At 39.6% G+C, this 72,089-nt stretch overlaps 2 protein-coding genes and 1 non-coding gene across 3 annotated transcripts; 1 reads left to right on the top strand and 2 right to left on the bottom strand.

Annotated features, from left to right (window-relative positions):
• Positions 1-52,745: 52,745 nt before the first annotated feature.
• Positions 52,746-59,291, bottom strand: LOC149499079 (uncharacterized). The gene is made up of 2 exons (XM_089721863.1): positions 59,214-59,291; positions 52,746-53,303 (listed from the first exon to the last, which is right to left on the bottom strand). The coding sequence occupies exons 1-2, from the start codon at positions 59,289-59,291 to the stop codon at positions 52,746-52,748; spliced, it is 636 nt and encodes a 211-aa protein (XP_089577989.1).
• Positions 59,292-62,899: 3,608 nt separating this feature from the next.
• Positions 62,900-68,074, top strand: LOC149499077 (uncharacterized). The gene is made up of 5 exons (XM_089721856.1): positions 62,900-64,183; positions 64,244-66,152; positions 66,273-66,515; positions 66,834-67,648; positions 67,916-68,074. The coding sequence occupies exons 1-5, from the start codon at positions 62,900-62,902 to the stop codon at positions 68,072-68,074; spliced, it is 4,410 nt and encodes a 1,469-aa protein (XP_089577982.1).
• LOC149499078 (small nucleolar RNA R71) lies at positions 63,257-63,363 on the bottom strand. The gene has a single exon (XR_016319224.1). It is a non-coding gene; the product is annotated as a small nucleolar RNA R71 (small nucleolar RNA).
• Positions 68,075-72,089: the final 4,015 nt, after the last annotated feature.

Genomic DNA, 72,089 nt, shown 5'->3' with positions numbered 1-72,089 from the left:
ATAAACGCCACAAAGAATTGATAAGTTTACCTTGATTCTTGATGCAATTAGAAGAATGCAATCTCACACTCTCTAAAAACATGAACACGCCTAAGCATGAAGAAATAGTCTTTAATTCATTAATTGTTGATTGTTGAAAATTACAAAATAACAAGCTATTTATACTTAATCTAAGAGGTCCAGATCCTTAGAGGATTTAGAGTTAGCTAAGGAGTAGGATTTAGCAAATCTAAACCAACTAAGGAGTTGACTAACAAAATCATAACAACTTAAGGATTTGGATATCTATTCCAAATTTACTAAAGATTGACTAAATCTAAACAAAATAAGGCTAATTAATCAAGGGTGGCCGAAATATTGGAGGCCCAACCCATTAACAAAGCAAAAAAAACACAAAATAAGCTAACTAGCTTCCTTCGCGAGCGCGAGCTTCACATACGCGAGCGCGACCACACCTCGCGAGCGCGATTCTACCGTGCGCGAGCGCGAGAAGCGCAAAGGAGAGGCAGAGAGTTAGGCAGCGCAAGTCGCGAGCGCGATTCCAACATGCGCGAGCGCGAGCGACACTTCGCGAGCGCGAACCTTCACTGCGCGAGCGCGAGAAGCGCAAAGGAGATGCAGTGAGCTTGCATGGCCTGGGGTGTGCCACCTTGCATGGGCGTGCTATCCAAACATGGTTCCCACTCAACTTGTGCTTCTATTAATGTGAGAAACTTAGGTGTTCCTTCAAGTTCTTCATAGCACTTGTTGAAAGCAAGGTCATGGAGCTCTTGTGTGATTTGTTCTTGAATATATAAGGACATGGTTGCTCCATACTTCTTTGCACGGCTCCTTGTAATTGGTCCATTAGGAAGTGCTAATGGATTGCCATTGTTGTGGTCCTTGTTTCCTTGAGCTCCATAGGTGGTTGGTGGTAGTGGATCCGTATCATCCCCCCCTTCTTTAAAAAGATTTGTCCTCAAATCTGCATCCATGTCAAAGGGAGACAAATCACTAATATTAAAAGTTGCAGAAACATTATACTCACCTGGTAAGTCTATTTTGTAGGCATTGTCATTGATGCGTTCTAAGACTTGGAATGGCCCATCTCCACGTGCATCTAGCTTATTCTTCCTTTGGTTGGGAAATCTTTCCTTGCGAAAGTGTACCCAAACCCAATCACCTGGCATAAGTACTAACTTCTTCCTGCCCTTGTTGGCTTGATTAGCATATTGCTTGTTCCTCTTTTCTATGTTGGCTCTAGCCTTCTCATGTAAAGACTTCACCAATTCTGCCTTTTTCTCACCATCTAGATTAGAAAGTTCATTCAAAGGTAAAGGAACAAGATCTAATACAGTTAGTGGATTAAAGCCATAAACAAGTTCAAATGGGCTAAAACCTGAGGTAGAATGTATGCTACGATTATATGCAAACTCAATGAATGGCAAACAATCTTCCCAAGTTTTCAAGTTCTTACCCACAATAGCACGAAGCAATGTTCCTAAAGTTCTATTCACAACTTCAGTTTGTCCATCTGTTTGTGGATGACAAGTTGTAGAATAAAGTAATTTAGTTCCAAGTTTACCCCACAAAACCCTCCAAAAGTGTGAAAGAAACTTTGCATCCCTATCAGAAACTATTGTTCTTGGTACCCCATGCAATCTTACCACTTCTTTAAAGAATAATTCAGCAACATTATTGGCATCATCAGTTTTATGACAAGGAATAAAATGAGCCATCTTGCTAAATCTATCAACAACAACAAATATGCTATCTTTACCACGTTTAGTCCTAGGTAATCCAAGTACAAAGTCCATAGATATATCAATCCAAGGAGAACTAGGAACAGGTAAAGGCATGTATAATCCATGAGGCATAGACTTAGATTTGGCCTGTTTACAAGTAATACAAGAGTTACAAACCCTCTCTACATCTTTAATCATATGAGGCCAATAGAAGTGTTCATTCAACATATCATAAGTCTTATGTACCCCAAAGTGTCCCATCAATCCCCCACTATGAGATTCAATCACAAGCAATTCACGCATAGAACATTTAGGCACACAAAGTTTGTTGTTCTTAAACAAATATCCATCATGTCTATAGAACTTATCAAATGCTCCATGCTCACATGCTACATATATGTTGCCAAAATCAGAATCATTCACATACAAGTCTTTAACATACTCAAATCCAAGCAATTTAGAGCTAAGAGCAGTAATTAGAGTATATCTTCTTGATAATGCATCAGCAACAACATTGTCTTTTCCATGCTTGTATTTAATCACATATGGAAATTGTTCAATAAATTCAACCCACTTACCATGTCTTTTATTGAGCTTACCTTGACCCTTCAAGTGTTTTAGGGCCTCATGGTCAGTATGGATGACAAACTCTTTAGGTAATAAGTAGTGTTGCCAAACATGTAAAGTTCTTACCAAGGCATAAAGCTCTTTGTCATAGGTTGAATAGTTGAGTTGTGCTCCATTCAACTTCTCACTAAAGTAGGCAATTGGCTTCTTTTCTTGCATTAGGACAGCCCCAATTCCCACTCCAGAAGCATCACACTCAATCTCAAAAGTATTATCAAAATTAGGCAAAGAAAGTATAGGTGTAGAAGTTAACTTCCCTTTTAGTGTTTCGAATGCCCTTTGTTGTTCTTCTCCCCACTTAAATCCAACTTCCTTTTTGATAATTTCTGTTAGTGGTGCTGCAATTGAAGAGAAATCTTTAACAAACCTTCTATAGAAGCTTGCCAACCCATGAAAACTCCTAACTTCAGAAATCGATTTGGGAGTTGGCCATTCTTTGATAGCTTTCACTTTCTCCTCATCTACTTCAATACCCTGTGCACTCACAATAAAACCAAGAAATACAAGTCTATCTATACAAAATGTGCATTTGTTAAGTTTAGCATACAACTTTTCTGTCCTCAAAGTTTGTAACACTATCCTAACATGCTCAATATGATCATTAAGAGACTTGCTATAGATGAGTATATCATCAAAGTATACAACCACAAACTTTCCTAAGAAGGCACGCAATACATGGTTCATAAGCCTCATAAAAGTACTAGGTGCATTAGATAGTCCAAAAGGCATAACTAACCATTCATACAAACCATACTTAGTTTTAAAAGCAGTTTTCCATTCATCACCTGGTTGCATTCTAATTTGATGGTAACCACTCATTAAATCAATTTTAGTAAAGTAAGTTGCCCCATGCAATTCATCTAACATATCATCAAGTCTAGGGATAGGGTGTCTATACTTTACTGTGATTTTGTTGACTGCTCTACAATCAACACACATGCGCCATGTTCCATCCTTTTTAGGTACTAGAAGCACGGGAACGGCACACGGGCTCATACTTTCTTTCACCAAACCTTTCTCCATAAGTTCATCCACTTGCCTTTGCAACTCCTTTGTTTCCATTGGATTGCTTCTATAGGCAGGCCTATTTGGAATGGTGGATCCAGGAATGAAGTCAATTTGATGTTCTATTCCTCTTAAAGGTGGTAAACCACTTGGTAATTCACTAGGAAAGACATCATCAAATTCCTGCAACATAGAAACAAACATAGAAGGCAAATTGTTAGTGTTAGATTCAGTAAACAAAACTTCCTTGTACCTAAGAAGCAATATGGGCTTCTCTAAGGCAATGGCACACTTAACCTCTCTAGTTCTTGCATAAAAAGTCTGTTTCTTTTTCTCCTCTCTTTGTTTTTCACTCACAATTGGGCCATTAATTTGTTTTGTTATTTTTGTGGCCTCTTTTCCCTCATCCTTACTTTTTTCTCTCTTTTGTTCTCTCAATCTCAGATTCTCACTCTCTTTTTTTCTCAAGGCCGAAACCTCTCTCTCTCTCTCAATTATCTTTCTTTGGTCTTCATAAACCTCTTGAGGTGATAAAGGTACAAGAACCACCTTTTTCCCTTTATGAATCAAAGAATATCGATTGTGGAATCCATCATGAAGTGCTCTTCTATCATATTGCCATGGTCTTCCCAACAATAGATGTCCAGCTTGCATAGGTACTATATCACACAAAATCTCATCTTCATACCATCCAATAGAAAATGGCACAAGTACCTGTTTAGTTACTTTCACCTCCCCACAATCATTTAACCATTGCAACCTATAAGGCTTAGGATGCTTGAGACAAGTTAAGTTCAGTTTGTTTACCATGTTTACACTAGCAACATTAGTGCAACTACCCCCATCAACAATAAGAGTACACACTTTTTCACTAATCAAACATCTAGTGTGAAATATATTCTCACGTTGCTCAAGGCTTTCTTCTTTTACATGCATGTTCAAAGCACGTCTAGCAACCAAAGCTTCTCCATGTTCAGGAAGTATTAAATTTTCTGAATCATCATTATCATCATCTAAATTAGGCATATCATCATAATCACTACATTCAGATTCAGAACTAATATTCCCATCATCTTTAGCAATCATAACTCTTTTATTAGGACATTGAGATGCATAATGCCCTTTCCCCAAACATTTAAAGCATTTAATTTCTCTAGAAGGGGTTGTAGAGTTAGAAGTACCTTTGTTGCTTTTAAATGGAGTTTGGACAGTTTCTTTACCCTTTGAAGTTGAATCTGTCCTTTGAGAATTTGAACCTCTAAATTCCTTCTTCTCACCTTCTTTAGACCATTTAGATCCCCATGTGTTGTTGGAATACTTGTTGGTGTTGGATCTCCCCTTTTTCTGTCTTTCAAGTTTTATGGCCATATCTACCATCTCCTCTAAGCTTTCATACCTATACATCTCTAAAGCATCAGCAATGTCTTTATTGAGACCCCCTAGGAAACGTGACATGGTGATTTGCTCCTCCTCTTCAATCTTGGCTCTTGCCATGCAAATCTCCATCTCCTTGTAGTATTCTTCAACACTCCTTCCTCCTTGCACCATTCTAGCTAATTTGTTATGTAAATCCCTAAAGTAATGAGTAGGGACAAATTTTTGGTGCATTAGCTCTTTCATGATCTCCCATGGTGGTACGGGTCGTAATCCTTTCCTTCTTCTTTTCAACAGCAATTGTTCCCACCAAAACATGGCATAACCTTTGAATTCAACAGCAGCAAGATGGGATTTCTTTTCTTGAGAATAGCTATGGCATTCAAAGATTTGTTCTACCTTTCTCTCCCATTCAAGGAATTCTTCAGCATTATTGTTGCCTTTGAATTCTGGAATCCTCATCTTAATTGATCCCAAGTCCCCATCAAGTTTATTAGGATTGGTCTCTTCACTCTCTTCATCATCATGGTCCTGAAATCTAGCTTGTGGACGAGTTTTAGTTGTATTAGAGCTTTGTGAAGCCTTTATCTCTTGCAATTCCTCCCTCATGTCTTGGACAAGATTATTGAAGGTTCTAAACTGTCCTTGAATTGCTTCCATGAAGAGTTTTAATTGAGGATCTTTAATTGGAATTCCATCATTACCATCTCCAGATTTGCCTGTGCTCATGGTTAGTATTCAAAAGAAAACACAAGAAGATTTGAGTTAATGGTAATTCACTCCCTCACGTGTTTACACTCTTGAATCACTCCTTGCAATTCTTCCAATTGAACTTCAGAATCTTAGTTCAACCAACCAACTCAAAGATCACGTTTAGAGTCAAGGAATAAAACTTAACAATGAAAAGCAAGCACAAAATCTAGAAAGAAGACAAAAAAACGATATGGACAGTAGCACAAGAACATAAACAATGCACTACTTTAATGATCAATTAGAGTGTAGTGAACAAGCAAACACACCCTAACAATGTAATAGAAGCAATAGAAAGTTCACACAAAAAACAAGAAACTAGAATTTAAAAGACAATTTTAGGATATAATGTATGAATTTAGCTTACTACAAAGCAAACCAAATATGGACCTAATTAATTCTACCCAAAACAAAGCAAGCAAACAAAGAAAAATCAAAAGAACACAATTTTAAGATAGAGCTAGAACAGAGCACGGGCGTGTGTAATTAGGCCTAGTCCAACAAGTGGTAGGCAAGATCTAGCACGGGTGTGCTTGAGGTGTAGCACGGGCGTGCTGCCTTGTTCCCTTTTTAATGCAACCCAATTTAAGTAGGATTCTTAGATTTGACAAGGATTGTAGTAGATTTTCTCAATCTCAAAGATATGGTCAACTAATCTTTGTTATCTTATCCACAAGTAGTTAAGATTGGATTTTATCACAAGATTATGGTGGATAAACTAAATCCCACAAAATATGGTCAAATCCCTTAGGATTAGGCACAATCCCACTAGATATGGTCAAATCTCTTAAGGATTAGGAATAATCCCACAAATTATGGCAAAATTCCACAAAATAAGGAAAAATCCCTTTGATTTAGGATCAAATCTCTTGGTTGCAGGAACAAAATCAAGATCCACACAAGCAATTTCAATGGTGGACGAAATTTTCTTTCTATACTCTTTTTTTTTTTTTTTTTTTAACAACAAGATCTAGGATGTAAACTTCCAGAATTGAAACAAGCACGAAATTACTAAATTTAATTGAAACAAAAATGAATTGAAACAATCAAACAAGAAAACAAACATAAAAGAATAAGATGAAGAAGAAAACAAACACAAGAACAATAAGAATAAGAAAAACAAATAAACACAGATCCTAGAGCTAAGATAAATAAGAATTTACCTTAATCTTTGGCTCTGATACCAAACTGACGCGGAACCCAATGAAAATAAATTTCATGAACTCAATGACAAGTTTTGGAATAGATCAAAGATCTAGAATAAATTCCCCTCTATGGCACCCAAAGCTTAAAGAAGCAAGAACACCAATAATAGAGTAAAAGAATAAGATAAACGCCACAAAGAATTGATAAGTTTACCTTGATTCTTGATGCAATTAGAAGAATGCAATCTCACACTCTCTAAAAACATGAACACGCCTAAGCATGAAGAAATAGTCTTTAATTCATTAATTGTTGATTGTTGAAAATTACAAAATAACAAGCTATTTATACTTAATCTAAGAGGTCCAGATCCTTAGAGGATTTAGAGTTAGCTAAGGAGTAGGATTTAGCAAATCTAAACCAACTAAGGAGTTGACTAACAAAATCATAACAACTTAAGGATTTGGATATCTATTCCAAATCTACTAAAGATTGACTAAATCTAAACAAAATAAGGCTAATTAATCAAGGGTGGCCGAAATATTGGAGGCCCAACCCATTAACAAAGCAAAAAAAACACAAAATAAGCTAACTAGCTTCCTTCGCGAGCGCGAGCTTCACATACGCGAGCGCGACCACACCTCGCGAGCGCGATTCTACCGTGCGCAAGCGCGAGAAGCGCAAAGGAGAGGCAGAGAGTTAGGCAGCGCAAGTCGCGAGCGCGATTCCAACATGCGTGAGCGCGAGCGACACTTCGCGAGCGCGAACCTTCACTGCGCGAGCGCGAGAAGCGCAAAGGAGAGGCAGAGAGTTAGGCAGCGCAAGTCGCGAGCGCGATTCCAACATGCGCGAGCGCGAGCGACACTTTGCGAGCGCGAACCTTCACTGCGCGAGCGCGAGAAGCGCAAAGGAGAGGCAGTGAGTTAGGCAGCGCAAATCGCGAGCGCGATTCCAACATGCGCGAGCGTGAGCGACACTCGCGAGCGCGAACCTTCACTGCGCGAGCGCGAGAAGCGCAAAGGAGATGCAGTGAGCTTGCATGGCCTGGGGTGTGCCACCTTGCATGGGCATGCTATCCAAACATGGTTCCCACTCAACTTGTGCTTCTATTAATGTGAGAAACTTAGGTGTTCCTTCAAGTTCTTCATAGCACTTGTTGAAAGCAAGGTCATGGAGCTCTTGTGTGATTTGTTCTTGAATATATAAGGACATGGTTGCTCCATACTTCTTTGCACGGCTCCTTGTAATTGGTCCATTAGGAAGTGCTAATGGATTGCCATTGTTGTGGTCCTTGTTTCCTTGAGCTCCATAGGTGGTTGGTGGTAGTGGATCCGTATCACCTTTACCCTTTTTTTGTATTTTTATTTACTTTTGTGGTTTTAGTAGTTTAAGCTTCTTTAAAATGTATTCTCTTCATCTTTGGTCATTTTAGGTTTTCTTAAAGCATATTTAGATAAAAAAAATGATCTAAACAAATCATTTGAAAAATGAGCTTGGGCCAGAGCAGTTGCGTCACGCAACCAACAGATCCGTAACGGATCTGGAAGATGCGTGACGGATCTGTTCATATACAAAATTTTATTTCTATACCCAGAGCAGTTGCGTCACGTAACCAACGTATTTGTAACGGATATGAAGATGCGTGACGGATCTGTTCATACCCAAAATTTTATTTCTCTACCCAGTGTTCTATTTTCCAGATTGTGGATTTAAAATAGGTTTCTAAGGATCTGGAGTTTTAGGGACAGTTCCGTCACGGAACTATTAGATCCGTCACGGAACTAGAAGATCCGGGACACAACTGTTCTAAGATTTCAGAAATAATTTTTGTTTTTTTAAACAGTTCCGTTACGGAACTATTAGATCCGTCACGGAACTAGAAGATCCGTGACGCAACTGTTCTAAGATTTTAGAAATAATTTTTATTTTTTTTTTAAAAATAATAAATTTTGCACAAAATAAAGTTTAATTTCTCTAATAAATCTGAAGATGTCCAATTATGAACAGATTGCAATTAATTAAGTTTAGAGTACTAAAATGTAATTTTGTGTATTTACTTGTATGAATTTTACAATTTTAGGTTGAATGAAAAATGAAATTAAATTTATGGGTTTGTTAGTAATTTGCATGTTTAGGATTAAATTAAAAAATAAAATGTGATTTAGGAAATAAATAATAATTATGCATGATTTTGGTTTTTGGTTTTTGGGTTTAATTTTGAATCGGGTAGAATGTATTTTAGGTTCGGTTTGTTGCCCGTCTTGAACCATAAGGCAAGAGCGGGTCTTTTATTTATTCGATTTAATCGCTTTGGTTTGAATGATTATAAATGTGATAATTGGATTTGATTGGGGCGATTAAATAATTTTCCATATAAGAACTCAGTCCGATTCATTTGGGTTGGGTTTAAGTAAATAAATAATTTGGCTTTTCTAACTAAAATAAATTAGAAATCATAAGTTAAAAGAGGCCGGTTTTTCCCGGCGTCGGCTTCCAATAGGCCGGCATACCCAATTCCCTTACCCAGAATCGCATTGGTGCGCCTGACCAGTCTTTTTAATAATTTGGCCTTAAATAAAATTGGGTTTAAAATGGAGTCACTTTTTTATAAAATAAAATTGAAAACAGTCCCATTGCCGAAATAATGGGTGGCGACTCAAAAACTGTTTATAAGACCGATTTATCGATATCGTACCCAATAAAATGTTTTATCACCACTTTTCATAATAAGATTACTTTCCACATCAAAATAAAATAAACAACATAAAAATAATAAAATAACAAGGATGTTTTCGAGTCCACCCTAAAATAACAAGGATGTTTTCGAGTCCACCCGGGGGGGGGGGCGATACGAAAACAACTTCTGCCTCAGTTAGCAGTACAGCTTCCATCCCGTAGACAAGAGAATAAGGGGTTGCCCCATTTGCAAATTTGGCTGTGGTCTGATATCCCTATAAAGCATATTGTAGCTTGCTTACCCAATCACAATGCTTTCTGCCATTTTCCTCAATATCTTCTTGATATTTTTGTTTGCGGCTTCTACTGCCCCATTAGCTTATGGTCTGTAAGGTGAAGACTTATGGTGTTCGACTCCATATTTCTCTAATAGCGATTTTACTTCTGCTTGGAACTGAACTCCATTGTCTGTCTCAACATGATGGGGGATTCCATATCTACAAATCAGGTTCTTTTCAATAAATTTGGCCATTTGCTTGGCACCTATGTTCTTAAATGATTCTGCTTCAACCAATCTTGAGAAATAGTGCACTGCAACCACTATAAAGTCATGTCCATTAGATGCAGGTGGTTAAATCTTGCTAATGATATCTATTCCTCAAGCTGCAAATGGCCATGGCGAAATAGAAGGATGTAATTTTGAAGGAGGAATGTGATTCAGGTCCCCGTGTATTTGGCATTCGAAGCACCTTTTCACAAAAGAAATACAATCCTTTTCCATTGTCGACCAAAAGAAACCATGTCTAATAATTTTCTTAGCAAGCACTTTTCCATTCATGTGGGTGCCGCAAACCCTGCATGGATCTGTAGCATAATCCCTTTAGCTTCTTTTTTCGATACACATATTTACAATACCCCGTCTGACATTCTTTTGTACAACTGACCGTCTAAGACTGCACATTGTAACGTCAAATGTTGTATAGCTCTTCTGTCATCTCTAGTAGCTGAATCTGGGTATACCCTTTTAGTCATCTACTGTAGGACATCATAAAACTATGGCTTCTCTTCCTCCTCAATATCCATAATCTTTTCGCCTTAACGCAGGATGCTTCCCGAAGAAATCATAAATGGCTTTTTAGGCATTACCGAAATCACTTCCGAAGGTGATGCTAAGTCAGCCAAGGCATCTGGTACTCGATTGTTTACTCTGCTTGTATGTGTGAAGGTTACCTTTCTGAAGTTTTGAACAACAATGGGCAATTGGTCAACGTAAGGCTTCAGTCTGTCCTCTTTAACTTCCCAATTGCTGTTAGCGTGCTCAATTACTAGTTTCGAATCACCAATAACCTCAATTTCATCAGCTTTAACTACAATTAGAGCTTCTAAACCCAAATAGGCAGGCTTCATATTTTTCCATGTTATTCGTGACTGTAAACAATGTCACCTCTTCAACATCGGGATAACCTCTCCTTGTAGAGATTCTAGCAAAATGCATACCCCGGCTCCTTTACTATGAGCTAAACCATCAAAATAGAGCTTCTATCGTTTCTTTCTATCAAACTCAAATGTTCATCGGGAAATCAATCTCCCATTGTTCATTATCTTCAGCTGGATGTGCTGCTAGAAAGTCCGCAACTGCTCGTGCTGTGATGGTTTTCTTCGTGGCATATTTGATATCAATTTCTGATAGTAGGATTAGCCATCTTGCTAGTTTCCCCACTAGTGGTGGTGTTCCATATAAATATCTAACTAGATCCATTCTCGATACTACTACCACTTTATAGGACTGAAAATAGTATCGAAGTTTTCTAGTAGCCCATACCATTGCTAATCAAGTTCTTTCAATCAAGTTATATTTTTGTTCATTTGGAGGAAGCTTTTTACTCAAGTGATACATTGCCTTCTTAACACCAGCTTCATCAGCTTGTGCTAACATGGTTCCAATTTTAGCATCTTCCACTGTCAAGTACAAAATTAAGGATTTCCCTGGCTTTGGTAGGCATAAAACCAGGGGACTTGATAAATATTCCTTGAGTTTGTCAAAAGCTATCTGGCAATGATCATTCCACTTTACTGGCTGATGTTTCTTTAAAAGCTTGAAGATTGGATCACATTCTATATACAACTTTGATATGAACCTACTAATACACTAAATCTTTCCCAGAAAGCTTCTCACTTGCTTTTTCATTTTGAGCGACTCCATTTCTTAGATTGCCTTAATCTTGTCTGGATCGATCTCTATTCCCTTAGGTTCTACTATGAATCCTAGCACTTTTTCGAAAGTCACCCCAAACACACACTTCTTCAGGTTCAACCGCAGGTTGTATTTAATCACTCTGTCCATGAATTTTTTCGGGCTGCTGGATGCTCTTCCGATGTCTTCGTCGTGACAATCATACATCGATATACACCTCCAACTCCTTGTGAATCATGTCATGAAATAATGTGGTTGCCATCCTTTGATAAGTAGCTCCGGCGTTCTTTAAGCCAAACAGCATCATCCTATAGCAAAACATACCAAATTTCGTCACAAATGTTCCTTGCATTTGTCTAGTAATGCCATAAGAATCTGATTATACCCTGCAAAACCATCCATAATGGAGTAGCATCCCGTCATCGCTGCACTATCGATCAGGATATCTATATAAGGGAGAGGAAAATCATCCTTCGGTGATGCTTTGTTCAAATACCTGTAGTCCACACACATTCTGACCCTTCCTTCTTCCTTAGGAATTGGGACTATGTTTGCCAACCATTTTGGATAGTGAACCACTTCAAGAAAACCCGCATTTATCTATTTGGTCACTTTCTCTTTAATTTTCTTGGCCTATTATAGTCGTAACCTTTTTCTCTTCTGCTTTACTGGCTTGGCTCTAGGATATAGAGGAATTGTGTGCTCAGCCATAAACCTATCTATCCCTAGCACATCTTCGTAACTCCAAGTGAAGGCTTCCTTTTTGTCCATGAGTAGCTTTGAAATTTTGTGTTTAACTCTGGCGTTAGGTTTGGCCCAATTAATAGAATTTCTCGATTATCTTTGGTGCCAATATTAAATTCAAGCTTGCATGATGAGTTAATGTCAAATATGCGCATGTTATTATCTACTCGATGAATGGAACCATCAGGGAAGACATCAAATAAGTAAGCAAAATTTAAGTTCATTTCATTAAACAATAAAGAAAGTTCATTAGAATCAGATTCATCCTTGACAAAAATCAACACATCAAAAGGGGTCTCAGCTTCTTCAAAGCTCTCTTCTATGCAGGCCCGAAATTGGTTTTAGCACTTGATCCGCAGGGTCCTCTTCTTCTTCAGCGCTCCCCTTCTCTTTATTCTTCTCTTCCTTCCACTCTTCCTGGGTAGCTGGCCCCTCGTCCAGTTCCTCTTTCTTTCTTTCTTCCTCATCGCTTGTGGCCCCTTAATCCCTCAACCCCCTCTTTCTCGGGTATCTTCTCTTCTTCTTTCTGTTCTTTCCCTTCCTTAAGCTTTATTCCCTTAGGCTCAACTGCCAAGATATCAATAACAATCGATAAAGATTTCTAGACCAGGGTACATCTTTCCATTGTACTCAAAAGGCTCCATTGGAAGACATAGATAGGAATGCTCACTCGAAGGGACGAATCGTCCACCCATGTCCAACCAGCCATATGTTCTCTTTGGTGCGCTTCCAAATTTTTACTCCAAACCTTGATGGTCCCTTTGATTGTGGACTTTAGGTAGCTCTGTAATGCCTTGCTGATTCTTTCCAAGCCCTTTTCCTTCTTCATAATTCATCCTCTTCATGATGTTGGAGACAGTGGGCCCTATGTCAGTGCTAAGTACAGCAACCTGAAAATCAATCCATGGGAGGATTACTTGATTGTCAACATTGAACATAGCTACACTTCTTGATACGGATCCACTACCACCAACCACCTATGGAGCTCAAGGAAACAAGGACCACAACAATGGCAATCCATTAGCACTTCCTAATGGACCAATTACAAGGAGCCGTGCAAAGAAGTATGGAGCAACCATGTCCTTATATATTCAAGAACAAATCACACAAGAGCTCCATGACCTTGCTTTCAACAAGTGCTATGAAGAACTTGAAGGAACACCTAAGTTTCTCACATTAATAGAAGCACAAGTTGAGTGGGAACCATGTTTGGATAGCACGCCCATGCAAGGTGGCACACCCCAGGCCATGCAAGCTCACTGCATCTCCTTTGCGCTTCTCGCGCTCGCGCAGTGAAGGTTCGCACTCGCGAAGTGTCGCTCGCGCTCGCGCATGTTGGAATCGCGCTCGCGACTTGCGCTGCCTAACTCTCTGCCTCTCCTTTGCGCTTCTCGCGCTCGCGCACGGTAGAATCGCGCTCGCGAGGTGTGGTCGCGCTCGCGTATGTGAAGCTCGCACTCGCGAAGGAAGCTAGTTAGCTTATTTTGTGTTTTTTTTGCTTTGTTAATGGGTTGGGCCTCCAATATTTCGGCCACCCTTGATTAATTAGCCTTATTTTGTTTAGATTTAGTCAATCTTTAGTAAATTTGGAATAGATATCCAAATCCTTAAGTTGTTATGATTTTGTTAGTCAACTCCTTAGTTGGTTTAGATTTGCTAAATCCTACTCCTTAGCTAACTCTAAATCCTCTAAGGATCTGGACCTCTTAGATTAAGTATAAATAGCTTGTTATTTTGTAATTTTCAACAATCAACAATTAATGAATTAAAGACTATTTCTTCATGCTTAGGCGTGTTCATGTTTTTAGAGAGTGTGAGATTGCATTCTTCTAATTGCATCAAGAATCAAGGTAAACTTATCAATTCTTTGTGGCGTTTATCTTATTCTTTTACTCTATTATTGGTGTTCTTGCTTCTTTAAGCTTTGGGTGCCATAGAGGGGAATTTATTCTAGATCTTTGAAAGAAAATTTCGTCCACCATTGAAATTGCTTGTGTGGATCTTGATTTTGTTCCTGCAACCAAGAGATTTGATCCTAATTCAAAGGGATTTTACCTTATTTTGTGGGATTTTGCCATAATTTGTGGGATTATTCCTAATCCTTAAGAGATTTGACCATATCTAGTAGGATTGTGCCTAATCCTAAGGGATTTGACCATATTTTGTGGGATTTAGTTTATCCACTATAATCTTGTGATAAAATCCAATCTTAACTACTTGTCGATAAGATAACAAAGATTAGTTGACCATATCTTTGAGATTGAGAAAATCTACTACAATCCTTGTCAAATCTAAGAATCCTACTTAAATTGGGTTGCATTAAAAAGGGAACAAGGCAGCACGCCCGTGCTACACCTCAAGCACACCCGTGCTAGATCTTGCCTACCACTTGTTGGACTAGGCCTAATTACACACGCCCGTGCTCTGTTCTGGCCCTATCTTAAAATTGTGTTTTTTTGATTTTTCTTTGTTTGCTTGCTTTGTTTTGGGTAGAATTAATTAGGTCCATATTTGGTTTGCTTTGTAGTAAGCTAAATTCATACATTATATCCTAAAATTGTCTTTTAAATTCTAGTTTCTTGTTTTTGTGTGAACTTTCTATTGCTTCTATTACATTGTTAGGGTGTGTTTGCTTATTCACTACACTCTAATTGATCATTAAAGTAGTGCATTGTTTATGTTCTTGTGCTACTGTCCATATCGTTTTTTTTGTCTTCTTTCTAGATTTTGTGCTTGCTTTTCATTGTTAAGTTTTATTCCTTGACTCTAAACGTGATCTTTGAGTTGGTTGGTTGAACTAAGATTCTGAAGTTCAATTGGAAGAATTGCAAGGAGTGATTCAAGAGTGTAAACACGTGAGGGAGTGAATTACCATTAACTCAAATCTTCTTGTGTTTTCTTTTGAATACTAACCATGAGCACAGGCAAATCTGGAGATGGTAATGATGGAATTCCAATTAAAGATCCTCAATTAAAACTCTTCATGGAAGCAATTCAAGGACAGTTTAGAACCTTCAATAATCTTGTCCAAGACATGAGGGAGGAATTGCAAGAGATAAAGGCTTCACAAAGCTCTAATACAACTAAAACTCGTCCACAAGCTAGATTTCAGGACCATGATGATGTAGAGAGTGAAGAGACCAATCCTAATAAACTTGATGGGGACTTGGGATCAATTAAGATGAGGATTCCAGAATTCAAAGGCAACAATAATGCTGAAGAATTCCTTGAATGGGAGAGAAAGGTAGAACAAATCTTTGAATGCCATAGCTATTCTCAAGAAAAGAAATCCCATCTTGCTGCTGTTGAATTCAAAGGTTATGCCATGTTTTGGTGGGAACAATTGCTGTTGAAAAGAAGAAGGAAAGGATTACGACCCGTACCACCATGGGAGATCATGAAAGAGCTAATGCACCAAAAATTTGTCCCTACTCATTACTTTAGGGATTTACATAACAAATTAGCTAGAATGGTGCAAGGAGGAAGGAGTGTTGAAGAATACTACAAGGAGATGGAGATTTGCATGGCAAGAGCCAAGATTGAAGAGGAGGAGCAAATCACCATGTCACGTTTCCTAGGGGGTCTCAATAAAGACATTGCTGATGCTTTAGAGATGTATAGGTATGAAAGCTTAGAGGAGATGGTAGATATGGCCATGAAACTTGAAAGACAGAAAAAGGGGAGATCCAACACCAACAAGTATTCCAACAACACATGGGGATCTAAATGGTCTAAAGAAGGTGAGAAGAAGGAATTTAGAGGTTCAAATTCTCAAAGGACAGATTCAACTTCAAAGGGTAAAGAAACTGTCCAAACTCCATTTAAAAGCAACAAAGGTACTTCTAACTCTACAACCCCTTCTAGAGAAATTAAATGCTTTAAATGTTTGGGGAAAGGGCATTATGCATCTCAATGTCCTAATAAAAGAGTTATGATTGCTAAAGATGATGGGAATATTAGTTCTGAATCTGAATGTAGTGATTATGATGATATGCCTAATTTAGATGATGATAATGATGATTCAGAAAATTTAATACTTCCTGAACATGGAGAAGCTTTGGTTGCTAGACGTGCTTTGAACATGCATGTAAAAGAAGAAAGCCTTGAGCAACGTGAGAATATATTTCACACTAGATGTTTGATTAGTGGAAAAGTGTGTACTCTTATTGTTGATGGGGGTAGTTGCACTAATGTTGCTAGTGTAAACATGGTAAACAAACTGAACTTAACTTGTCTCAAGCATCCTAAGCCTTATAGGTTGCAATGGTTAAATGATTGTGGGGAGGTGAAAGTAACTAAACAGGTACTTGTGCCATTTTCTATTGGATGGTATGAAGATGAGATTTTGTGTGATATAGTACCTATGCAAGCTAGACATCTATTGTTGGGAAGACCATGGCAATATGATAGAAGAGCACTTCATGATGGATTCCACAATCGATATTCTTTGATTCATAAAGGGAAAAAGGTGGTTCTTGTACCTTTATCACCTCAAGAGGTTTATGAAAACCAAAGAAAGATAATTGAGAGAGAGAGAGAGGTTTCGGCCTTGAGAAAAAAAGAGAGTGAGAATCTGAGATTGAGAGAACAAAAGAGAGAAAAAAGTAAGGATGAGGGAAAAGAGGCCACAAAAATAACAAAACAAATTAATGGCCCAATTGTGAGTGAAAAACAAAGAGAGGAGAAAAAGAAACAGACTTTTTATGCAAGAACTAGAGAGGTTAAGTGTGCCATTGCCTTAGAGAAGCCCATATTGCTTCTTAGGTACAAGGAAGTTTTGTTTACTGAATCTAACACTAACCTTGACAATTTGCCTTCTATGTTTGTTTCTATGTTGCAGGAATTTGATGATGTCTTTCCTAGTGAATTACCAAGTGGTTTACCACCTTTAAGAGGAATAGAACATCAAATTGACTTCATTCCTGGATCCACCATTCCAAATAGGCCTGCCTATAGAAGCAATCCAATGGAAACAAAGGAGTTGCAAAGGCAAGTGGATGAACTTATGGAGAAAGGTTTGGTGAGAGAAAGTATGAGCCCGTGTGCCGTTCCCGTGCTTCTAGTACCTAAAAAGGATGGAACATGGCGCATGTGTGTTGATTGTAGAGCAGTCAACAAAATCACAGTAAAGTATAGACACCCTATCCCTAGACTTGATGATATGTTAGATGAATTGCATGGGGCAACTTACTTTACTAAAATTGATTTAATGAGTGGTTACCATCAAATTAGAATGCAACCAGGTGATGAATGGAAAACTGCTTTTAAAACTAAGTATGGTTTGTATGAATGGTTAGTTATGCCTTTTGGACTATCTAATGCACCTAGTACTTTTATGAGGCTTATGAACCATGTATTGCGTGCCTTCTTAGGAAAGTTTGTGGTTGTATACTTTGATGATATACTCATCTATAGCAAGTCTCTTAATGATCATATTGAGCATGTTAGGATAGTGTTACAAACTTTGAGGACAGAAAAGTTGTATGCTAAACTTAACAAATGCACATTTTGTATAGATAGACTTGTATTTCTTGGTTTTATTGTGAGTGCACAGGGTATTGAAGTAGATGAGGAGAAAGTGAAAGCTATCAAAGAATGGCCAACTCCCAAATCGGTTTCTGAAGTTAGGAGTTTTCATGGGTTGGCAAGCTTCTATAGAAGGTTTGTTAAAGATTTCTCTTCAATTGCAGCACCACTAACAGAAATTATCAAAAAGGAAGTTGGATTTAAGTGGGGAGAAGAACAACAAAGGGCATTCGAAACACTAAAAGGGAAGTTAACTTCTACACCTATACTTTCTTTGCCTAATTTTGATAATACTTTTGAGATTGAGTGTGATGCTTCTGGAGTGGGAATTGGGGCTGTCCTAATGCAAGAAAAGAAGCCAATTGCCTACTTTAGTGAGAAGTTGAATGGAGCACAACTCAACTATTCAACCTATGACAAAGAGCTTTATGCCTTGGTAAGAACTTTACATGTTTGGCAACACTACTTATTACCTAAAGAGTTTGTCATCCATACTGACCATGAGGCCCTAAAACACTTGAAGGGTCAAGGTAAGCTCAATAAAAGACATGGTAAGTGGGTTGAATTTATTGAACAATTTCCATGTTGGAATCGCGCTCGCGACTTGCGCTGCCTAACTCTCTGCCTCTCCTTTGCGCTTCTCGCGCTCGCGCAGTGAAGGTTCGCGCTCGCGAAGTGTCGCTCGCGCTCGCGCATGTTGGAATCGCGCTCGCGACTTGCGCTGCCTAACTCTCTGCCTCTCCTTTGCGCTTCTCGCGCTCGCGCAGTGAAGGTTCGCGCTCGTGAAGTGTCGCTCGCGCTCGCGCATGTTGGAATCGCGCTCGCGACTTGCGCTGCCTAACTCTCTGCCTCTCCTTTGCGCTTCTCGCGCTCGCGCACGGTAGAATCGCGCTCGCGAGGTGTGGTCGCGCTCGCGTATGTGAAGCTCGCGCTCGCGAAGGAAGCTAGTTAGCTTATTTTGTGTTTTTTTTGCTTTGTTAATGGGTTGGGCCTCCAATATTTCGGCCACCCTTGATTAATTAGCCTTATTTTGTTTAGATTTAGTCAATCTTTAGTAGATTTGGAATAGATATCCAAATCCTTAAGTTGTTATGATTTTGTTAGTCAACTCCTTAGTTGGTTTAGATTTGCTAAATCCTACTCCTTAGCTAACTCTAAATCCTCTAAGGATCTGGACCTCTTAGATTAAGTATAAATAGCTTGTTATTTTGTAATTTTCAACAATCAACAATTAATGAATTAAAGACTATTTCTTCATGCTTAGGCGTGTTCATGTTTTTAGAGAGTGTGAGATTGCATTCTTCTAATTGCATCAAGAATCAAGGTAAACTTATCAATTCTTTGTGGCGTTTATCTTATTCTTTTACTCTATTATTGGTGTTCTTGCTTCTTTAAGCTTTGGGTGCCATAGAGGGGAATTTATTCTAGATCTTTGATCTATTCCAAAACTTGTCATTGAGTTCATGAAATTTATTTTCATTGGGTTCCGCGTCAAAAGGAGTTACCTAATCCTTAGATTGAGGATTGTAAGTGGCTTAAATGCCTTAACAAATGATAGTTAAGGCCTCCCAGGAGCTTTATCACCAAGCATTCAAACACTTATTCTTTTCTCTCTTGATTTTTTTCTTTTTTATGATTTTGTTTTTACCTACATTAATATCTAATGGCAATTTTTCTTCAAATGAACTCAAAAGAGTCTCTGAAGAAAAATATAGCCGAAAGTGTGTTTTTCAAAGAGCCCCCCTCAAATGAGAGAAAAAGATCAATTTATAGAAGTAGGGCAGCAGAGGATAGCTGCGTCACGCAACTTATGGCTACGTGACAGATCCACTGGTTGCGTGACGCAGCTTCCTTTCTGGACCACAGCCATGTGTCGCTCAGACAGAATAAAAACCGTTATGTTGTCATTTTTGGTGACGTCATACAAATCCAAATTTCATTTGGATCAGAGCTGCGTGATGCAGCTGACAGTGCCATCACGCGCCTGCTTAGCTGCGTGACGCAACTCTGACTCAACTAAAAACTTAAAATCGGTTTAATTTAAATCCTTGGATTAAAAGACTTCTAGATAGCATTAACCCTTCATTCCGCATCCTCGTATCCTCATCGGATTAGGCGGGGGCATAAAGACACGCGTCAATAGTTTGCCCCCCACTTTATCATTAATCGTGTAAACAATTAATGTTAAAGTGGCTCACTGATGCGCCTTCAATCTTGGGTTGAATGAAGTAGTTGTCTTGATCATCTGGTCACGTCCAAAGCTCAGTCTGATGGGCTTTGTTGGCTCCAGTCGGATCTGTAATCATCTCCAAAGCTCGGTCTAATTGGCTTTGAAGTCACCTCCAAAGCTCAGTCTGATCGGCTTTAGAGGGTTTGGTTGAGTTGACTTGAATGCTCCAGTCGGACTACATCAGTGTTCTAAGCATCAGCGATCATCTGGTCACGTTGTGAACCCCTCCCCAAACATCAGGCATATGAATGCATGTGACTAAGGGCAGAAATGCACGTGAATGTATGAGTCACCACCTTGTTTAATTATTTTAGGGTAAACCAGGAAAAACCCTAAGTGACTCCAATTTTAATTAACCTAATTATTAGATTAATTATCCCAATGTCTAAGGCATGGTCTACGAACCCGAGGTGGATCCCGAGACTATGTCATGCTGACGAACTAACCTATGCATGAATGCTTTTGCAGGGTGAATGAAATAATTGGACCAATTGAGAATGTTTATGTGATTTCGACTTGCCGCTCGGGGTTAAATCCCAAACGTGCCTACGTACTTCCGTTTGAATGGAAGATCAAAGTCAACGTAGTCCGATAGGCCTCTTTTAGAGGGCTTTGAATGGGGATGCTCTATGCATGAGTGTGTGTATGCTTTGTGCATTTTGTTTAGGCATTTTGCCAAAGTTTGATTGATTTGATTAGGCATTTGATGCCAAAAATGTTAATTTTAATGGCTTTTAGCCAAAAAGATTAATTTAGGCAATTGTTGCCAAAAATTGATGTGATTTAGGCGATTATCACCAAAATGCTTGATCTTAAGGCTTTTAGCCAAAAGATTGATTAATTTAAAGGCTTTTAGCCAAAGAAGGTTGATTTAGGCAATCTGTTTGCCAAAAGATGATTATTTAGGCGATTGTCGCCAAAATGATTGATTTAAGGCTTTTAGCCAAGATAAGTTGATTAATTTAAGGCATTTTGCCAAAAGATTGATTTAAGCAATGTGTTTGCCAAAAATTGATTAACCGAATTGTAATGTAGGCAATTTTATTGCCAAGAAAAAAACGTGTTTGAATTAAGGCCTTTTAGTCACAATTATTGATTAATTGGACTTAAGCCGAATTTGTTCGAAATAAAGGCAATTTCACCATAGTTATTGATTAACTAGGCTTTTTTAGCCAATATTGTCGGATTTAAACTTAACACCACGATTATTGGTTAACCGGGCGTTTAGCCTAAATTTAATTACTTGAGGCAATTTATTTGCCTAATGATTGACGTGAATGCTTTTATGCAGTTGTAGAGTTATTAGGAGTAGAAGAGAAGCATGCATGAAGTGCAAAAATTAAATAGGCAGAGTTTAGTTCATGTACCTGATTTAATCGACGGCCACTTCTTAACTCCAGGTTAAACTCCTCGTTAAGGGAATATTAATTAATTTGATTTTAATGACCACTTAACGAAGCAAGAAAGCAATTAAAGCAAAACTAAAATGCAGAAAAGCAGTAAAGAATCGCAAGGAGCGTAGGGGAGAAGGAGCGTCCGTCAACACAGACTGAGTGAGTTGAAAGGTCACACCGGGGCTGTATTTATAGGCGAAACGGACTATTTCGGTGGCCTGGGCCGCCGGAGCTCGGCGGCTGGGCCGCCGGGGCCGGCGACCTGGGCCGCCGGGTTCGGCGGCCCGAGCCACCGAGACCGGTGGTTCTGCTATTGTTTTGTTCCGGAGGTTTTTCCGGAAGTTCTGGACCTCCAAAAAATATTCCGGGACCAGTTCCGTGATCCTCGTAATTTTCCGGATGTTTCAAGTACCAGATTGGCACACTTTCGGTGAACTTCCAAAATGGCCTTTGGTCCGGCCGAACTGTTTTGCAGTCCGGGAAAACTGGCTCTTTGAGCCTCAAAATTTAGGTATTCACACACGTCCAATGTTCTATTGACCAATCAGTTTCGTAATGCATCATCACTAATTGGTATTGAGATTGTCCTGATCAGCTTCGTAATACACCATCACTAATCAGGAAAAGGATTGACTCGATCAGCTTCGTAATGCATCATCACTAATCGAGAAAAGGATCCAAACAGCTTCGTAATTCACCATCATTGCTTGGTGGGACCAAACGGCTTCAAGAAACCATCACCGGTTGGCTTGAAAATATTTTCAAGGGAAAAGAGCAATTTCTTGTGAACCCCTCCCCGAACATCAATGCATGAGAATGCATATGATAAAGGGTAGAAATGCACGTGAATGCATGAGTCGCCACCTTGTTTAATTATTTTAGGGTAAACTAGGAAAAACCCTAAGTGACTCCAATTTTTAATTAACCTAATTATTAGATTAATTAACCCAAATGGTTAAGGCATGGTCTACGAACCCGAGGTGGATCCTGAGACTATGTCATGCTGATGAACTAACCATGAATGAATGCTTTGCAGGGTGTAAAATGAAATAATTAGACCAATGAAAATGTTTATGTGATTTCGACTTGTCGCTCGGGGTTAGATCCCAAACGTGCCTACGTACTTCCGTTTGAATGGAAGATCAAAGTCAACATAGTTCGATAGGCCTCTTTTAGAGGGCTTTGAATGGGGATGCTTTATGCATGAGTGTGTGTATGCTTTGTGCATTTTTTTGTTTAAGCATTTTGCCAAAAATTGATTGTTTTAGGCATTTTGCCAAAATGTTGATTGGGCTTATTTGTTTGCCAAAAAAAAATGGATTAAGGCCTTTGGCCAGAAAGTTTTGTGATTTAGGCGATTGTCGCCAAAATGACTTGATTTTAAGGCTTTTAGCCAAAAGATTGATTAATTTGAAGGCTTTTAGCCAAAAAAGGTTAATTTAGGCAATCTGTTTGCCAAAAGATGACTATTTAGGCGATTGTCGCCAAAATGGTTGATTTAAGGCTTTTTAGCCAAAAATTGTGATTTAAGCGATTTGTCGCTAAAAAAGGATCAATCTCACTTATAGGCAATGTGTTTGCCAAAAATTGATTAACTAGGTTGTAATGTAGGCAATTTATTGCCAAGAAAACGTGTTTAATTAAAGTTTTTTAGCCACAATTATTGATTAATTGGACCTAAGCCAGATTTGTTCGAAATAAAGGCGATTATATCGTAGTTATTAATTAACTAGGTATTTTAGGCCCATATTGTCGGATTTAGGTTTTAATACCACGATTATTTATTAACCGGGCATTTAGCCTAAAATTATGTATTTAAGGCAGTTTATTTGCCTGAAGATGTCATGAATGCATTTATGCAGTTATAGAATTAGGAGTAGAAGAGACGAATGTATGAAATGCTAAAATTAAATAGGCAGAGTTTAGTTCATGTACCTGATTTAATCGACGGCCACTTCTTAACTCCAGGTTAAGCTCCTCGTTAAAGGAATATTAATTAATTTAATTTTAAATGACCAAATAACACAGCAAGAAAATAATAAAGCTAAATAAAAATGCAGAAAAGCAGTAAAGAATCGCAAGGAGCGTAAGGGAGAAGGAGCGTCCGTCAACACAGACTGAGTGAGGAAAACAGAAGGCCCGGGGCCACTATTTATAGGCGAAAAACGGACTGTGTCGGCTGCTGGGCCGCCGGTGCTCGGTGGCTCGGGCCGCCGGTTCTCGGCGGCTCGGACAGTTGGCGGCCGGCGGCTCGGCCGGCGGCTGGGGCCGCTGTGGCCGGCGGCTAGGCCACCGGAGTAAAGAATCGCAAGGAGCGTAAGGGAGAAGGAGCGTCCGTCAACACAGACTGAGTGAGGAAAACAGAAGGCCCGGGGCCACTATTTATAGGCAAAAAATGGACTGTTTCGGCGGCTGGGCTGCCGGTGCTGGCGGCTGGGCCGCGGCTCGGGCAGCCGGTGCTCGGCGGCTGGGCCGCCGGTGGCCGGTGGCTGGGCCGCCGGTGCTCGGCTTCTGGGCCACCGGAAGCCAGCGGCTTAGCCGCCGTGCCTGGTGGTTTTGCTAATTCTCGCTCCGGAGGCTTTTTCGGGAGCTCCGGACCTCCGAAAAAAATTCCGGGACCAGTTCCGCGATCCTCACGACGTCCCGGACGTTTCAAGTACCATATCGGCATACTTTCGGTGAACTTCCAAAATGGCCTTTGGTCCGGTCGGCCTGTTTGCAGTCCGGGAAAATTGGCTCTTCGAGCCTCAAAATTTGGGTGTTCACAGTTGCCCCCCACCGGCAACCATAAAAATGATTTATGGGAGTCGGTGGTTGTCTGAAACACAAATTTTGGAGGCAAAAGTTGGACGCGTCCAGAAGACCCGCCTTTTGGCTATTTGCTTATAAATAGCTTGAATTTCACCATTTCATTCATTACTCACTCTCCACTTTAGAGAGCTCTCTCAAATCCTCTCAAGTTTCAAAGCTACAAAACCACCTTCTTCTATGGCTCTTCCAAGCTATAGCAGCGACGAGGATTTCCTCGGATCTCTAGGGATTTCTCTCGACGAGGTCGATCTTATGGCAGACGCAGATACTCACGCCTCCATGACCGGCATCTTCGCCCAGGTGAGTTCCCTTTCACTTTTATGCGTGCATATTATTTATTATTTGGGCCTTAGGCCGAATTGTGAATTTTTTGGGCCTTAGGCCAAATTGTGATTTTTTGGGCCTTAGGCCAAATTGTGATTTGTTGGGCCTTAGGCCAAATTGTGAATTTCGGGCCTTAGGCCAAATTGTGAATTTTTTAAAAAAGAAAATTTCCTGTGCTTACTGTTTTTATTAGTATGCATGCTAGGGTAGAACTAAGATATTACCCTTAGTAAGGAACCAATGAGTAACTCTTAGGTTGATTTACCTTTTAGGATTCCCGTATTAAATTGGATGTGGGTGAGAGTTCTGTGGCTAGAATTTCACTCGAACTATTCGATCCAAATAGCCCGGTAGGCGCGATCATCCGTCCATCTTACCTGGGCTATCTGAGGCATTTTGACATGGGTCGGAGTAACTACAAGGAGTTATTGTGTGCCTTGGCTGAAAGGTGGTGGGATACCACCAATACTTTCCACTTCTCTTGGGGCGAGTTGACAATGACCCCTACAGACTTTTCTGTGATCTCCGGGATCCCTTTCGGGATTCGGCCGATCGAGCTATATGATGACTGGAGGATTGATATCTCCTCCGACCGGATGGTGGAGTTGATTGGGATAGACCTGCCTCGACTGGTCGAGCCAGGCTCTGCTACCCCTGCTTTGAGCGTTTCCAGACGCTGGTTATCCCTCCAGGCCCCTGGCATCTATGCTAGATACGGGCGGGGAGAGCTGACGGCTACTCAGGTGGCCCGATTCACTTTGTTGCTGTTGTTCGCCTCGACCTTTCGGTCCAACAGGAAAGAGAAGTTTAACCCTTCTATCTTGAAGAGTTTGGAGAATTTGGCCCTTTTAGAGAAGTATGACTGGGCCGGTGCTATCCTGAGCCGCATGTATGACGATATGTGTGACCTGAGTCGAGGCCATGGCAAGCTTAGCAGGACCTTCTACTTCTGGGAGGTAATGTAAAGAACATTCTCCCTTTCCGTGTTTTTCTGTTTATCTTGATTTTCCTTTCTCATTGATTCTCTTTTTTTTTGTTCTGCAGACTTGGGCATTCAAGTACTTTCCTTACACTCGCCCAGAGTTACTCCAGACTGATCCCGGATCAGGGCTGGCGCCTTCAGCTTGGAGATGGTACAAGTCAAACCTTCATCCCGTCCGGCGCAATAAGTCGCTGAAGGAGCTGAGAGCCTTTTTTGATACTTGCCCTCTGGAGCAGGTACATGCTTAGTATTTTTGGATATGTTAAAAAAAAGATTTATTAACATATTTACATCTTTTATAGGCCGACGTGGGGCTGATGCCTGCCCGTTTACAGAGCTGGATTCAGGCGGATCCTGATTTCCAGCGGTCAGATGCCTTGTCTCAGCGGAGAGTGGTCTTGTCACACCCCATCATACGGCGATATTATTTGGGTGAGAGAGTGGATGTTCAGATAAGAGGCTGTCGCTCTGTCCCTTATCCCCCCCTGAGGATATGCGAGCGGGTAAACAAATGACGCTCACTGCTACTCATACTGAGGGCATCCTACATTTGGAGTTCATCATGGGAGGGGATTATGATGAGTTCTGCGTAATCTCTCTGATGCCGCCTATTGGATCTCGGCTTGATAGTATCCAGAGGTCGGCTCCTTCCCAGCCGCTCGGTACCCGTTCTTCTCGGGCTTCGGGTCCCTCGACTAGGACTCCAAGGAGGAGGCCTATGACCGAGCCCACTTCTTCCACCCCGATTGAGAGGCCGTCGCAGGCCGGGCCTAGCCGATTGGCAGGTCCTTCTAGGGCTCCCCGGGCTATTTTGGAGGCTACCGGGCCGCTTCATCCAGACCTGGCCAGTCTACGTCTTCCATATAGCATTTCTTACTTTGTCCCTGACAGCCCTCCGGCTTTTCGAGAGGTCTCCCTGGAGGGCATGGATCGCACGGTCCTTCCTTCCGAGGACATCACTGAGGTAAAGCCTGACACATCTCTCACGAAAAGGATTCATAGGAGATTCAATATTGACTTTTCTTTGTGTCATTTCCAGGTTCCTGTCGGGTTGGTCAACCAGATGATGGAGCTATTTCTCGGGATGCAGCAAGAACTAGCTGCGGCCTGGACTCAGATGGCCTTTGATGATCAGAGGAGGAGGAGGCCCCGCCGCTGATAGTTGCTAGATTTTCCTGCTTTCCCTTTTTTTTGTATTTTGCTATATTTTCTGTACCGAATCTTGGCTGTATTTGTTGTACTGAACTTTATTTGTACCTGCACTTGATTAGTACTAAAAAAAAAAATATATGTATGCATGGATCTAAAATAGGAAAGAAAAAAAAAAAAGATTTTGCTTTACTCTAAAACAAAACATTTCTCTTTCTCTTTCTATTTTTTTTTTATACTGAAAAGGACACATTTTCTTGAACTGGAAATTTTATATCAAAATATATATACAAACACTTTTTTTTTTTTTTGCGGTGGTCGCCGGTTCGGGCGGCTGGGCCGCCAGGCTTCGGCGGCTGGGCCGGCGGAATGGGCCGCTGGACTCAGGTGGCTGGGCCGCCGGGCCGGGCCGCCGGGCCCGGCCGCCTGCGGGCGCGCCCTTCCTCTATTTAAGCTGCTTTCTGCTGTTTTTTTTTTTTTTTACTCTCTCTTTTCCAAGCCACCAAAACCTGGTCAGTTTTTCTCTCTTTCTCTTCCTTATTTTTTATTTATTATTTTTTATTATTATTATTTTTTAAAAAAAAAAATAACAATAAATAAAAAAAATAAATAAAAGGACATGAATCCCTTCTACAACCATAGCATGCACAACTGGACTAGGAGTCTCTCCAAAGTTGAAAAGATCAATTTGGGGAGGTACGGTCTTTCCCCTGTTATTACTCTTAGGGGTGTAATAGTTGATTGGAATTTTTTACGGGCCTGCATTAGACTTTGGGACCCTGAAGCCCACGTTTTCCGGCTTGGGGCCATGATGGAGGAACTGTGCCCTCTTTTTGAGGAGTTTTGTGCTATCATAGGGTGTGACCCCAATGCCCCTTTGGTCAAACATGAGGTGAAAATTGGGTATATTAGGTCTTTTGAAACCCTATTTCAGTTCAGCCGACCCCAAGCTAGGGATATGATTATTGATGACCAGAAGGCAATTCTGTTGCCCCTGATTGATGAATTTTCAGAGGCCTGCCCAAACGATCCAGACCGGATGAGGCTGAGGATGCGGGCCTTAGTTTTCTGTTTATTGGTTGGCTTCTTGTTTAACCAGGACCCAGGTTTTGGGGATTTGCGTCTTTGCCCCATGGTTCGACAAATGGAGGATATGGGTTGTATTGGCGGCATTGTGCTGGCCGAGACTATTAGGAGCCTTGACAGGGCTGCTTTAGGGTTTGATGACTGGACAGTTTCTCCCATCATTCTCCAGGTATTTCCCTTTATTATCTTTCTTATCTTTTCCTCTCTTTTTTACTTTATTCCCTTGTAATAGAAAGGATCCATTACTCAGGTCTGGTTGAAGGAACACCTTCAAGTGGTTGCTACTCCTGCTCTCTTGCCCTATAATCCCACTCAGTATCATATGCGGAGGATTTTGATCACCCACCCATCTACTGATTCATGGACTTCATGGCTAATTGAGTTGGGTCCAAATGAGATACTGTGGTTCATCTCATGGTACAACATCACCCGCTTCATCCAGGTCAGCTTTCGCCATTCTCGGGTTTACCTTTTAGGCCTCACACACTGTACTTGGTACTGCGCTTCGCGCGTTTTGAGGCAAATGGGGATAAACCAGACTGTTCCGATCATGGATGACTTTTCAGCTGATTCAGCCATTACCCCGGGTGTTACCCGAGCCATGCTTAGGGCTTGGGTTAGAGATCATCGTATGATTAGGCCTTTACCTAATCCTGCCAGTGTTCAGACTTCTCCTGAGTATCGGGCTTGGTTCATTACTGTTGTCTGACCGATTGAGAGACCAAGGAGGACTGAACTGCTGAGTGTTCTCGAAGGTTGGGTTCAGGCTAACACTGATGATGAGGTTGGGACTGGTGAGGAGATTGTGTTGGCTCCTCGGACAGGTGAGGCTGGACAGAGTTTAACAGCTAGGGAAGACTCAGAGGAAGTTGCCCCACGGAGGAGACGGGACACCTAGACTCCTATAGGCTTTTACTATCTTTCTCTTATCTTGACTTTTATTTGGCATTTGGATTTTTTTCTTTGGATGTATTTTTTTGGCTTTGGACTTGGATTTAGACTTCATTATTTGTTTGGACATCTTTTGCTTTCCGCCTGACTTTGGGCTGCTATTGGAATGAGATTTGACTTTTTAGCTTAAATTGAGAAAAATCATTTAGCTTTCCAAGCATTTTCCAACTTTATTTATTTCAAGCTCTAATTTTTGCCTAAGCTGCCCTTTCGGGTTTTCAACTTAGCGAGCTTACCCATTTTTGTCTAAGCTGCCCTTTTTGGGTTTTCAGCTTAGCGGGTTTTCCTTTTTTTTTCTTTTTTTTTTCTTGTTTTCTTCTTTTTTTTTTTTTTTTTTTTGGCAAAGAAGAATGAAATTATGAAATGATTTTTTTTATTAATGTTTAGACCGTGCCCAAAGAGGGTTGCCTACATATCTCCGATATATAATTTCTTTTTTCCAAAGAGAATCAGGTCTAATGTAGTTCATCTTACATTATGCAATGATTACAATTACGCAAAATATCTTTTTAACTGATCTAAATTACATGGATTAGTGAATTCCAAACCATCCAAATCAGTCAAAATAACGGCTCCGCCTGACAATATCTTCTTTAACACATAGGGTCTAGCCCAATGAGGACGAAACTTCCCACGTGGATCTATGATTGCTGTCTAATCTCCTTCAGAACCAAACAATCTTCCTCCAGTTTCCGGTCTTTGACCTTCTTATTACAATGCCGCGCCATTCTTCTTTGATAAACTTGAGTTTGGTGGATTGCTCGCAATCGCTTTTCATCCATACCCAAGAGTTGCAAATGATAGTTCTCAGCCCACTCTGCTTCGCTGATCTGGCTTTCTCGGATAATTCTTGCTGACTGAACTTCCAGCTCAATAGGCAACACTGCTTCCATGCCATATACTAAGGAATACGGGGTTGCCCCAGTAGGCGTTCTGATTGAAGTCCTATATCCCCATAAGGCATTCGGTAATTGTTCGTGCCAAGCTCTATGCTTTTGAACTGTCTTCTGCAAAATGACTTTTATAGCCTTATTTGCAGCTTCCACCGCCCCATTTGTCTGTGGTCGGTAGGGTGAAGACTTGTGATGCTGAATCTTCTTTTGCTTCAGTAGGTCCGAAAATTCACTTTGAAAGTGAGACCCATTATCAGTAATGATCTCAAATGGTGTTCCATACCGACAAAGGATGTTGGTACGAACGAACTGTGCTGCCTTCTTGGCATTCAAGACCGAATAGGAGGCTGCCTCATTCCACTTGGTGAAATAATCAACAGCAACCAGGATGAACTGATGGCCATTGGAAGCCTTTGGATGGATCTTTCCGATCACATCTATGCCCCAAGTTGCGAAAGGCCATGGTGAAGTAATGGGATTTAGACTGACCGGAGGCTGTCTTTTCAGCTTAGCAAAAATCTGACACTCATGGCACTTCTGCGCGTGTCTCACGTAATCTGCATTCATGGTCGACCAGTAATAACCCAGGTTCATAATTTTCCGAGCCAAGGCTATCCCGTGCATGTGCGGACCAGACTCTCCATTGTGTAAAGAATCCATGATGCTTTGAGCTTCTTCCTCGTCAACGCACCTTAGGTGCAGGCCATTCCAACTTTTCGTATACAGAACTCCCCCAATAAGGAAATATCCAGATGCTAACTGTCTCAATGTTCATTGATCATTCTGAAGATAATTCTGTATATCCCAAAACCAAGGCTTGTCGTCGACTAAGTACATGACATGCGCTGGCTGTTTCTGTAGCCGAACCGTCAGAGGTCGAATGACTTGGTCTCCCCCTACATTAACCATGGAGGCCAAGGTAGCTAGGGCATCTGCAAACTGATTTTTGGCGCGCGGCAGGTAGTGGAAAGATAGTTCCTCAAACTGTTGGGCCAATTCGTCCAAACGTTGTAGGTAAGGAACCAAACGCTCTTCCTTAATTTTCCATTTTCTCAAGGCTTGGGAGACTATTAAATTGGAATCCCCGAAAACCTTGAGGACTTTTATTTCCTTTTCCAGGGCCGCTTCTAACCCCTTGATGCAAGCTTCATACTCGGCTTCATTGTTGATGCAGTTGAAATCCAATTTTACTGCGATTGGGATGTATTCTCCACAAGGAGTTTTGAATACGACTCCAACCCCGTTTCCATGGTAGTTTGAAGCTCCATCAAAGTACATTTCCCAGACTTCACTTTCTAAGCTCAATAAGTCTTCGTCAGGAAATTCTACCTCTGGCATTTGGTCTTCGACCGGTAACTCTGCTAATTGGTCAGCCAAGGCTCCACCTTTCACTGCCTTCCGTTGTACAAATTTTAAATCATAAGCTGCGAGCACAGATACCCACTTAGCCATCTTACAGTCAAGAACTGGCCTCTCCATAAGGAATTTCAAGGGGTTCGATTCAGAAATGACATAGGTTGTGTAAGACGAGAGGTAGTGCTGCAGTTTTGTATAGGCCCAAACTAGAGCCAGACACAACTTCTCTATCTTATTGTATTTTAGCTTGTATTCTAGCATCCTTTTGCTTAAGTAATACACGGCATTTTCTATCCTTGTATCTTCTGATTGTTGAGCTAGCATTGCACCCATTGCTTCTTCTGTCACCGATAGGTATAACAACAAAGGCTTTCCTAGCCTTGGTGGCTGTAAAACTGGTGGGGATAGCAGATATTGCTTGACTTGGTCGAAAGCTTTCTGGCAATCCTCGTTCCATTTGACTGCTATTCCTTTCCTGAGTAATTTGAAAATCGGACCACAAGTATCGGCCAATTGATTAATGAACCGGCTGATGTACTGTAGCCTTCCCAGGAAACCCCGAATTTCTTTTTCCGTCCTCGGTGTTGGCATTTTCAGAATGGCCTTGGCTTTTGAAGGGTCAATCTCTATGCCCTTCCGACTGACCATGTGCCCCAGAAATACACCAGATGTAGCTCCAAATAGACATTTCGCCGGGTTGAGCTTTAAGTTGTACTTTCGAAGTCTAAGGAAGAACTTCTCAAGTGCTGTTGTATGCTCTTCAGCTGTTTTTGATTTGACAACCATGTCATCCACATACACTTCGACTTCTTTGTGAATCATGTCATGGAAGATGGTTGTCGCCATTCTTTGATAGGTTGCCCCGGCATTTTTGAGCCCAAAAGGCATGACCCTGTAGCAGTAGGTTCCCCACTCTGTGATGAATGCCGTTTTCTCTTTGTCTGGCAGATGCATCATTATCTGATTGTACCCGACAGCGAGATCAGTCAAGGAGACCATCTCGTGTCCGGCCATACGGTCCACCAACAAGTCAATGTGCGGCAGGGGAAAGTCGTCCTTCGGACATGCTTTATTCAAATCCCGCTAATCCACACACATTCTGACTTTTCCATCCTTCTTAGGAACCGGCACAATGTTTGCTAGCCATGTCGGGTAAGCAATGGGTTCTATGAACTTGTTCTCCAGTTGCTTGGCAACTTCCTCCTTGATTTTCAAGGACCACTCTGTTTTTAGCCTCCTTAGCTTCTGTTTTACTGGCTTAGCCTCAGGGTATACCGGAATCTTATGCACCACTATTGCTGGGTCGATTCCCGTGATGTCACTTGACTTCCACATGAAGCAATCAGCAAATTTCTTCAAACATTTACTGACTTGTTCCCTATTCATACAATCAGATGCAATGTATGTATGTTCATTTTCTTCTTTGCCAATCATTATTTTTTCCTTTTCATTTTTTATTTCATTTATTTGATTACTTTTGCTTGGAAATGCTTGGAAAGATAGACACGCAGGGTAATCAAGAATTTGCAAGCCTTTATTGATTATGATGGAATCGTCTTCAAAAATTACATCAAATTTGAAATTTGGATCTTCTAGATCCGACACAGATGACTCAGAACTGGAACTGGATTCTGACTCGGTTTCAGACTCGGGGTCAGACTCGAACTCAGTACAGGACTTTGTTACAGGTTTTGACTCTTGGTTTGACTCGGGAGGGGGTCTATCAGCAGTACGATTCTCCTCGGCGTACAGTTGGTGAGAGGTCCTCTGCTTGGCTTGATCAGGTTGAGCAAGTCTCGATTCTCATCACTTCCGGTGATAACCGCAACCTCGTCAAAGAGACTAGGCTGCATGAAGTCTTCCGCCTCCAGTTCAGTTATGGTTTCGAGCTTGTTGCCCCAGACATCCGAGAATATCTCTAACCCAGGCAGCATCTTCTTAGCAGCCGGGCAGCGAAATGGTTCTTGGAAGCCACGATAAGGAATCGGTTCTCCCGGTTTGCAGAAGTAACCATTCAGAGTCAAGAGGTAAGGCCGCATCTGTATACTCTCCTTCCTTCCCCTTCTACCTCTTTCAGCCTGGTCTTCGTCAGTAGGCTCGTAGCCTAGTCCATAGGTCCCCTCATTCACCGGACACTCCCAGGCTTGCAGTGCGGGGTATGTTTTTCCGGATCTTGCCATAATCATTCCTGGCAGATAGGACATTTTCAGCATCAGAGGCACTATGCAATTTATTTGCACTGTCCCGAAATCAAAGAGAATTCGAGAGCTTGCAGTCTTTCCCTCTATGAATTGCACGGTGTCGTATTGAAATCCAGAAAGGGGTAAATTGGCAGTTTCAGGGTTAACCTCAAAGAGAGACTGGCCCCTTGGCTTTTTCAGCTGGCTGTAGTCATCCCCTTGAATGGTGATAACTTTGTCCTCATAGGGGAACTTGACCTTTTGGTGCAAGGATGAGGGTACTGCCTTAGTGTGATGTATCCAGGGTCGGCCCAGAAGCAGATTGAAGCTAGTTGGTACATCAATTACCTGGAATGGGACTTCCATCACAGCCGGCCCAACTGTTAACTTCAGCGTAGCAACCCCCAACACTTCCCTCCGGGTACTGTCATAAGCTTTCACTATTTGGTCTGATGGAGTGAAATCCGTTTCCTCCAACCCCAGACAGCTGGCTACCCTTAGTGGGCAGATGTTTAGTGCTGACCCATTATCAATGAGAACCATGGACACAGTTTTGTCTCTGGTCTGGACAGTGACATACAGGGCGTTATTATGACTGCCTCCCTCCTTAGGTAAGTCGTCATCAGAAAACCCGATGCTTTGCATTTTAGACGATTGGGTAAGGGTGGATACTAGTACTTCGAGGCTAACCTCTACTGATGTCTGAAGTTGACTCAATGCCTTGCAAAGAGCTTGTGGCGATGAGGAAAGGATGATGCTAGGAGCTCCCAGATTGATACCTTAGCTTGTGTCTTTTTTAGCTGTGCGAGTATCGGATCTTCTTTTAGCTCCTCTGCCCTCTGGTAGGGCTTGTTTTGGATTTTATCCAAGACTAGTGGTTCATATTGTCTTCCACTCCTGGTAATAGCATCAAGCTCTTCGGTTAGGTCATTCAGATCCAGGACACAGATGTCATTCATCTCAAGGAACAGTTCGAAAGGATCGACCAGTTCCTGGTCAGCCATAATAGCATTTACCCCGTGATTTGGTAAGGGGTTGGTATTAACGTTTGGCTTACTCCTTGGAATAATTGAACCGTTATCCACCAGGTCCTGGATGCGATTCTTAAGCGTCCAGCACGCTTCAGTCTTGTGCCCTTGCCCCTGATGATACTCACAGTATTCATCAGCCCTGTAATTCCTTGGTAATGGGTTTGGTGGTGGCCTTGCTTCCAAAGGCTTGATGTAGTTGGCTTTGACAGCCTCTCGGAATACCACAAGGATTGGCATCCCAAGATCAGTGTATGTCCTTCTCGATGATTGATTGTTATTCCTCATGTTTCCCACACGTAAAGGATTCGTGGGGGTGATGCTAGCCACTTCATGGACTTTGCTAGCTTGGCTAGGTTTCTTGTACTTTGAGGTCCCTGAGTCTTCTTTCAGTTGCCCCATTTGAATCAGATCTTCTACCTTCGTAGCAGTGGCAATGAGCGACTGGAATGTTGGTAGATACTGGGTCTGTAATTGCTGTTGGTAGACAGGTTGCAGGTTCTTTATTATTATGTCCACCTGTTCTTGCTCAGAAGGCCGGTTAATCATCTGGGCGGCCTTGGCCCTCCACCTCGTAAGGAACGAGGAAAAGGGCTCATTATTTTTCTGCTTGGTGGTTTCTAGCTCCCTTCGAGTAACATCCACCTCCATATTATAATGGTATTGGGAATTGAATGCATTGCAGATGTCTTCCTAGGTTTTCATTTTGGACCGGTCTAAACTAACAAACCATCTCAAAGCAGCGCTAGTGAGAGATTGCTGAAACAACTGAGCAAGGAGCTCGCTGCTCAATCCAAAAGGGTTAAGGGCCCCCACATACATTTTCAAATGAGTTTTAGGACAAGTGGTTCCATCAAATTTGTCCATGTTTGGCATCTTGAACTTGGTTGGTAGTCTTGCCTCGGGGAACAAGGACAAAGAGTCCATGTCCACCACTTCCTTGTGGCTTTTGAGAGCAGTGATAGATCTTTCCAGGAGTTCTAGCTTCTCTCTCATTCTCTGAGCTTCCAGCTCAGAAGCAGTTTTGGAGGGCACATCATCTAAGTTTAGGGTAGGGTTTGTAGGTTCAGCAGCAGGACCCTGATTGGAAGCAGCAGGTCCATTTCCCCCGGCCGAAGCCCCTTTTCCATTACCGTTGCCCAGTTCAGCTATCAGGGCAGTCCTTTGGGCAGCCAATGCCTCATTCATTCTGGCCTCCATTCTGGCCTCCAGTTGTTCGATGAGGGTTTATATATCGGCTAGTGATGCCATTGATGCAGGTGGGGTTGTTGGAGTTGCAGGTGAAACTGGTGTAGCTGATGAAGCTGGTGACAGCACCGTAGGTGTGATTGGCACTTGGGTAGGCACTCGGATTGTGGGTACCTGTAAGGATGAGGGTGGCTAGATTAGGTACAGTGGTTGGTGTATCAGGTAACTGATGTGAGGTAGATTGACTCTTTGTCCAACTGTGCATGACTGAAAGTAAAAGAGTGTTTTCTGCTCTCTTTGTGTTTACCCCATGTTTATGATATGTCGTGAATGCGCATAACAACACGTCACAATCTATTTAATGGTATGGTTCACATCATTGGGTGCATACAGTCCTAAAGGATAGGTTCTATAGGCTATGACTCAAATAGAGAATCGGCTTATAAGGGACCCTTGAACCTTGAGTATGGATATACCTAACCAAATGTGAAACAAAGAGTTTCGCGTGGATCCAACGGTACGCATACCCATGGGCCACCCCCAAAAGGATTAGGGGCGGTTTGCGGTAACAGGGAGGACGCTTTGGCTGTCCGTCGACATAATCAATGAGACCTGCCGATCAGCGCTACTTGCTATCCAGAATCAGAAGTTTGAACAGACACTACAAAAAAAATGCCATTTTGCGACCGACAAATCGGTCGCAAAATGGCCAATATCGGTCGCTAATTTCATGTAGCGACCGATTTGCGACCGAAAATTGTCGGTCGCAAAAATACTGGTCGCAAAATAATTTTGCGACCGATGAGACAATCGGTCGCAAATTAGATACCGATAAAATCGATCGCAAAATTGAATAATCGGTCGCAATTTTTGGTCGTGGTTTAATTAGAAATTCAGTCGCAAATTTGGTCGCAGAATATCGGTCGCAATTGTTTTAAATCGGTCGCAAATAATAAATTCATAATTTTTACTTTTGGTATCAAATCGGTCGCAAATCGGTCGCAAAAATGAAAAAAAAATAAAAAAAATTAAATATTATTTTGAAACCAAAATATTTCTGCACCTGTGAAAGTTGACATAAATGCATATATATCACACAACCTATTCAAGAACAGTATAAAAATGTAACTTTTATTGTTCTGAACAAATTAAAATATGAAAATACAAATGAAAAAATAAAAGTCTAAAATCAAATCTATATATGCTGCTGCTCATCTGCAGGATCCGATGTCGGATCTCCCGATGTCGGATTGCCGGGAGGAGTACCTGCTGGATGTGATGTAGCGCCAGGAGGGGTGACCAAGGTATCGTCTGCAGCATCGGGATCAGGAGCCGATAGTGGCTGCTGCTGAGACGTCGAAACATGTCGGTCTGTAGCAGGCGCAGGATCAGAGGGAGAAGTACCAGCACGGTGCTCACCGGACAGCCGCATCACATGCGCTCTAAGCTCTGCAATCTGTCTCTGCTGATCAGCAAGCTGAGCCCGTATATCATCATCACAGTGCGAGTCACTGTGCTCCGGCTGTCGTGCTGCGCTGGCTGTAGAAGCGTGAGCTGCTGAGCTAGTGTAAAACTGTGATGCCTGAGACCCGATGCCGTATACCTTCCTCTTCTTCTCGCCCCCTACAGCCTCGAGATAAAGCGCTACCTCGTCAATTCTTGACTCAGCTTCGGATTCATCGGTCTGAGAAGTAACAATACGCTCCCGAGCTGTAGTATAGTTCTCCTGAAAACAAAAAATTAATTAATCAATGCAATTGCAAGCTTTATTATATTCAACTTTGTACATCTTCGCAATGATTAGAGGGTAAATGTAAATATTATTCATTGTTACTTACATTGACGCTCAGCGCACGTCTGTCGAAAAAGGTATTACGATCGTGGTCCTTCGTGTGAGTGTATGTAAACACCTCCATCGGTGTGGGCTCACGACCTAATTCTTTAGCCTGTAATGAATTTTTATGCATGATATATTAATATATATAGTGTCCTTTCATTAAACATCAGTTTCTTGTAAAGGGACTAGTTCACTTACTAATAATCGAGCTGTCTCTATAGCAGATATAGATCCGCCTGTGTGTCGCGAAGGTCCTGCTCCATCACCGCCAGTCTCACTGCGCCTGTTTTGTGCAAATATCTCCCGCTTTCTCTTGAATGCAGGATCCTCCCAAGCCTTTTGCCAGCTCTCCCATATCTCCTGAGACACGCACTGCTACTTCTTACCGCTTTTTCTCATCCTATAGGTGAAGTCAGCGTATCGATCGGCGCATATCTTCTCCCAGGCTACTTTCAGCATAGCCGTAATGGCCTCATCCCATATGAAATGTTTCTGCAAAAAAAAATGAAATATAGCGTTTAAACACTAAGGATATATCTTGAATTGTAAACATTGAATGATGATATAACTTAAACCAAAGAGTACCTGGAACTCCTCCCAATAAAAGTCTCTCGCCTCTTGTGGTACGGCATCCCATGTGTATCCTTCTTTATGCAGCTGTAGCTTGATTATCTTCAAAATTTGCCTCGCTGCTCGAGAAAGCGGATATATGCTGAAAAAAAAACAGAAGTGAAATATAATTACACGAAAGCATCACAGTTATGAATAAGTACAAAATATAATTACAAAATATGCCTGCAGAAAATTTGAATAAGTACTTACTGTCCCGCTACCAAACTGAGGGTGATACGTGGATCTGATGAAGCTGCAAAAGAAATGACAAATGTTATAAATTTTTAGATAATTAATATATAATTAAAATGACAGTTATGACATTTATGATTACCTTGCACAGTAGGTGACTGTGCAGCTGGTGGAGTCTGTACTGGTCCAGAAGAGGAAGGAGCAGAAGAGGAAGGAGCAAAAGAGGAAGGAGCAGAAGAGGAAGGAGCAGAAGGCTGTGATGGCAGCAGTACTGGACGCTGAGCAGAGGATGAAGCCCCAGACGTACCTGAAGAAGGATGTGATGGCGGCAGTACTGGTCGCTGAGCAGATGACGAAGCCCCAGACGTACCTGACGAAGGACGAGGGATCGACCCTCCTCGTCCACGGGCAGTGCGTCCAGGGCCATGACCTCCACGCGAACCACTGCCGGACGCGTCAGAATCAAACGGTCTGCCTCTAGCCATCTGTACTGCAGATATCAGAACCTAGATAAAATGAATTTATACAATTATATGAATTGTAGAACATGTGGTAAATATGAGTAAAGAAAGTTAATACCATTGAAATTCTTCATTAATAATATTAATTACATATACATTTATCAATTTGTAACAGTAAAATTGCTCTAAGTTTTAAGTGTCTTGAATATCATCTGCTTCCTCCTCCTCTTCATCAGCTTCCTCTTCTTCATATTCGTCTTCTGAAGAACCCATGATGATTTGATCTTCTTCCTCTTCGTCATCTGATGGTCCTATTTCAACATAAGATCGGCTTTCATCATCCAATCTATCTGTTAAATCTTCAACAACTTGCATCGGTTGCGTTTCAACCCTAACTTCTTGAAATGCCTCCGATAGTGCGAGTGAAGAAGATTGTTTCGTTTCAAGTGCATGAACAACTGATCTAGCCTTGATTTTACACACTGCCATCCAATTGCATCTATCTCGTTTAAACGATGGATATGGGACATAGTTAGCTGCACTTAGCATGTCAAACAATTGTTGTGCTGCTACGTTTGGCGATTCCTCCATATTATCCCATTCACATTGTACTCTACTCGCATCGATTACCATATCATTGCATTGATTACCATACAGAAATTGATAAGGCTGAACTTCTAAACTTACCAGAATGGAGTGGCTTGATCCACTGGCAACTCGAGCTTCACCATGATGTATCCATTCGTAATAATTTTCCACGAACCCATGTTTGCACAAATGAAGTTTCACTGTATCGATGTCTAAGAAGGCTCGATTTCGACACTTCTTGTGATTACATGGACACCTCAACTTATTACCATCCATAAAACTGGGATTACCAACTGCAAACTGTATAAACGCCTCCAACCTCCAGTACATCCAATCTCGATTATTTTGCATTTTTTTTTACCTAATTAACAATGTGTTTATAAAGGGTCGTGTCATGTAATTGCATTAGTCTAAATCATCCTTAAAACATGCACCTAATGTAATGTTCAATTTACAATACTTATAAGTAACTAAGGTTATTTCTATAATAAGGGTAACTATATATAAATGTAAAATCACTAAGTTCATTTATTGAATACAAAGACTACTGTAATAAAGGTAAGTGTACTATTCTACATATTGAATTTTTGGGAAAAAAATTCGGCAGCATTTCGGCACAACACAATTAAATCTCAAATACAAAAACAAATCAATAAACACTTCTATATCATACCAACATTCTCCAAAGGCAAAATGGCCACTACTAGGCCTCCAATCCAAACTCATCATTCATTTAAGTCAAAAACATATTTAAGAAAAATAACGACAATAATATAAAATAAAGAAAAACACAGCCAAAACTTCTCAAGAAAGAGTTGCCAATAATTAAGAACATGTAATAACCTAAACACACAAAAAATTATTTATATACATTCCAATTATTCTTCAAAAAAAAAAAAAAAATTGGAGCAATTAGTTTTTGTACTTGTTATTATTTTTGTTCAGTACTTTCACAGAGTTAGTTTTTATGCATCAACTACGTATACACTGATTTTAAGATATTTACAATTAGTTTTTGTAGTTTGGAGCATATATTGAAAACTGAAAACTCTTAAGTACACATCGCATTTGCATATTTCTTTTATATTTCTTTTTCGATTAACTTGAATAAAATGTAAAATATTATATAATAAAAAGAAAATTGCTTTCATTTTCAATCCCATAATATTTATATTTTGTAGATTTGAAATGACACTTGCTTTGAAACTTTGAAACTTTTCCGAACTGGTTGCAGACTTTGAAATGGTCTACTAAAGTATCTATCAAAGTTTGATTAAATTTTTTTAATAATTTAATTATTTCGGTTCAATTTTAAACTTTGATGAATTTGTGAAAGGTATTTTATAAGTTATTAAAAATTAGATCACTTATTAGATTTGAGAAATTTTGATGGATAAAATGAGTTTATTTTTTTATACATTCAACAATTTTTTTAGTAAATAAATGTTGAAATAAGAAAAACTACTAAATGTTAATTTCACATTTTTCATTAAAAGTCCTAACAAAAAATATATATAATAAATCAACCACAATATATTTAGAACCTTTAAAATATTGTTTTTCTCTCCTAATAACAACTGTAAAAATCATTCTACTATATATTTACAATAGTTTTATATGTATTGATTACTAGATTTTATATTAATAAAATAGAACTTTAAAGCAAAAAGAAAATGCAATTTTTAATGAATAAAATGTTTTTTTAGAAAAGATAAATAAAAATAGAGATTGAATAAGGAAAAAAATTTGGCGTTCTCACTAATCACATTCAATTTTGTTGCTAAATTTCATTATCACCCATCGGTAAAATTGCAGAAATTAATGTCATTTGAAAATTAAAATTTTTATCGCTCGATATCACTCGAATGTATCTCCAAATGTCGTTCTTCCTAAATATTAATGGTGCGTTCTATTTTATTCAATTCAATTTAGTCAAATTTGTATGATAAAATGATATTTATCTATTTGCTTGGATATTAAGGGTTATTAATTTTATATATAGCAACAATTTTTAAATTTTTTTTCGTTTTTTAAATAAAATATGTAACAATATATAATTACGGCTTTTTGTTGACTGAAACTCTCAATTTTTAATTTATTTAAGTTGCATATATATATGTTAAATTAAAATAAAAAAATAACAACAACAACATTAACAATAATACTAATAATAATAATAACAAGTACATTCACAATAATAATAATAATAACAACAACAACAGTAACAATAATACCAATAATAATAATAACAACAACAATAACAATAACAATAATACTAATAATAATAATAATAATAACAATCACAATAATAATAATAATAACATTAAGAATAATAATATTAATAACAACAACAATAATACTAATAATAATAATACTAATCATAATAATAACAACAACAATAACAACAACAATAACAATAACAATAATACTAATAATAATAATAATAATAACAATCACAATAATAATAATAATAACATTAATAATAATATTAATAACAACAACAACAACAACAATAATAATAATAATACTAATAATAATAATAATAAGAACAGTAGTAATAATAATAATAATAACAATAATAATAATAATAATAACAATCACAATAATAATAATAATAATAATATTAATAATATTAGTAATAATAACAACAACAATAATACAAATAATTATAATAATAATAAGAACAGTAATAATAATAATAATAATAATAATAATAATAATAATAATAATAATAATAATACCAAAAAAAAATTCTAATCGCAACTCTATATACAAAATCAACCATAAATAAATACAATAAAAACAAATAAAATCGAAAAAAAAAAATTGGAAAAATTAATCGCAAAATAAAACTAACCTCAGATTTTCGCAACAGGCTGACCGGAGTGCAAAGCGAGCGGGGCTGCCGGCGTCAGGCGGGCTGGAACGGTGTCAGGAGGGGCCGGAGTGGCGCTGCGGACGGAGGAGAGGAGAGGAGAAAGGAGAAGAGAGAAAGAAGAAGAAAGAAAAAAGAGAGGGCCCGACGCTTAAAGCCCTAAATTTTGCGACCGACATATCGGTCGCAAATGTTATAACTATCGGTCGCAATTTTTAATGAGCCGACGTCGTTTGACTAGGCTCAACATTTGCGACCGATTTGCGACTAACTATATCGGTCGCAAAAAATCGGTCGCAATGTAGTCTCCAATCGGTCTCAGAACTTTGGCCCATTTTTTACGCGCGAAGTTTTGCGACAGAAGAACATTTAGTCGCAAATCGGTCGCAAAATCGGTCGCAAATCCGTAGTACAGAGGTCGCAAATCATTAACCATTCTCGCGGGAACTTTCAGCGCCAAATTTTGCGACCGGTGGCTTATAAGTCGCAAATCGGTCTCAAAATTGCGACCGAATTAAGTCGGTCGCAAAAATCGGTCGCAATTTTGCGTTTTTTTTGTAGTGAGAGAGAGAAGAAATTCATTTGAAATTCATTTTTTTTATGCAATGGAGAAAAAGATTCTCAATTCGTGCAAATAAATCAACAAATTTAAATGATTTAAAGTAAAATTCAATTGTGTCTAAATTCTCCTTATTAAGCGTTCTTAAAGAAAGAACATTTAATCTTTGCTAGGGTACCCTGCAAAACAAAGCATAGTAAAATAATGCCCTAAAGAAGGGCAGGTTAGTTTACACAACAATTGTAGTCCACTTTATGTAAAATGATTACATAAGTTCCCCAGCAGAGTCGCCAAACTGTGAACCCCTCCCCGAATATCAATGCATGAGAATGCATATGATAAAGGGTAGAAATGCACGTGAATGCATGAGTCGCCACCTTGTTTAATTATTTTAGGGTAAACTAGGAAAAACCCTAAGTGACTCCAATTTTTAATTAACCTAATTATTAGATTAATTAACCCAAATGGTTAAGGCATGGTCTACGAACTCAAGGTGGATCCCGAGACTATGTCATGCTGATGAACTAACCATGAATGAATGCTTTGCAGGGTGTAAGATGAAATAATTAGACCAATGAAAATGTTTATGTGATTTCGACTTGTCGCTCGGGGTTAGATCCCAAACGTGCCTACGTACTTCCGTTTGAATGGAAGATCAAAGTCAACGTAGTTCGATAGGCCTCTTTTAGAGGGCTTTGAATGGGGATGCTTTATGCATGAGTGTGTGTATGCTTTGTGCATTTTTTTGTTTAGGCATTTTGCCAAAAATTGATTGTTTTAGGCATTTTGCCAAAAATGTTGATTGGGCTTATTTGTTTGCAAAAAAAAAATGGATTAAGGCCTTTGGCCAGAAAGTTTTGTGATTTAGGCGATTGTCGCCAAAATGACTTGATTTTAAGGCTTTTAGCCAAAAGATTGATTAATTTGAAAGCTTTTAGCCAAAAAAGGTTAATTTAGGCAATCTGTTTGCCAAAAGATGACTATTTAGGCGATTGTCGCCAAAATGGTTGATTTAAGGCTTTTTAGCCAAAAATTGTGATTTAAGCGATTTGTCGCTAAAAAATGATCAATCTCACTTATAGGCAATGTGTTTGCCAAAAATTGATTAACTAGGTTGTAATGTAGGCAATTTATTGCCAATAAAACGTGTTTAATTAAAGCTTTTTAGCCACAATTATTGATTAATTGGACCTATGCCAGATTTGTTCGAAATAAAGGCGATTATACCGTAGTTATTAATTAACTAGGTATTTTAGGCCCATATTGTCGGATTTAGGTTTTAATACCACGATTATTTATTAACCGGGCATTTAGCCTAAACTTATTTATTTAAGGCAGTTTATTTGCCTGAAGATGTCATGAATGCATTTATGCAGTTATAGAATTATTAGGAGTAGAAGAGAAGAATGTATGAAATGCTAAAATTAAATAGGCAGAGTTTAGTTCATGTACCTGATTTAATCGACGGCCACTTCTTAACTCCAAGTTAAGCTCCTCGTTAAGGGAATATTAATTAATTTAATTTTAAATGACCAAATAACACAGCAAGAAAATAATAAAGCTAAATAAAAATGCAGAAAAGCAGTAAAGAATCGCAAGGAGCGTAAGGGAAAAGGAGCGTCCATCAACACAGACTGAGTGAGGAAAATAGAAGGCCCGGGGCCACTATTTATAGGCAAAAAACGGACTGTTTCGGCGGCTGGGCCGCCTGTCTCGGCGGCTCGGGCCGCCGGGGATCGGTGGCTCGGGCCGCTGTGGCCGGCGGCTGGGCCACCGGAAGCCAGCGGCTTGGCCGCCGTGCCTGGTGGTTTTGCTAATTCTCGCTCCGGAGGCTTTTCCGGGAGCTCCGGACCTCCGAAAAAAATTTCGGGACCAGTTCCGCGATCCTCGCGATGTCCCGGACGTTTCAAGTACCATATCGGCATACTTTCGGTGAACTTCCAAAATGGCCTTTGGTCCGGTCGGCCTGTTTGCAGTCCGGGAAAATTGGCTCTTCGAGCCTCAAAATTTGGGTGTTCACATTTCTGTGTACAAACAAATCTCGCCTTTGTTAAATGTTGGAGCGTCACATGCCCCCATGCATTAATAATCATAAACTTTGAAATTTGAAATTTTGCGTGAGGGCAAAAGATTTTATTTTTGCCCCCAGTCTGGAATTCCGTCCCGAGACCAAAAATATTATCTTTTAAGCAAACCTTGAAAATCTTATTTTTATTTATTTATTTATTTATTATTTTTTTTATTCATTGCAAAAATTTTAGCAAAAATTTTGTTAAATTTTCCTAGTCCTAAATTTTTAGGTATACTCTTCTTGATGCGGTGTTGAAAGAAAACTTACCTGAGGGTATTTTGGTAAATTTGATGATTTTGCCCCCTGTGTGGCGAGTATATGGAATTATTAAAGTAGACGAGTCGCACACCGACTCCAAATTGCCTAAATAAGCCGACTTGGGCTTTGATGGGTTCTTGATGGGCTTGGGCCCATTAACCCTTTTTCTTTATAAATAACCTTTCACTTTTACTTTCAACTTAAGCAAAACTCTATGAACCCTAGCTACTATGGCCTAAGTTCCCGAGATTCCTGCTTCTGCCTACACTCCTAAGATGGAGACTCTGGGTGTGATCCTGGATATCCCTGTCTTCAAGGGCGATTGGATTCCTGTGAGCCGCAATGCCCTTACCTCCGGTACGCGGCCTCTTCAGTTTCTTTAGGCATCGGGCTCCAATTTTTCGGTCCGATATGATACCGACGCGATGCGCGGTTTCCAAAGTGAGGTAAGTGTCTCTTTCTCTTTTTTTTGATGATTTGATCTTGAAAATGTCATTATTGATCTTGATTTTACTTGCAATTGTTCCATTTGATTATGCCATGATGAATCGTGCTTGAATTTCTTGCTTTCTGTTTTATTTTCGGTGATTTTTTGAATGAATAATCGCGTTCTCTGTTCTGTTTGTTCATCGACAATTGCGTCACGCAGGAGAGAGTTGCGTGATGCGGCTGTTCTTTTTTGAACAGTTGCATGACGCATCTGTTCAAAGCTGCGTGACCCCTCTAGTTCTGAACTTTGATTTTGATCCTTTTGTGCATCTTGATACCTTATTTGTTGTCTGGGAATGTTGTGCCATATTGAATCCGGCTTATTTAGACCCTGTAAATTAATAGAAAAACACAGGAATAGGTAGATTAGTGTTAGCTTTCATCTCTGCCTTTCGATAGATGCGTCACGCAACTATTCTTTAGAAGAACAGTTCCATGACGCTGCCGTGAGCTAGGGGATGCAGCTCCTTGATAAGCTGCGTGGCGCAGCACTGCAGTTGCGTGACACAACTGTATCTGATCAGAATGCTTTATTTCCTGCAATTAAAAATAAATAACTGTTAGCTCAACCCTTTATTTAAATAAATCTCTTACATAGGTCGATCTGAGTAAGGCCCGGGCTGGCGGGTCTTCTACTGACACCTCTGCCTTCTTGGATTTATTGGACCCTCCGATGCGGTCGAGAGTTATCACCGCTGGATTTGGTGATTATGCATCGGGTCTCTGCCAGACTCAGCCCCGGTTCCCGCCTGCCATGCGCTATGCATTGATGGAGCGGTGGAACGACTGCACGCACTCCTTTATTTTCGGCTTCGGAGAGATGACGTTGACCCCGGCCGATTTCACCGCCATCACCGGACTTGGGTTTGATGGTGATGCTGTTCCTTTGGACTCCCGGTACCAGACGGCTGCTTTGGGAGCTGAGCTTGATACTACCCTGCTTGGTGTCACTACATGCACCAGATACACCTTGCAGGGCTACGTCTCATATGAGGTTGTTTATAAGCTTTGGGCTGAGCGGATCCGAGCGAGACTAGCGGCCTGGAGGGAGCTACCTGCGGATGTCAGGCCTGCGGCCCCTACTTACACCAGAGAGGAGAGGGACCAGGCAGCGAGGTCCTTCATTTTTTACATCATATCTTCTCAGCTCCTCTGCACCTCCCAGAATAAGGGAGATCCTGCTGTTTTGGCTTGCCTGCAGGACCTGAGCCTCGTCAGCACCTATGACTGGGCTTCTCTTGTGTTGGCTCATCTCTACCACGGTCTGGATGTATGGACCAGGGGTAGTGGTGAGTCCAACTGGTAGTTCCTCTGCCCACTCGAGGTAAGATACCTATCCTTCTGAATTTTCTTCCTTTATTTATCAATCACCCAAATTTACACTCAACTTTTTGAAACTTATCACAGGTCTGGGCGTATGAGTATCGGATCTACCCTGGGGTCCTAAGAGTGATACCCTTGCTGAGGCTCGGCGGATTCCTCGATATCTGGTGTACCGCCATCATACTAATTCCATTTCAGAGGATCCGCACCACTGGAGGCGCTACCTTAATGACAGGGCCTTGGCTGATGTAAATATAAAGAATCTTCTAAGTATCATCTTCCCTCTTACCTTTACTGCTTATTTGGCTAACTTCTCTGTTTTGTAGCTCCTTCTGACTCCATAGGAGGGAGATGCTTGGACAACCTATGCCCCTCGAGTCCGAGCAGAGGCCCTTACCCGGTCCAGAGTCTTACTTCAGGGCTACTGGCTGGACCGGTCCTATCTGGGAGAGAGGGTCTTCGAGATCCGTACCGCCATAGCCCAGAGGCGAGTGCCTATTGCTCCCCCTCGCCACATGTGCACCTTGGATGGGATGACTCTAGAGGACAGGTTATTGGAGTATGGTGGCTTCCCAGCCGATGATTATCTGGAGCCTGGCGATTATGCCTCCTATCTCTCCACCCGGCTAAGGACCTGATTTCCAGATGTCCGAGAGTACTCTTAAGTAACTCTTTTGTCCTCATCATTGATTCTCCCAACACTTTGACTGAGTAATTAACTGGATTTCTCTGACTTATTGCAGGATAAGAAGAGGCATCGGACTCCTGCTTTCTATGGGGCGCAGACAGAGGTTGATGCTCCTGCCGGGCCTATGGGTGTCGTGCCAGGTGATATCCCCTTCCCTCCAGGCATGGAGGTTACCTTGGATCCTACTTTGGGGCTTGGACTGACCCTTGCTATTCCTGCTGATCTCAGGCAGGTTCCGCCATAGCTACAGCTGGATCCTGAGCATGCCACACATGTAAGTATAAAAATGAATTTACTAGGTTAGAAATATTTACCTGGAGGATTCTTCATTGAGTGCCTTTCTTCACTTGTAGGTGCCTGCTCAGAGGTATCAGGAGCTATATCAGATGTTCTGCTTTGCCCGAACCTATATTGCTAGACTGTACCCGGAGCACCGCGAGATGGTATGGTTCTTTTACTCTTTGCTTTTTGCTTTCTTGCTTTGTGTACTTCTCTTACCCTTCTTCCCTTTTTTATTTCACAGGAGTTAGAGATTGGCAGGCTACGGAGACATCAGACCCGCCAGGCCGCTGCTGTTTCTCGTCTTCAAATGGAGAATGACAGGCTCTGCACTAGACTGGAGGTTGAGGGTATTCCCTTAGACTTCTCAAATGAAGAGGAGGATGATGATGATGAAGCTTCGTCTGACGATGCTCCACCACCTCCACCATCTTCTGTCAGGCAGGCGGCAGTTAATCCCAGTCGGAGGCGACCTTAAGCTCCTCCTCATTTTTGACTGATTTTTTTGATATTTTGTAGCTCCTTTAAGCATATTACAGTATTATTTACATTTCTTTTGGTTTCTGCACATTTATTTTATTTGTAGGCATTTTGTTTTTATTTATGATATATATATTTTTTAAGACTTTGCTTTATTCCTGCATAAAGAAAACAAAACCACAGAAACAAAAAGGAAGCATCCCACTCACTTGCAAGAATGGTCCACCTTGTTAACGCGGGCATAAATGCCCATCTACATTATTCCAAAATTGACAAAAGACAATAAAATGAAAGCTAGAATTGACACAAAATAAGAGTTACCACTTTATTCGGATTCCAATTGCCCATCTATTGTATCTCCGGATGTTTCCATTGCTACTTTTTCTTATTTTATTCCTTATAATGGCGAATCTGCACCCTATCACCACCGAAAGCAGATGCCAGCCAGCTGGTGTTGAGCATCATTTTGAACCCAGTAAGGCCTTTCCCTTCCTATAAATAGGAGTTCCATTCTTCATTCTCTCCTCATTCCACCACATTCGAAACAAACTGTTTTAACAACCCTTTTCTTCCATGGCTTTCAGAAATCAAGTCTCATCTTTTGTTCAATCACTTCCTGATAACCTGTGGGGGATCCACCCCATGAATCAACTAGCCTGGATGAAATACTTCAAAGACTTGAAGCCTGACCATGGTTTCTTGTCTTGGCTCGTAAGGCACTTCAACCCCAATACTATAGTTTTTCGATTTGACGATTCTGAAGTGACGCCGACCTACGAGGAGATGTGCGCCATAATGGGTCACCACCCTGAACAGGATGAAACTCTAGTTTTGGCCCCAGGCCAAAGATATGATCTGACCGAGGTTGCTGCTCTATGTCCGGTTTACCTTCCTGGTGGAATAGATCCGGACCAAGGCCTTCCCTTAGAGCCTTTCCTGAATAGGGTTCTGTCCATGGATGCGAACCCCTCTTGGGTTCAGGCTTGTTGTTTCCTGTTGCTGAACATGTATGCTATGAAAAATTGCCAACCTGGAATTGGAGATTTTCGACTACTGACCGTCGTCCGAGACATGCAGGTGTATCATCGCACCGTCTTCATGATGATCATGGGAGAGACCATGTGCTGGGTTAGGGACATTGCCCTTCAGGTCACCAACTTCAACGTTCACCATCGGGGTTGCCCGATGTTACTGCAAGCCTAGGCTTTAGATAAACTGAGCATGATTCCTCCAGTCCCAGCTCGTTCAATCCCAACTTATGGTCCTGCCAATTTTCGCACCCGCTCTCGAGGACACTTTGATTTTGGAGATAACCCAGTGATTCGGTGGACTTGCCCTTGGTGGAGGATTGGACTGGTCACTGCCAGGAGCATGAACCTCAATTATGTGCTATATGCCAGTCTTGATTGCTCCATGGCCTACTTTCTAGACAGAGTCAACCGCCAGTATGGTGGCGTTCAGCACGTTCCCAGAATCCATTACTTCGAAAGTGGTCCCATGACGCAGAGTCTGTTGACCAACCTAGCTGATCGTTAGCGGAATCAGAATACCTGGTACATGGGTCAGGGGGTAATGCATGACACTGTGACACCCGAGTATGCTGATTGGTTTTATTCCTAGTGATGAAACTGGGCCTTGGAGGGGTCGATGTTTGATGATCCAACCACTGTGATGACTACTGCTGTCACACCTTACCTTACTGTAAGACATGGCATGTCGCCCGTAATATACTTAATAAGCACTTAAGTCTTATAAATGCTTACTAAGTATACTACAAGGGACTTAATACTGTTGATTCATTCATTTATATCTTGTAGAAAAGTAGATTTAATTATTAAATGTAAAACTCCTTTTGGTTCTTTCATCTGTTATCAAGAAATGTCTTTTTTTTTTCCCGTAATTTACTAAACATATGAAACATAACTTCCATTAAGCTCAATATGATTTCTTAAACATCAATTATATTAGCAAAAACATAAAATGGTTCCATAACCCATAAGCCCATGGATGGTTTAATTACATACTGAAATCCTTTTCAAACCTTAGATACATAATAGAAATTCATACAATCATAATTTACATGTATCTGCTCAAATATACATAGATGTTCTGTTAATGTTTAATACATCATACATATTCCAAAAGAAGTCAAATATACAATAGCTACATCAGTAGCATACTATTTACATCAAATAAAAACGATCTTCTCCTAGTTCTTTTTCCTTGCCTTTTCCTGCGATAGCACAAAAGCAACTATCGCTAAGCATTTTGCTTAGTGGTGTACTATTATAAAATAAACACAAATTTATCAAATCAAACTCTTTATATGAAATAATGAATCATAAGTCATAAACCCACCATGTTAAAGGAAATAAGAAAAACAAAATAATACCATTTAAATCATAAATTCATAATGTAGTCTTTACAGCTTTTATAGAATCAATTTCGAGGGCCATCAGCGTCTAATGTGCACATCTAGACCTGCTATCTACAACCTCAATCTGTGATATGATTTCAACAGAAGAGGGAGCAATCTACAACCTCAACATGGAGGGAGAATTTCATATCAATCATATATCATCTAGTGATGGTATCCATGTTCAATCGATCGTAATATCAACTTCAACAAATGAAGTGATATTCGGGGTAATAACCATGTCTATATCAGCTGTAAGACTTTTAAACCATTCCATTCATGTAAAAATATTAAAATCATTGTGGGCAACATTTCATTTCGCAAACACTACTAAAATCATTCAGTCACGGCCACCCCTCATACTACAGGAATCAATTGGCCAACATCCTCCTCTTTCAAGGTATAAGAATCATAAAATCATAAAATTCATTTACATATGTCATTAGGTCGTATGCTTTCAAAATAAGCTTTGTTCTTTAAAAACTTATGAAATCATTAATACTTTTTATAATTATGAGTCATAAAGTAAATCCATTGAAAATATTTTGCAAAATCAATATCATTTTGTTTAAATAAAAGTAGGAAAGGCATAGTACACTAACCTGAGCTAGAAGGCTCCCCTAGCCTTTTTCCTCTATCAACCACCCTCTCCTCAACTCCCTTTCTCTCAGAAGCTGTAGCATGAGATTAATACTGATATTAACTTCATACTACACAATATACACATGCACTTCTATAGGAATGCAAATTAAGCATTAGAATGTAGTATCATGCTTTTTCTTTCCTTTTCACTATGCTTGTCCAAGTGTCATATGTCCTTAGTTTAAGCATGAAACACTTCATATCCAAAACTTAACCACATCCTAGAAACATACTACTAACAATTAAAACAATAGAAGTCAATGGCATGCTAAATTCATTCAATGTTTATGAAATGCAGAATTTCAGCATATGAGCAGCTTGCATTCTTTTGGCTATATCTTAATTTCCTCATATTAATTTGCCCTGAAATTTTTACAGCATATTCCCAACATCTTAGAGTACTGCCCTGTAAAATTTCATAATTTTTAAAGCTCATTTGCATTTTCAAATGACATAATTATAGAATCTGAATTTCAGTTTTGCTCATGCTGAGCAGCCTGCATTGATTTAATTATAACTCCATTTCCTTTTATCCAATGGCCTTTCCCTTTTAACACGACCTACCCAACATCTTAGCCTATCTCCATATAAAATTTCATTACTTTTAAAGTTCATTTGCTTAGTCAAATAAGTCAATTACAGAAGCTGAAGTTCAGACAGCCCAACTGTAATAGGTCCAACAATGATATGTTTGCTTAAGCATTCTCAACTCACTTCCAGCACAAATTCATGCAATTCAACTCTTCTATTACTTACATAACATCATAATATAAGATATATCAGAATCCCTAGGTCATGGCATATCAAATACAAACTCAAATCATCCATCTTGGTGAATTATGCAAATTAAACTTTGAATTCATGCATAACTAGTTTCAATCATCTTAAATCACCTTAAACTCAATTCTAATCACTTCATCTTCACCAAATCAGAATGAACAAGCAAGCACCTCACTTCAAAGTTCATGGAATTCAAAAATTAATCCATAGAAAAGAAGGAGGAAGTGAAGATAACTAACCTTTTCTTAAGAATTACTTGAAAATTCCTTGATTTTCACCTCCTTTTTGCTTGGTTTTTAATCAAAACTCTCCTCCTCTCTTCTTGACCAACTTGGGCTGCAAAAATGGGTGGAAAATGGCGTGGTTATCTCCACCTCTTCATAATAATATATACTAAACATTATTAAAAATTCCTTCCATGTCCTTTAAATGAAACTTGCACTATGATCCTCCCTTTACTTTTCCCTTCATCCTTTGGCACTCTAATCTTTTTAATCACTTCACTTTAGTCCTAGTAGGTATCAACCAAGTGTATTTAATATTCTAAACCCCACTTAAGAAAAGTCATACTGAAATTACCGTTTTTCGGGCTTTTCGGGTAAAATCGTGCTTTACCAAGAAGTCATTCCTCTTTAACTCAGTTTTGATTTCCTTTAATCTTTCAAATTGATTTGTAATCACATTAATTACTATTTAATTAATATTCACATCCTCCATATATAGTGTTTCCCATTATTCTAAGTTTTCCTTTCATACGGATAACCGAATTCATCGAAAAAGCTAGAATAGCAGGAACTATAAAGTTGAGGATATTACAACTCTTCCCTCCTTAAAGAAATTTCGTCTCGAAATTTTACCTGTTATAGATCTCTGAATAATTGTGGATGTTGTCTTCTCATATCTTCTTCACGTTCCCAAGTAGCCTCTTCTCTGGAGTGGCTTCTCCATAACACCTTAACTAAGGGAATATGTTTATTCCGAAGTTGCTTAACTTCCTTAGCTATGATAGCCACTGGTTCTTCATCATATGTGAAGTCTCGATTAACTTCAATTGATTCTAAAGGCAATATATGTGAAGGGTCCGATCTATATCTCTGAAGCATAGAAACATGGAAAACATTATGAATCTTCTCGAGTTCTGGTGGTGAGGCTAACCTATATGCCAATGGACCAATCCTCTCAAGTATTTCATAAGGTCCTATGAAGCGAGGACTCAATTTTCCCTTTCTACCAAATCTCATAACACGTTTCCAAGGGGAAACCTTAAGGAATACTTTATCACCCACATTATACTCTATATCGCTTGTCTTTAGATCCACATATGACTTTTGTCTATCTGCAGCTGCTTTCAATCTTTCTTTAATTACTTTAATCTTTTCTTCTGCTTGTTGAATAATTTCAGGACCTAAGAACCATGTCTATATCAGCTGTAAGACTTTTAAACCATTCCATTCATGTAAAAATATTAAATCACTGTGGGCAACATTTCATTTCACAAACACTACTAAAATCATTCAGTCACGGCCACCCCTCATACTACAGGAATCAATTGGCCAACATCCTCCTCTTTCAAGGTATAAGAATCATAAAATTCATTTACATATGTCATTAGGTCGTATGCTTTCAAAATAAGCTTTGTTCTTTAAAAACTTATGAAATCATTAATACTTTTTATAATTATGAGTCATAAAGGAAATCCATTGAAAATATTTTGCAAAATCAATATCATTTTGTTTAAATAAAAGTAGGAAAGGCATAGTACACTAACCTGAGCTAGAAGGCTCCCCTAGCCTTTTTCCTCTATCAACCACCCTCTCCTCAACTCCCTTTCTCTCAGAAGCTGTAGCATGAGATTAATACTGATATTAACTTCATACTACACAATATACACATGCACTTCTATAGGAATGCAAATTAAGCATTAGAATGTAGTATCATGCTTTTTCTTTCCTTTTCACTATGCTTGTCCAAGTGTCATATGTCCTTAGTTTAAGCATGAAACACTTCATATCCAAAACTTAACCACATCCTAGAAACATACTACTAACAATTAAAACAATAGAAGTCAATGGCATACTAAATTCATTCAATGTTTATGAAATGCAGAATTTCAGCATATGAGCAGCTTGCATTCCGTTGGCTATATCTTAATTTCCTCATATTCATTTGCCCTGAAATTTTTACAGCATATTCCCAACATCTTAGAGTACTGCAATTCAACATCTTAGAGTACTGCAATTTTTAAGCATTCTCAACTCACTTCCAGCACAAATTCATGCAATTCAACTCTTGTATTACTTACATAACATCATAATATAAGATATATCAGAATCCCTAGGTCATGGCATATCAAATACAAACTCAAAATCATCCATCTTGGTGAATTATGCAAATTAAACTTTGAATTCATGCATAACTAGTTTCAATCATCTTAAATCACCTTAAACTCAATTCTAATCACTTCATCTTCACCAAATCAGAATGAACAAGCAAGCACCTCACTTCAAAGTTCATGGAATTCAAAAATTAATCCATAGAAAAGAAGGAGGAAGTGAAGATAACTAACCTTTTCTTAAGAATTACTTGAAAATTCCTTAATTTTCACCTCCTTTTTGCTTGGTTTTTAATCAAAACTCTCCTCCTCTCTTCTTGACCAACTTGGGCTGCAAAAATGGGTGGAAAATGGCGTGGTTATCTCCACCTCTTCATAATAATATATACTAAACATTATTAAAAATTCCTTCCATGTCCTTTAAATGAAACTTGCACTATGATCCTCCCTTTACTTTTCCCTTCATCCTTTGGCACTCTAATCTTTTTAATCACTTCACTTTAGTCCTAGTAGGTATCAACCAAGTGTATTTAATATTCTAAACCCTACTTAAGAAAGGTCATACTGAAATTACCATTTTTTGGGCTTTTCGGGTAAAATCGTGCTTTACCAAGAAGTCATTCCTCTTTAACTCAGTTTTGATTTCCTTTAATCTTTCAAATTGATTTGTAATCACATTAATTACTATTTAATTAATATTCACATCCTCCATATATAGTGTTTCCCATTATTCTAAGTTTTCCTTTCATACGGATAACCGAATTCATCGAAAAAAGATTAATCTCACTTATAGGCAATTTGTTTACCAAAAGTGATTGATTGATTTGTAATGTAGGCAATTTATTGCCATGAAAAAAAACATGTTTAACTAAGGCTATTTAGCCACAATTATTGATTAATTGGACTTAAGCCGGACTGTTCGAAATAAAGGTGATTATACCATAGTTATTAATTTAACAAGGCACTTTAGCCAATATTGTCAGATTTAGACTTTAATACCACGATTATTGATTAACCGGGCATTTAGCCTAAATTTATTTAATTGAGGCCATTTGCTTGCCTAATGATGACGTGAATGCGTTTATACAGTTGCAGAATTAGGAGGAGTAGAAGAGAAACATGCATGAAGTGCTAAAATTAAATAGGCAGAGTTTAGTTCATGTACCTGATTTAATCGACGGCCACTTCTTAACTCCAGGTTATGCTCCTCGTTAAGGGAATATTAATTAATTCAAATTTAGTGACCACTTAACAAAGCAAGAAAGCAATAAAGCTAAACTAAAATGCAGAAAAGCGGTAAAGAATCGCAAGGAGCGTAGGGGAGAAGGAGCGTCTGTCAACACAGACTGAGTGAGTAAAACTGAGGGCTTCGGGGCCAATTTATAGGCAAAAATCGGACTGTTCGGCGGCCTGGGCCACTGGGCTCGGCGGCCTGAGCCGCCGGGCACGGCGGCCCCATCCGCCGGGTCGGGCGGCTTGAGCCGCCGTGACCGGCGGCCAGAGCAGCCGTGGCCGGCGGCTGCCATCGCCGGTGAGGGCGGCCTGCCGTCGCCGTGAAGGTCGGCCGTAGCCGCTGTCGCCGGCAGCGGCAGGCGGACTTTCTAGTTTTTCGATCTGGAGGCTTTTCCGGGAGTTGCGGACCTCCAAAAATTATTCCGGGACCAGTTCCGTGATCCTCGTAATTTTCTGGACTTTTCAAGTACCATATTGGCACACTTCCGACGAACTTTCCGGATGGCCTCCGGTCCGGCCGGACTATTTGCAGTCCGGGAAAACTGGCTCTTTGAGCCTCAAAATTTGGGTATTCACACTTGTAATCAACAATCATACCCCAGAAACAAAAGGGAAGAAAAATCTAAAAATTAAGCTCTTTATTGATCTTACTTCTTTCAACATCATACAGAAGTAAAAAAAAACTACTTTAATACAATAGTCGTTCATTCTAACTACTCATTCGCCTATTCTCCTTCTAGTCAGGATGATGGCATTGAGCAACCAGTCGTATGTCACAAATTCATGGCATAGATTTCGCATTTAAACTAAGCACCATGCGTCAATCTCAAAATTTTTTTTTGATGATTGAAATCATCATCTCAGACATAGAACCTTTTCATCTGGTCTTGATTAATGATCTGATTAAAAGGCTTCCCTTCCGTAGTGACCAATTCAGCGGCACCCTTGGCCAACAGCTTCTGAATTTTGAACGGTCCATGCTAGTTGGGTCTGAATTTCCCTCCAGGATGACTCTGGACTTCGTGGTCTAACAATCTGACCAACACTAAATCTCCATTTTTAAAAGCCTTTGGATGTACCCGCTTATTGTAGAAACGAGCAATCCTTCTCTTTCTCATCTGATCCTAGAATCTGGCATTCAATCTTCTGCCATCTAAAAGTGCCAGATCTTCATATCTTTTCTTGACCCACTCTTCTTCGGTCAGACCAGTTTCCATAAGAACCCTGTTTTCGCCCCAATGTCGAGATCCCAATAAAACCCCGGAAGGATCTCGGAAAACATCACTTTTATTTATTTTATTTTGGAGAAAGAGGTGATAAAAAATCTTTTTTGAATATGCGATGCCGATAAATCGGTCTTATAAATTATTTTGAGTCGCCACCCATTATTTCGGCAATGGGACCGTTTCCAATTTTAATTTTATTAAATGACTCCATTTTAAACCCAATTTTTATTTAAGGCCAAATTATTTAGAAAAACTGGTTAGGCAAACCAAAGAGGTTCTGGGTAAGGGAATTGGGTACGTCGGTCCGTTGGAAACCGACGCCCTGAAAACCGGCCTCTTTTTAACCTACGATTTCTAATTGATTTTATTTTAGAAAAAGCCAATCATTTAACTAAGCCCAACCCGAATAAACCGAACCGAGTTCCTATGTGGAAAATTAATTAATCGTTCCAAATAAATTCATTCATTGCATTCATTCATAAGTTAATCATCACATCCACCATTCATCCATAATATATTGCAAAAAAAAAATAATTAAAAGACCTGCTCTTGCCTTATGGTTAAAGGCGGGCCACAAACCGAGTTTAGTAATATAATCAATAATAAACAATAAGTAATAAATCCTAAGATCTCATAATCACCAATAATTAATTGATTTGGTTAGATTAAGACTTAATTTGCCCATTATTGATCATTTTCCGGATCAAGATTAAAAATCTACTTAATGACATAAAATTAAAATGAGAAAAACAAAATATTTTGAGATGTAAAGGTAGTCGCGTCACGCATCTGTTCTATGAAGAACAGTCGCGTGACGGAACTCTATCATTTATTCTGGAACTTAGAACAGTCGCGTCACACGGGTGTTCTATGAAAAACAGTCGCGTGATGGAACTCTATCATTTATTCTGGATATTGGAATAGTTGCGTCATGCAGCTGTTCTATGAAGAACAGTCGCGTGACGGAACTCCTAGCTACGTGACGGAATTGTTCGTGACTTATTTAAAATCCTGAGGCATATTGATTATTTATTCAAAGCATAACGTTAAGTACAAATATGAAGACAAAATATAAACCGAGTACACGAACAGCTGCGTCACGCAGGTGGTCCAGTCCAGATCAAGAGCTTTTGGACATGAACAGTCGTGTCACGCAGGTAGTAGCTGCGTGACGTGGCTGCTCTGGTCCGCAACTACCTTTCAAACTACTCTTTTTACGTGTTCTTTTTATCAAAAGTGATTAAACACAACTCAGAAAAGTCCAACAGTGGGCAAAATTATGTTTTACCAATCACAAATCAACTAAATACTTATGAAAATGAGATTTTTGAGAAATAAAGACTAGAAATGAAAAAGAAAAGTTAGAACAATTACCTAGCCCTCAGATTTGAGGATTGCATGCACTGAGATTAGTTTAGAGACGTTTCACGATTCCAGAAATGTGATTGTCAAACTTTTCACAGAACCAAGTGTTTCTCTCTTTCTCTCTTTTTCTTTTCTTATATTTTTATGCTTCTTGATTTCAAAACTAAATGGTTAATGGTTTGATCTTCCTCAAGTTTACTCACTTGAGTTCTTGGGGAAGAAAACCTAGCCATTTTAATCAAAAACTTAGTTTGAAGCTTTAGGATTTTTAGAGAAAAATGAGAGAAAGTGCAAAAAGTCTCGTATTTGGTGTAAAATGTTGTATTTATATGGCTAGGGCAACAGAGCATAGTCGCGTCACGCAGGTAGCAGCTGCGTGACGCACCCGTAAGCTGCGTGACGCGACTTATTTTTGTACAGTTGCCGCGTATCCATACAAACAGTGCAGGCCGTTACACGGGCGCGCGCCAGAGGTGTCAGCCCTGTTAGAGTTGCGTGACGCAACTAAGAGTGCCGTCACATAGGTAGTAGCTACGTGACGCAACCCTAACGCGGGTCAGGCTCCTTTGGGCCGGTTTGATTCAAATTTTGGTTTAAACACTTCTGGTTGATCGTGATGCCTTATCTCTTATCCTCATATCATCATCGGGTCGGGTGGGGGCATAAAATTACGCGTCAACAAACCCTGAGAGACTTCTTTTCGAGCTCTACTGGTAACACTGCCTCCATCCCATATACAAGCTCGAAAGGAGAAGCTCCATTCATTGATTTGGAGGCAGTTCGATGCCCCCAGAGTGCGAAAGGAAGTTTCTCAGCCCAACTTCTATACTTCTCGCACATTTTGGACAGAATTCTCTTAATCTCCTTATTGGCGGCTTCCATAGCACCATTAGCTTGAGGTCGATAAAAAGAAGAATGGTGATGCTCAACCTTATATCTGTATAACAACTGATTGACGTCTGCTTGGAAGTGAGAACCATTGTCTGTAACTATGTGATGAGGAACACCATAGCGACAGAAAATGTTCTGCTCAATAAATCTAGCCACCTGTTTGGCAGTCAAAGTTTTGTAGGACTGAGCTTCAATCCATCTGGAAAAGTAGTCCACAGCGACTAAGATATACTGATGACCATTTGATGCTGCCGGCGTGATCTTGCCAATAACATCTATACCCCAGGCTGAAAAAGGCCAAGAAGGAGTTGTTGGATGAAGACCTCAACTTCTTGATCGACCACACCACTGCCATACATGTCTTCTCTATCAAATTATACTTCTCCTCAATAGGCAGTAATTTCTTACTGATATAATAGATGGCCTTTTCTACTCCAGCAGCATCTGGTTGTGCCAACATAGCTCCAACTCCTGCATCCTCTACAGACAAGTACAGAATCAAAGGTTCTCCCGGTCTAGGAGAACTTAACACTGGTGGATTTATCAAGTACTCCTTTATATGGTTAAAGGCCTTCTGACAATCCTGGTTCCATCTGACCGGCTGGTTCTTCCTAAGCAACTTGAAGATTGGAGCATAGGTAATAGATAATCTGGAAATGATCCTGCTGATATACTGGATCTTCCCCAAGAAGTTTCTCACCTAATGCTTTGTTCTCGGCGATTCCATGTCTTGAATGGCTTTTATTTTATCTGGGTCAATTTCAATCCCGTTAGGTCCCACAACAAAACCTAACAACTTCCCCTTCATTACTCCAAATATGCACTTTTTGGGATTGAGTCTTAAATTGTATTGTTTGACCTGCACGAAGAACTTTTCCAACATCTCGGTATGTTCTTCTTGTGTTTTTGTCATGATCACCATATCATCCACATATACCTCTAATCCTTTATGGATCATATCATGAAACAAGGTTGTAGCCATTCTCTGATATGTTGCTCCAGCATTCTTCAACCCAAACGGCATCACCCTATAACAGAAGGTCCTAAAATTGGTAGTGAAGGCGGTCTTGTGCTTGTCAATTAAAGCCATCAGGATTTGGTTGTATCTAGAGAATCCGTCCATAATGGAATAACATCCCATTCCTGCAGCATTGTCGATCAGAACATTTATATGTGGAAGTGGGAAGTCATCTTTGGGCGAGGCTTTGTTTAAATCTCTGTAGTCGACACAGATTCTTAGTCTCCCATCCTTCTTAAGCATAGGGACTATGTTTGCTAACCACTCAGGATAATGCACTACCTCCAAGAAACCTGCATCTAGCTGCTTCTGAACCTCAGCCTTGATCTTGTCTTGCCACTCTGGTCTAACCCATCTTCTTTTCTGCTTTACTGGCTTGATATTCTGATCGGTGTGAATACTCAAATTTTGAGGCTCAAAGAGTCGGTTTTTTCGGACTGCAAACAGTCCGGCCGGACCAAAGGCCATTCGGGAAGTTCACCGAAAGTATGCCAATATGGTACTTGAAATGTCCGGAAAATTACGAGGATCGCAGAACTGGTCCCGGAATATTTTTTGGAGGTCCGAAACTCCCGAAAAAGCCTCCGAAACAAGATAAGAGCACGGGTCGACGTGCCCGCCCTCAGGGGCGGGCACGCCCACCCTCAAGAGCGGGCACGCCCGCCCCACTGGGGGGGGCATGCCCGCCCTGAAGGGTGGGCGCGCCCGCCCTCAAGGGCGGACACGCCCGCCCTCAAAGGGCGGGCACGCCGGCCCCCAAGGGGCAGGCACGCCCGCCCTCGAGGGCAGGCACGCCCGCCTTCCAGGGCGGGCTAGACCGCCTTCGGGGCTTCTTTTTCCTATAAAATTGGCTCCGGGGCCTCCGTTTGGACACACTGAGTCTGTGTTGACGGAGCTCCTTCTCCCTACGCTCTTTGCGATTCTTTACTGCTTTCTTGCATTGTTTAATTTTAGTTTTATTTTATTGTTGTGATACTTGGTCACTCAAAATTAAATTAAAATCAATTCCCTTAACGAGGAGTGATAGCCTCGCAAAGCGGGCAAATCTTGTTATGTTATTTCGATATAAATTGCATGAATGCATGATTGTTTTTGTACATTTTACGTTTGTTCGTGTTGTTTTGTTTTAAAGTGAATTGCAGGAACAAAGTTGGAGCGAAGACTTGTTCTATACAAAAATAGGGTCAAAACAAGTCAAAAAGATGGAAGAAATCTTTAATCCAGCCCTTGCGCCACGAAGCAAGTCTCAACAAAGAAAAACGCCCTAGTCGCGAGCGCGACATTCACAAGCGCGAGTGCGACAATTAGAAAAGAGAGTCAAAAGATTTGCAAGAAAAACTCGCGAGCGCACCTTTCATCTGCACGGGCGCGAGCTGAAGTCGCGAGCGCGACATTCATATACGCGGGCACGACAAGCAGATCTGAGTGTCAGAAGCAATTGGACCAGAAGACGCGAGTACAATATTCATATGCGCGGGCGCGAGAAAGCACCTTTGAGAGGCAGAAAGTTTGCCAGCAAAATACGCGAGTGTGACTTCCATATGCGCGTGCACGAAAAGAACTTTTGAGAGGCAGAAGCATTTGAAGCAGAAGTCGCGAGCGCGACCTTTACTAGATTTCCAGAAGACGTAATTGATGCCTTTTCATCAGAAAATCATATCTTTCCATGCACAGGTCGAGACTCTTCCCAAGAGAAGTCACCTCAAGCACCTCTTGGCCAACCAATCACTACCAAAACCACCATCACTCTCCTCCTCTATAAATAGCAATCAAAGTGAAGAGACAGATATACAGAATTGATTCATATTTCAGAGTTAGATTGACAAAAATATTTAGACTGTATTAGGAGAAGTGTGTTAGTAGTACTTAGAGCAAGATTGACGAAAGTCACTTGTTATTGATTGTGCCAAGAACACCAAGAAGTTCCTCGAGGTGTGACGCCCTCCGGAGGCTTGAGTTTGATTAATTCTTTCTCTTGTTTTATAGACTTGTTGTATGTTGGTCTTCATAATTCTTCTATACAAAGCAACAATTTTAATTGGTAGTATTCAATAAAAATTCCTTAAGTTATCTTTTGATCTTTGTTTAATCAAAGTTACTAGATTATATTCTCAGAAGGAAATAGTTTAGTAAAGATCAAAGAGATTTAATTCATTGAGTTGAATTTACATATGCATATTTTACTTATTTCGGTTGAAGTTAAATCTGTCTTATTGAAATAATCAAAGAATAAGAATTAGGTTTAATATTTAACAAGATAGGGATTTTATTATATGTAGAAATACATATAATAGATAGTATAATTCTATACTGAGAAGTTGAATTATATTATACCATATGTAATTAAGAGATTCTTTATTGAATATTACAAGCTTTTGCATAGAAAAGGAAAATCCTGTGTACAATTAATTAGTCTAAGTATTTTACTACACATTTGTCTTTATGATTAATTATTCTAAGTATTTTAATGCATATTATTCTTAGAAGTTGAATAATCATTAGATCTAGAATAAATAAGAAATTCCTTAGAACTATTTTATATTTGTATTCCTGTAAACATATCAGTAAGAATAAAGTAGCAAGTGTACTCAACCCGTTCCTCGTGGGATCGATCTTTTATTACTACGTTGCGATCCGTATACTTGCGGGAACTCAAAAGAGACGCAACAAGTTTTTGGCGCCGTTGCCGGGGAACGGTGTTCTGTTATTTAACGAAATATTCTTATATATGATTTACAGCTTGTTTTAATTAAGATACATACTTATAGTTGATTCAAAATTTTGCAGGAACACATCGGTTACATAACTCATATGCCAAGTACCAGATCTTCAAATAGTGAATTGGAGGATTATCAGCCTGAGATTGAACAATTCCTTTCACAACGAAAAAAGAAGAAGAAAAGAAGAAATTCAAGAATCATGGGTGATGGAAATCCGCCATAGAGGTTGATGGACTTTGTTACTCCAAGTTTAAATGGTTCACAAAAGGGAGTAGTATGTCCACCGGTAAATGCTAACCAGTTTGAGATTAAACCTGCTTTATTACAAATGCTTCAAAATAGTGTTCAGTTCTACGGATTGCCAAATGAGGATCCTAATTCTAATATAGCCAGTTTTCTTGAGATCTGTGATACATTCAAGATGAATTCAGTACCAGCAGATGCTATCAAATTACGTCTATTTCCTTTCACATTGAAAGACAAGGCAAAAGCTTGGTTAAATTCATTACCACCAAACTCTATCACTACATGGGAAGAATTAGCCCAAGCCTTCCTGTCTAAATATTTCCCACTAGTGAAAACCGCTAGGCTTATCAAAGAAATAACCTCATTTACCCAACATGAAAATGAATCCTTATATGAGGCATGGGATCGCTATAAAGAATTCCAACGAGTTTGCCCACACCATGGCCTTCCCCAAAATATATTGATTCAAACCTTCTACAATGGGGTAACACCATCTACAAGGGGAACTATAGATGCTATGGCAAGAGGATCATTAATGAAGAAGACTACTAATGATGCAATTGAGTTACTAGAAGAAATGGCCAACAACAATAGCATATGGCCAACTGAAAGGGTTCAGGTAAGTCATTCTACTGTTAGTAATGAGTCTTCTTCTTCTTCAAAAAATTCAGCAAAGAAAGTGCATGAATTAGACCCCTTAACTATGATGCAAGCACAGATTTCTGCTTTGTCTTATAAAATTGATAACTTAAACATAAGTAAATCAACATCTTTTATTTGTGACAATTGCGGTCAAAATGGGCATGTGTCAAATGAATGTAATTATAAGCATCCGGTTATGGAGGAACAAGTGAATTATGTCCAAGGACAAGTTCGTGGTCCATATTCAAATACTTATAATGCTGAAAATCGTAATTATCATAACTCTTTTTGGAGAAATCATGATAATCAGGATAAAGGCAATCAGGATAGAGGCAATCAGGGTAGTCAATATCAAGATAGACTGGGACAATTGACTAATAAAATTGATAAATTTCTGGAGGGATTTAACCAAAAGATGAGTAGTCAGGATGATAGCTTTAAATGGTTAGAATCAAAGTTTGACAAGTTATTCAAAAATTATTCATCATCCATACATAATTTGGAGGTACAAGTAGGGCAACTTGCAAGTGCTATTTCCTCACGTGAAGTGGGAAATCTTCCTAGTAATACAGAAAAGAATCCTAGGGAGAATGTAAGTGCCATTGCCTTGCGAAGTGGAAAAATAGTAGATAAAATATTTCCTTCGGGTAGTGATGCTAATATTTTGAATAATGCGAATGTGAAGCCGGTTGGTAAACCGAGCATTGAGGAAAATAGTGCAGGATCAAGAGGACAAGAAAAAGGAAAGGACACGGAGAAGGACAACATCAAAATTTATCAATCTAGGCCACCTTTTCCGCAAAGGCTCAAGAAGCAGGAGCAAGATAAGCAGTTCTTAAATTTTATTGATAAACTGAAAAATTTGCATATCAACATGTCACTTATGGAAGCTATCACACAAATTCCAAACTACGGTAAGTTCCTTAAAGAATTGATCTCAAAGAAACGTAGTTGGGAAGATGTGTCGACAGTCACTCTAACTGAGGATTGCAGTTCCATAATCTCAAGTAAGTTACCTACTAAACTCAAAGATCCAGGGAGTTTCACTACGCCATGCAAATTAGGTAAAGTAGATTTTCCTAGATGTCTTTGTGATTTAGGAGCAAGTATTAATTTGATGCCATTATCTCTCTTTAAGAAATTGGGATTAGAGGATGAAGTTAAAAGAACTAATATGGTTTTACAACTTGCTGACCAAACTATTAAAAGACCTTATGGTATCATTGAGGATGTGCTTGTTAAGGTTGATAAATTTATATTTCCAACTGATTTTGTCATACTTGACTTTGTTTATGATGAAAATTGTCCTCTTATTTTAGGAAGACCATTTATGAACACAGGGAGGGCATTAATTGATGTTTCAGAAGGAAAATTAGTCCTTAGGATAGGTGATGATGTCATTGAATTTCATATAGATAAAGCTATAAAATATCCTATGGATGAGGGGAATTGCATGAGAATTGATGTAGTTGATGTCTGCATACAAGAAATGTTTGCTTTGGAAGATAAGGAAAATTTTGAGGAAGAAAATGTCCATAATAAAGAAGAGGAGTTTATAAATTTAAGACCTGAAATGTTACTTAGGGAGCATGAACCTTTACCACCATCAATTGAAGTTCCACCAACAATAGATCTTAAAGAATTACCGAATCATCTACGATATGCTTTCTTAGGTAAAGATCACACTCTTCCTACAATTATTTCTAACAAATTAACTATAGATCAAGAGAATGACTTGCTAAAAATTGTTAGAAATAGGATTAAGAGTATAGGATGGCAAATTTCTGATCTTAAGGGGATAAGTCCAAATCGAGTCATGCATTATATCAATCTTGAGGATGGACATATACCTAAGGCAGAAAGACAAAGGAGACTTAATCCTAATATGAAAGAAGTAGTGAAGAAAGAAATTATCAAATTGCTAGATGCAGGAATAATATACCCAATTTCGGATAGCCAATGGGTTAGTCCAATCCAATGTGTGCCTAAAAAGGGAGGAATGACTATAGTAAAAAATGAAGATGGTGAACTAATTCCTACTAGGACCACTACAGGTTGGAGGGTATGTATTGATTATAGAAAACTTAATTCAGCCACAAGAAAAGATCATTTTCCGTTACCATTCATAGATCAAATGTTAGAAAGAATTGCTGGTCATGCTTTCTATTGTTTTCTCGATGGATATTCGGGATATTTTCAGATTTATATCTTTCCGAATGACCAAGAGAAGACCACATTTACTTGTCCATTTGGTACATTTGCATATAGGCGCATGCCTTTTGGATTATGCAATGCACCTGCAACATTTCAACGCTGCATGACCGCGATTTTTAATGATTACATAGAAGAAATTATGGATGTCTTTATGGATGACTTTTCTGTGTATGGTGATTCATTTGAAGATTGTTTGAAAAATCTAGATCTTGTATTGTCAAGATGTGAAAGTGCTAACTTGGTTTTGAATTGGGAGAAATGCCACTTTATGGTTGATAAGGGCATTGTTTTAGGGCACAAAATAAGTAAGGAAGGAATCCAGACAGATAGGGCAAAGATAGAAGCCATAGAAAAGTTACCTCCTCCTACTACGGTTAAAGGTATAAGATCTTTTCTAGGCCATGCAGGATTTTATAGAAGATTTATAAAAGATTTTTCTATCATTGCTAAGCCTCTAACTAACTTACTTGTTAAAGATGCTTCTTTTGATTTTTCTCCAGAATGTTTGGAAGCTTTTAAAACTTTAAAGAAGGCATTAGTAAGTGCACCTATTATAGCAAAACCCAATTGGGGATTACCATTTGAAATAATGTGTGATGCTAGTGATGTTGCTGTTGGTTGTGTATTAGGCCAAAGACATGAGAAAAAGTTGCATGTGATATACTATGCTAGCCATGTTCTAACTAGTACTCAAATAAACTATACAACTACTGAGAAGGAAATGTTGGCTGTAGTATATGCATGTGATAAATTCAGATCATACTTGTTAGGAGCCAAAGTCATAATCTATACTGATCATTCTGCATTAAAATACCTGTTTGCTAAAAAAGATGCAAAACCACGTCTTATTCGATGGGTATTATTATTACAAGAATTTGACATTGAAATTAGAGATAAAAAGGGTTCTGAAAATTTAGTTGCTGATCATTTATCACGTCTGGAAAATGAAGAAGGACCAATAAGAGAAACTACAATTATAAATGAAAGTTTTCCAGATGAGAATTTGATGTTAGTACAACATGTTCACACACCTTGGTATGCTGACATTGCAAATTTTCTAGCTTCTAACATCATACCTCCAGATATGACTTATGCACAAAAGAAGAAGTTCTATGCAGATGCTAAAAATTTCTTATGGGACGAACCATTCTTGTTCAAGATATGTATGGACGGTATGATTAGAAGGTGTGTAGGGGAAACAGAAATACAAGATATACTTATGCATTGTCACTCTAGTCCATATGGAGGGCATCATGGAGCAAATAGAATTGCTTCAAAGGTTTTGGAAAGTGGTTTTTATTGGCCCACTCTATTTCACGATGCTCGTATATTTGTGTCTCATTGTGACAGGTGTCAACGGGTTGGCAACATAAGTCGAAAAGATGAAATGCCTTTATCCAACATACTCGAGGTAGAGATATTCGATGTATGGGGAATCGACTTCATGGGACCATTCCCTATTTCACAAGGTAAAAGTTATATCTTAGTAGTTGTTGACTACGTTTCCAAGTGGGTGGAAGCACAAGCTTGTGTCACAAACAACGCCAATACAGTGGTAAAATTCTTAAAAGCATTATTTACCAGATTTGGGGTTCCCAGAGCAATCATAAGTGATGGAGGTACGCACTTTTTAAATAGATCATTTGAAAGTCTTTTGAGGAAATATGGAGTACATCACAAGGTATCTACTCCGTATCATCCACAAACTAGCGGTCAAGTGGAAATCTCCAACCGTGAGCTTAAGTGGATTTTGGAAAAAACAGTCAATTCATCACGTAAGGATTGGTCACTTAAACTCGATGATGCACTTTGGGCGTATAGAATGGCATTTAAGACACCAATTGGGATGTCTCCATATCGTTTAATCTATGGTAAGGCATGTCACCTACCCCTAGAATTGGAATACAAAGCATATTGGGCAATAAAGTCTTTGAATTTTGATTTAAGCAAGGCTGGTTACAAAAGGAAACTTCAGTTGAATGAACTTGATGAGATCAGATTATTAGCATATGAAAATGCCAAGTTATATAAGGAAAGAACTAAGAAATGGCATGATAATCAAATTCGAATCAAATCATTTAAAGAAGGAGACCAGGTGTTATTATTTAATTCAAGATTACGCCTATTTCCTGGAAAATTGAAGTCCAGATGGAGTGGACCATTTGAAGTAATCAAAGTTATGGAACATGGAGCATTAGAATTGAAGAATCTATCTAATGGATCCACATTTATGGTCAATGGACAACGGTGTAAGCTTTATTTGGGTAATAAGATTAATGATCCACCACAGGTAACATTCTGAATCAAATAGGTATGTATAAATAAATTAATATACTTTGTTTATTATAACTTATTATTTATTTATTTTATATTACCTTCATATATATATATAAAAAAAAAAAATCGGAAACTCATCAAAAGTGAAGTATGCAGGTAATTTATTTTGCAGGAAACCAAACTTCGAGAGCGCGAATAAATTACGCGCGATCGCGAATATTGCAAAAAAGAGACAGAAGCTTTTTAAAACAAAACTCGCGATCACGACATTACTCTGCGCGAGCGCGACTACTCCACAAAAGAAGTCAGAAGCTTCCGGATCAAAATCGCGATCGCGACATATATCTGCGCGAGCGCAAGTTTTTGCAAAATAAGTCAGAAGCACAAAGATTCAATCTCGCGATCGCGATAATACTAAGCACGAGCGCGATTAGGGCACAACAGAGGACAGAGGCAAGGCGAGAACCATTCGCGAGCGCGAATTTTCGGATGCGATCGCGACTCCAGAAAAATTCCTGGCGCGATTCCACAAATTTTTGGCACAACTTCCTAACGGTCAGAAATTCTCAACTGCCCTCTCATATTCCATTCAATTCTTTTTCTTCCCAAAGCATTCAAACCTGCAAAAACTGTAAGTAACCTTTCAAATCCAATCAAAACTCTTTCTTTTTAACTTCCCCATTAACTACTCAACCCTATCCTTCCCCCAATTCATCTATATAAGAAATTCAAGTCCCTTCTTTACAAACCCCCAAACTCTGTCACTACAAAACCAATTCCCAGCAACCCTCTTCTCTGCATATTGTGAACAACAAATAACTCCATCCACACTCACACCATGCCATTTAAGCAAAAGGCTAGGAAGAACAAGGAAGGATCTTCCTCCTCTGCACCAGCACGAAAGGATTTGGCCACCAGATATAAGGCTCCTTTCCCCATATATACTATAGCAGAAGGAGAACGCTACACACGCCTAGCCAAGTGCACTTTCACAGGTATGTATCTTCTTGACCCAACCTTTTTACAAAATACTGGTATTTTAGAGAAAGTACAGGAATATTTGAAAACTCTAAATTTTGAAAAATTTAGTCAATTACAAATTCCTGAAAATGCTAAATTAAGTTTAGAGTTACTAACTACTATTGATTGGGTGGATGAAGATGAAATGGCCATCAAATTTAGAGTGGATGGAGAAGAATTAACTGTGGGATATGATCAAATGCATGAATGGTTAGGATTTCCCAACAGATTATGTCCTCCTAAACCGAAAGAATGGAATGCATCTTCCGTTTGGGAAAAACTAACAGGGCAATCAACTTTTACCCCACGAAATTCTGGAAATAAATGGATAAAAGATGAGAGTATTTTATATCTGCACAAGTATTTGTGTTATGCCTTGTTTGGACGGGTGGAAGCATCCAAAGTCCAAACAAGAGACTTGTTTATTTTGGATTGTATTTTACAGGGAAAACGAGTGGACGTTGCAGGAATAATACTCGATACAATATACAACGCCTCTCGTCATCAAGGCAAAGTTACTTTAGGAGTGGGTAGTCTGGCGCCTATCTTGGCACATATTGCTCGGATGCCTATTCCACCTTATCAGCCCCAGCCTACAGACACTTTTCGGTATATGGATGGCGCATTCTTGAAAAGGGCAGGTTTAGTTGAAGAAGTAAAAACTGGCAGTACAGTTAACTATCGTTGGAAGCCATGGGAAACAAGAATTGGGCAAAGCGATCGTATTGACGGCACCTCTGAGGCACAAATGCAAAGACAGCGGAAGGGCAAAGCACCGGTCACATCATCTTCTCATGCAGAAGAAGAAGAAGATGAAGTTGCCGGGTGGAAACAAGTGTTGAGTAAAGTGGAAGCTTTACAGCAATCGCAGGAAACCTTGCAAATTACTGTTCTTGACATGGGACAAAAACTGCATACAATCCAGAAAAACCACGAACGGATGGAACGGAAGTGGATGAAATATTTCCACCATCAACACATCGAGTTCACTCCATCGCCTCCAGGTTCTCCGGAGGCCTAAGGTTTTTTTTGTTTCCCTTTAGTTTTTCTTTTTATTTTCAGTATTTTTGTGTGCTATTGCATGTGTTGTGTTTTATTTGCATTTCCCCTCACACAATGAGGACATTGTGTCTTTTAAGTGTGGGGGAGACTTCCATTTTCATTATCTCAATTAATTTTTCATTTTCATTTCATTTTATATATAAGTATGACAAGTTTATAATAATAATAATAAAAAAAAAAAGAGTGTGACAATTAAAAAAGTCAACTTCTTTGCCTTAGTTTAATGTTTTAGTCTCTACATGTTGATTTGTTTGTATTTTGTTTGTTGAAATAGAAGTCTTGAATAATATACCATGATTAAAGAGATTAAATTTCTTATATGAACTTAAGTATTAATATATTACATATGACATTTTAAACTTTTCATGTAGCATATTTTAATCTTTAGTTAATTATCTAGACATTATCTTTTTAGAGAAGCTTGATTCCTAACTTGAATGAAGAATAGGAAGAAATTAAAAACTTGTATGTTTCAAGTCAATAAAGGATGAAGGTATGTTCAAGAGAGAAAAATATACGATAGAGGGAATAACGGAAAATCCGTTCCAAAATGAAGTGGTATGGAGCATAAAATGCAACCACTTATCATTAACATTCCCACATGCCTTGAATAAAAATAAGAGCAAAAGAAAAATGATAGCAAAAGAAAAAAATTGTGGTATGGAGCATAAAATGCAACCACAAAAGAAAAAGAAAAAGAAAAAGAAAAAAATAAAGAAATGAAGTGGTATGGAGCATAAAATGCAACCACTTAGTGAGACGTAAATAAAACTACCTAAAAATGCCTTGAGATAAGAAACAATACATGTATGCTATCTAAAGTACTTCCTATTCTTTGCATTCTAGGATGGAGGATTGCCTATCTCATTTCTTAAAATGGCTAGATTTCTTATACTTTAGATTTTTTATTTTGCTATTTTGAAATTTTTACATGTCATATTCATTTTCACTACTTGGTTCATAAAATGCATAAATCTCTTATCTTTGGTAGATTACTTAAGAAGTCTAAATCAACGAATAAAAACAAACATGATCAACATGAAGTTCAAGGAAGAAGGATAAAAATTTTGGTTAGGGACAAGCAAAGAGCTAAGTGTGGGGGAATTGATAGCCTCGCAAAGCGGGCAAATCTTGTTATGTTATTTCGATATAAATTGCATGAATGCATGATTGTTTTTGTACATTTTACGTTTGTTCGTGTTGTTTTGTTTTAAAGTGAATTGCAGGAACAAAGTTGGAGCAAAGACTTGTTCTATACAAAAATAGGGTCAAAACAAGTCAAAAAGATGGAAGAAATCTTTAATCCAGCCCTCGCGCCACGAAGCAAGTCTCAACAAAGAAAAACGCCCTAGTCGCGAGCGCGACATTCACAAGCGCGAGCGCGACAATTAGAAAAGAGAGTCAGAAGATTTGCAAGAAAAACTCGCGAGCGCACCTTCCATCTGCACGGGCGCGAGCTGAAGTCGCGAGCGCGACATTCATATACTCGGGTGCGACAAGCAGATCTGAGTGTCAGAAGCAATTGGACCAGAAGACGCGAGCGCAATATTCATATGCGCGGGCGCGAGAAAGCACCTTTGAGAGGCAGAAAGTTTGCCAGCAAAATACGCGAGCGCGACGTCCATATGCGCGCGCACGAAAAGAACTTTTGAGAGGCAGAAGCATTTGAAGCAGAAGTCGCGAGCGCGACCTTTACTAGCGCGAGCGCGAGTCGAGATTTCCAGAAGACGTAATTGATGCCTTTTCATCAGAAAATCATATCTTTCCATGCACAGGTCGAGACTCTTCCCAAGAGAAGTCACCTCAAGCACCTCTTGGCCAACCAATCACTACCAAAACCACCATCACTCTCCTCCTCTATAAATAGCAATCAAAGTGAAGAGACAGATATACAGAATTGATTCATATTTCAGAGTTAGATTGACAAAAATATTTAGACTGTATTAGGAGAAGTGTGT

Source organism: Jatropha curcas, chromosome 1, assembly GCF_041381405.1.
Source record: "Jatropha curcas cultivar XTBG-Jc1 chromosome 1, XTBG_Jcur_1.0, whole genome shotgun sequence".
Lineage (NCBI taxonomy): Eukaryota > Viridiplantae > Streptophyta > Magnoliopsida > Malpighiales > Euphorbiaceae > Jatropha > Jatropha curcas.
This window is presented reverse-complemented; position numbering and strand designations above follow the sequence as displayed.

Excerpts from the sequence above, each read along its gene's own strand:
- LOC149499077 (XM_089721856.1), top strand. The coding sequence starts at position 62,900 with ATGGACTTTGTTACTCCAAGTTTAAATGGTTCACAAAAGGGAGTAGTA. Across the intron at positions 64,184-64,243 it reads CCTTGCGAAGTGGAAAAATA|CCGGTTGGTAAACCGAGCAT; the intron begins GTAGATAAAATA and ends GCGAATGTGAAG. Across the intron at positions 67,649-67,915 it reads ATCGTTTAATCTATGGTAAG|TCCAGATGGAGTGGACCATT; the intron begins GCATGTCACCTA and ends GGAAAATTGAAG.
- LOC149499079 (XM_089721863.1), bottom strand. The coding sequence starts at position 59,291 with ATGTATGGCAGTGGTGTGGTCGATCAAGAAGTTGAGGTCTTCATCCAA. Across the intron at positions 53,304-59,213 it reads TTGGCCTTTTTCAGCCTGGG|ACATGGTTCTTAGGTCCTGA; the intron begins GTATAGATGTTA and ends CAGCTGATATAG.